Below are 72,089 nucleotides of genomic sequence, written 5' to 3' on the forward strand. Positions count from 1 at the left end.
ATTGATACTTTTTTTTAAGGGGACTTTTGTTTTGTTATTCAGTAAATCTGGAAGAAATACAGTTCAGATGCTGGGAAAGCGGATAATTTTAGCAATGTAGTGTTTAATTAGGATAGAACTAATGGACTTTTGCTTTAAAAAGAAAAGATTCCTTGGGCCTTTTGATTGAAGAAATGTGAAGGTGGGTTGAAGTATGCAGGGCATGTGATTAATATGGTTAATGGGAGGAACTAGGATTGTAGCAGAGAAAGCATAGCTTTCAGTTCAGACTGGGGTTTGTAGAAAGTCACAGGTTTGCAAGCTGCTTTCTCCACAAAATCTCTCTGAAATCTTCAAACTAACTACACTCATTAGAGCAAGTATAGTTATATTTGCTAACTACTTAAAGAGGTTTTTGAATCTAAGAAGAAGGTTGCTTATTTTGGAATGGAAATAGTGATAAGCTAGAAATTAAAGTTGTTTCTTTACATGTTTAAATATTGTTCAACAGGTAATTGTTAAGCTGCTTCATCTATTAAAATTATAGTTAAACTAATGTTTGTTTTATCATTAAAATAAATCCTAATTTGTCTGCAGAATTACTCTAGGAGTGAAAAATCCTATCCTCACATTCGTGCCAAAATGGAAAAGTTGTTAGAGTCTTGTCAGGCTTCTGAATGTAATGTTGGGATTCTGGCCTAGGGCCCTAACACACTGTAGGATGTCACCAAGGCAACTGGAATGGCCCCATTGTATCCTGAAAGGATCAATGAACCAGCATCATTCCCTTCTATCTAAATATTAGTGGAAAAGAATGTTAAATTATCACAAAACTGAATTAACTGATTTGAGCAATTCGTCTGTAACTGTGAGGCACAGGTCATAAAAGATTTAAGACATAAAGTTGAACAGGAGAATTTCTATACTTTTCTTGCTTCATGTCCCTGTCAGCCCGTTGCATTTTTCAATTGCAAATACCCTGAAAGAATTGACACATCATTCCTTGATTTAGCCATTTCAATCATCCCTGGATGTCGCTGAGTGCTTGGCAGCCATTGATGTGCATTTTGGTTTGTTACTTTATGGCAAACATAGAAGCCAATTTTCCACACAGCTAGATCATGAAATGTGTAGAGATCATCACAGCTTGAAATTAAGTGAGAGCATAAATTGTTTATTGGAGCATTTGGTTTAGGGTAGAATGTCTGCCAAGATACAGGGGAGAACCAGCACTCGATTTCAAGTCATTTTATGAAATCCAGCATAGATCAGGCAATTAGGACCTTAAACATTTTACCTGAAAGAAGACCAGTCCGATAGCGCACTCTCAGTAATACACTCGGTAACTCTGACAGCAACCTCTCAGTAATACATTTGGTAACTACGACAGCAATCTCTCAGTAATACACTCGCTATCTCCGACAGCAATTTCTCAGTAATACACTGGGTATCTCTGACAGCACTCTCTCAGTAATACACTCGGTATTTCTGAAAGTATCCTCTCAGGAACACATTCGGCATCTGACAGCAATTTCTCAGTAATACACTGGGTATCCTGACAGCAATCTCTCAGTAATACATTCGGTATCTATGATAGCAATCTCTCAGTAATACACTTGGTACCTCTGACAGCACACTCTCAGTAATACACTGGGTATCCTGACAGCAATTTCTCAGTAATACACTGGGTATCCTGACAGCAATCTCTCAGTAATACACTGGGTACATCTGACAGTGCTCTCTCAGTAATACACTGGGTACCCTGACAGCAATCTCTCAGTAATACACTGGGTACATCTGACAGTGCTCTCTCAGTAATACACTGGGTATCTCTGACAGCAATCTCTCCGTAATACACTTGGATTCTATGACTGCAATCTTTCAGCAATACACTTGGTATCTCTGACAGCACTCTCTCACTAATAGGAGGATTGGAGGATAGCGAATGTTGTCCCATTGTTTAAGAAGGGGAACAGAGACTTTGCCGGGAATTATAGACCGGTGAGTCTTACTTCTGTTGTGGGCAAGGTTTTAGAAAAAATTATTAGGGATAGGATTTATAGTTATTTGGAGTGTAATGAATTGATTAGAAATAGTCAGCATGGTTTTGTAGCGGGTAGGTCGTGCCTTACTAACCTTATTGAGTTTTTTGAGAAGGTGACCAAAGAGGTGGATGGGGGTAAGGCAGTTGACGTGGTATACATGGATTTTAGTAAGGCGTTCGATAAGGTTCACCATGGTAGGCTTCTGCAGAAAATGCAGATGTATGGGATTGTGGGTAATCTAGGAAGTTGGATCAGGAATTGGCTATCAGATAGGAGACAGAGGGTGGTGGTGGATGGTAAATATTCATCATGGAGTACAGTTACGAGTGGTGTGCCTCAGGGATCTGTTTTGGGGCCACTGTTGTTTGTAATTTTTATTAATGATCTGGATGAGGGTATAGTTGGGTGGATTAGTAAATTTGCTGATGACACCAAAATTGGAGGTGTGGTAGATTGTGAGGAAGGGTGTCATAGTCTGCAGGGAGACTTAGATAGGTTGCAGAGCTGGGCCGAGAGGTGGCGGATGGAATTTAATGCGGAGAAGTGTGAGGTAATTCACTTTGGTAGGAGCAACAGATGTGTCGAGTATAGGGCTAACGGGAGGACTTTGAATAGTGTGGATGAACAGAGGGATCTAGGTGTGTGTGTACATAGATCCCTGAAAGTTGGGAATCAAGTAGATAAGGTTGTTAAGAAGGCGTACGGTGTCTTGGCGTTTATTGGTAGGGGGATTGAATTTAGGAGTCGCAGTGTAATGTTGCAACTGTACACTACTCTAGTGCGGCCGCACTTGGAGTACTGTGTGCAGTTCTGGTCCCCGCATTACAAGAAGGATGTGGAGGCGTTGGAGAGGGTGCAGAGGAGGTTTACTAGGATGTTGCCTGGTATGGTGGGGAGGTCCTATGAGGAGAGACTGAGGGATTTAGGGTTGTTTTCGTTGGAAAGAAGGCGGCTAAGAGGGGATCTTATTGAAACATATAAGATGATTAGAGGTTTAGATAGGGTGGATAGTGATAGCCTTTTTCCTCGGATGGAGAAAGCTAGCACGAGGGGGCATGGCTTTAAATTAAGGGGGGGTAGCTACAGGACGGATGTCAGGGGTAGGTTCTTTACCCAGCGGGTGGTGAGGGATTGGAATGCCCTGCCTGCTGCAGTTGTAAATGCGTCTAGTTTGGGGGCGTTTAAGAGATCTCTGGATAGGTTTATGGACGAAAAGGGATTGGTATAGGCTAGTGGGTCATTGTTTTTGTAACTGGTCGGCGCAACATCGTGGGCCGAAGGGCCTGTTCTGCGCTGTAATGTTCTATGTTCTATGTTCTATACTCGGTATCTCTGACAACAATCTCTCAGTAAGAAACTTGGTACCTCTGACAGCACCCTCTCAGTGATACACTAGGAATCTCCGATAGCAATCTCTCAGTAATACACTTGGTATCTCTGACAGCACTCTCTCAGTAATAAATTTGGTATCTCTGAGAGCACTCTCCTAGTAATACATTTGGTACCTCTGACAATAATCTCTCAGTAATACATTGGGTACTTATGACAGCACTGTGTCAGTAACACACTCGATATCTCTGATAGAACTCTCTCAGGAATCCACTCATTGTTTCTGACAGCAATGTCTCAGTAATGCACTGGTTTTCCCTGACAACAATCTCTCAGTAATACACTGGGTACTGAAGACAGCACTGTGTCAGTACTACGCTTTGTATTTCTGACAGCACTCTCTCAGTAATACACTCGGTATCTCTGACAGCAATCTCTCAGTAATACACTCGGTATCTCTGACAGCAACCTCTCAGTAATACACTCACTATGTCTGATGGCACTCTTTCACTATTACACTCAGAATCTCTGACTGAATTTTCAGCAATATACTTGGTATCTCTGAACACAATCTCTCAGTAATACACTGGGTAACTTTGACAGCACTCTCGCAGTAATACACGAGGTATCTCCAACAGCAATGTGTCAGTAATACACTCAGTGCCTCTAACAGCAATCTCGCAATAACACACTGGGTATCTCTGACAGCAATCTCTCAGTAACACACTCAGTATCTATGACAGCCTTCTCTCAGTAATACACTTGGTATTTTTGACAGCACTGTCTCAGTAATATGTTCGGCACCTCTAACAGCACTCGATCAATAATACACTGGGTATCTCTGACAGCACTCTCTCAGTAATACACTTGGAATCTCAGAAAGGACTCTCGCAGAATATACTCGGTATCCCTGACTGCAATCTCTCAGTAATTTACTGGGTATCCTTGACAGCACTCTCTCAGTAATACATGCTCTATCTCTGACACCAATCTCAGTAATACACAGGGTATATCTGATAGAACTCTCTCAGTAATACACTCAGTATCTATATCAGCACTGTCTCAGTAATACACTCAGTATCTATATCAGCACTGTCTCAGTAATACACTCAGTTCTCTGACAGCAATCTCTCAATAACACACTGGGTATCTCTGGCAGCACTCTTTCAGTGATAAACTCAGTATCTCTGACAGCACTCTCTCAGCAATACACTCAGTTCTCTTACTGAAATCTCTCATTAATACACTGGGTATCTTTGACAGTTTTCTCTCAATAATACACTCGATATCTTTGACAGCACTCTCTCAGTAACACACGTGGAATTTCCGATGGCCATCTCCGAAATACACTCGATACCTCTGGCAGCATTCTCTCAGTAATACACTCGTAATCTCTGGCAGCATTCTCTCAGTAATACACAAGGTATCTCTGACAGCACTGTCTCATAGAACATAGAACAGTACAGCACAGTACAGGAGCTTCGGCCTTCAATGTTGTGCCAAGCTCTGTCCAAACCCAAGATCAAGCTATCTCCTCCCTATCATTCTGGTGTGCTCCATGTGCCTATCCAATAACCGTTTGAAAGTTCCTAAAGTGTCCGATTCCACTATCACAGCAGGTAGTGCATTCCACACTCCAACCACTCTCAGACTAAAGAACCTACTTCAGACATCCCTCCTATATCTCCCACCATGAACCTTATAGTTATGCCCCCTAGTAACAGCTACATCCACCTGAGGAAATAGTCTCTACACGTCCACTCGATCTATCCCACTCATCATCTTATAAACTTCTATTAAGTTGCCTCTCATCGTCCTCTGCTCTAAAGAGAAAAGCCCCAGCTCCCTCAAACTTTCCTCATAAGACCTACCCTCCAAACCAGGCAGCATCCTGGTAAATCTCCTCTGCACTTTTTCCAATGCTTCCACATCCTTCTTGTAGTGAGGTGACCAGAACTGCACACAATATTCCAAATGTGGTCTCACCAAGATCCAGTACAGTTGCAGCATAACCCCACAGCTCTTAAACTCAAACCCCCTGTTAATAAATGCAGACATACTATAAGCCTTCTTCACGGCTCTATCCACTTTCGTGGCAACATTCAGCGATCTGAGGATATGAATCCCAAGATCTCTCTGCTCCTCCACATTCCTCAGACCCTGCTGTTGACCCTGTAATCCTCATTCAAGTTTGTCCTACCCCAAAATGAATCATCTCACACTTATCAGGCTTAAACTCCATCTGCCACTTTTCTGCCCAGCTCTGCATCCCATCAATGTCTCTTTGAAGCCTACAAGAGCCCTCCATCTCATCCACTACTCCACCAATCTTGGTGTCATCAGCACGTTTACTAACCCACCCTCCAGCCCCCTCTTCCAAGTCAGTGATAAAAATCACAAATAGCAGAGGACCCAGCACTGACCCCTGTGGTACACTGCTGGTAACTGGCCTCCAGTCTGAAAATTTTCCCTCCACCACCATCCTCTGTCTTCTATGCGATAGCCAGTTACTTATCCAATCGGCCAAATTTCCTTCTATCCCACACCTCCTTATCTTCTTCATGAGCCTACCATGGGGAACCTTACCAAACACCTTACTAAAATCCATGTATACAACATCAACTGCTCTACTTTCGTCTACACACTTAGTTACCTCCTCAAAGAATTCAATCAAATTTGTGAGGCAGGACTTACTCCTCACGAAACCGTGCTGACTATCTCGGGTTAAGCAGCATTCTTCCAAATGGTCATAAATCCTATCTCTCAAGGCCCTTTCCTCTAACTTACTGACCACCAAATTAAGACTACCTGGCCTATAATTGTCAGGGTCATTCCTATTTCCTTTCTTGAAGAGAGAACAACATTCACCACTCTGCAGTCCTCCGGCACAATCCCCGTGGACAATGAGGACCCAAAGATCGAAGCTAAAGACTCCGCAATCTCATCCCTAGCCTCCCAAAGAATCCTAGGATGTATCCCATCTGGCCCAGGGGACTTAACAACTCTCAGGTTTTTCAAATTTGCTAATACATCTTCCCTCAGAACATCTACTGCCTCCATCCTATCAGCCTGTATCACATTCTCATCCTCAAAAACATGGCCCCTTTCTTTAATGAACACTGAAAAAAAGTATTCATTTAACTCCTCACCTATCTATTCTGACTCTATGCACAAGTTCCCACTACTATCCTTGATTGGCCCTAACCTCACCCTGGTCGTTCTTTTATTTCTCACATAGGAGTAAAAAGCCTTGGGGTTTTCCTTTATCTGATCTGCCAAGGACTTCTCATGCCCCCTCCTAGCTCTCCTAAGCCCTTCCTTTAACTCATTCCTAGCTACCTTGTAACCCTCAAGCGACCCAACTGAACCTTGTTTTCTTATCCTTACATACGCTTCCTCTTTCCTCTTGACAAGACATTCAACCTCCTTTGTGAACCATGGTTCCCTCACTTGGCCATTTCCTCACTGCCTGGCAGGGACATTTCTATCAAGGACACACAGTACTTGTTCCTTGAAAAAGCTCCACTTTTCGTTTGTTCCCATACCTGACAGTTTCTGCTCCCATGTTATGCTCCCTAATTCTTGCCTAATCGCATCATAATTACCCCTTCCCCAATTATAAACCTTGCCCTGCTATGTGACCCTATCCCTCTCCATTGCAATAATGAAGGACACCGAATTGTGGCCACTATCTCCAAAGTGCTCTCCCACAAACAAATCTAACACTTGGCCCAGTTCATCACCCAGTACCAAGTCCAACGTGGCCCCAATGTATCTCTTGTCGGCTTGTCCACATATTGTGTCAGGGAACTCTCCTGCAAACACTGTGCAAAAAGTATCCCATCTGAACTATTCGACCTATAAAGGTTCCAATCAATATTTGGAAAGTTAAAGTCACCCATGATAACTACCCTGTGACCTCCACACTAATCCATAATCTGCTTTGCCATTTCCTCCCCCATATCTCCTAACAACGTGACTGCTCCTTTCCTTTTTCTAACTTAAGCCCATATTACCTCAGTAGACAGATTGCTCTCGAAATGCCTTTCAGCAGCCATTAAACTATCCTTGATTAACAATGCTACTCCTCCACCTCTTTTACTGCCTTCTCTCAGTAATACACTTGGTATCTCAGACAGCTCTTTCTCAGTAATACACTTGGTATCTCAGACAGCAATCTCTCAGGAATACACTTGGTATCAGTGATAGCAATCTCTCAGTAATACACGCAGTATCTCTGACAGCAGTCTCTGAGCAATACACTCGATACCTCTGACCGCAATCTTTCAGTAATACGCACGGTGTATTTGATAACACTCTCTCAGTAATACACTTGCTATGTCTGACAGTACTCTCTTGGTAATACATGAGGTATCTCTGACAGCACTCTTGCAGTAATACACTGGGAATCTCTGACAGCACCCTCTCAGTAATCCCCAGGTACCTCTGACAGCTGTTTCCCAGTACTCGGTATCTCTAACAGCACTCACCCATTAATACACTCGGTATCTCTGACAGCACTCTCTCAGCAATACACCCGGTATCTCTGATCGGAATCTCTCAGTAATACATTGGGTATCTCTGACAGCACTCTCAGCAATACACTGGGTATATTTGACAGCACTCTCCCAGTAATATATGCTCTGTCTCTGACAGCAATCTCTCAGTAATACACTGGGTATGTCTGACAGCGCTGTCTCAGTATTGCATTCGGTATCTGTAACAGCACTGCCTCAGTAATACACTCGGTTCTATGACAGCAATCTCTCAGTAACACACTGGGTATCTTTGATAGCTCTCTCCCAGTAATGCACTCGGTATCGCAGATGGCAATCTCTCAGGAATACACTCAGTATCACTGACAGCACTCTCTCAGTAATACACTCGGTATCTCTGATGTCAATCTTTCAGTAATACACTAGGTATATTTGATAGCACTCTCTCAGTAATACACTCGCTATGCCTGATAGTACTGTCTTGGTAATACATGAGGTATCTCTGACAGCACTCTTGCAGTAATACACTGAGCATGTTTGACAGTACTCTGTCAGTAATACAATGAGTATCTCTGACTGCAAACTCTCAGTAAATCCAATTGGTATCTCTGACAGCAATGTCTCAGCAATATGTTGGGTATCTCTGACAGCACTCTCTCAGTAGTACACTCAGTATCTCTGACAGCAATCTCTCAGTAATACTCTCGGTATCTTTGACAGCAATTTCTCAGTAATACACTTGGTATCTCTCACAGCGCTCTCCCAGTAATACACTCACTATCTCTGACAGCACTCTCTCAGTAGCACACTCGCTATCTCTGAAAGCACTCTCTCAATAATACACTCAGTATCTCTGACAGCAATTTTTCAGTAATACATTGGGTATATTCGACCACATTCATTCAGTAATACACTAGATTATCTCTGACAGCAATTTCTCAATAATACACTTGGTACCTCTGGGAGCTCTCTCTCACTAATACACTCGGTATCTCGGACCACACTCTCTCTGTAATACAGTCGCTATTTCTGACAGCACTCTCTCAGTAATACACTCGGTATCTCCATCTGCACTTTCTCAGTAATACACTGGACATCTCTGATAGCACTCTTTTGGTAATACACTGGACATCTCTGACAGAACACTCGGTATCTCCAACAACACCCTTTCACTCATACACTCAGTATCTCCAACAGCAATCTCTCAATAATACACTAGGCATCTCTGACAGCACTCTCTCAGTAATATATTTAGTAAATCTGACAGCGCTGGGTATCTCCGACAACACTTTCTCAGTCATACACTTGGTATCTCTCACAGCAATCTCTCAGTAATACACTCGGTATCTTTGATAGAACTCTCTCAGTAATAGACGGCCATCACTGACAGCACTCTCTGAGTAATAACGCATGTCCAACCTGCACTTCTTTCGGCACTAAAGGCCAACTTTGCATGTGAATTCACCTAAACCCCATGCCGACACTCTCATTAAGAAAGCCCTCCAACGCTTCTACTTTCTCAGAAGACTAAGGAAGTTTGGCATACCAGCTACAACTACCACCAACTTTTACATATGCACCATAGAAAGCATTCTTTCTGGTTGTATCACAGCTTTGTATGGCTCCTGCTCTGCCCAAGACTGCAAGGAACTACAAAAGGTTGCTAATGTAGCCCAATCCATTATGCAAGCCAGCCTCCCATCCATTGACACTATCTACACTTCCCGCTGCCTTGGCAAAGCAGTTAGCATAATTAAGGACTCCACGCACCCGGACATACTCTCTTCCACCTTCTTCCTTCAGGAAAAAGATACAAGTGTCTGAGGTCACATACCAAATGACTCAAGAGCTTCTTCCCTGCTGCCATCAGACTTTTGAAGGGACTTACCTTACACTAAGTTGATCTTTCTCTACACCATTGCTATGACACTACATTCTGCACTCTCTTGTTTCCTTCTCTATGAACGGTGTGTTTTATCTGTAGAGAATGCAAGAAACAATACTTTTCACTCTATGTTAATACATGTGACAATAATAAATCAAATCAAAATAATAAATCAAATCAAATAACCTGCACATCTTTGGAGTGTTGGAGCACTGGAGGAAAACCATGCAGACTCTGGGAAAATGTGAAAACTTCACACAGTCACCCAAGGCCAGAAATGAGCAAAGTCTAGCACAGGCTCAGGCCCTTTGGTCCTCCAAGCCTGTGCCGATCATGGTGCCTGCATAAACTAAAACCGTATGCACATATATGTATCCTTCCCTTCCCATCCCATTCATGCATTCATCTAGTTGCCCCTTAAATGCCGCAACCACACAATCTCCCATCACATCCCCAGCCCAGGTTTCTGGTGCTATGAGGCAGCAGTGTTAACAACTGTGCTATTGTGCTGCCCTAACTGTGTACAAAAGCTTGTGTGAGAGAGAGAGTCTGTGTACGTGTGAAAATGAGTGTGTGTTTGATAAAGAGAGAGAGGGTGTTACTGTCTGGGTGGCGTTTTCTGGCCCCGCTTGCCTCGAAACTGGAAAATGCCACCCGAAGTCAACAGACCTTCCCATGGCCTGTTCCTTGCTCACTTCAATTCCTGTGGAAGACAGGATGGTAAAATTTGCCCCTCTGTGAGTGTGTGCGTGTGTGCAGGCAACTGTGTATCTGTGTGAGATTGAAGGTTTGTGACAGAGTGTGTTAGTATGTGTGTGAAAGTGTGCATTGGTGTGTAAGTGTTCATGGGAGATAGCGTGCGTGTGTATGAGAGAGAGAGAGGGAGTGTGTATGAGAGTGTGTGTGAGAGGGAGAGAGAGTGTGTGAGTGGGAATTTCCAGCTGTGTTCGTCCCAAGACCGGAAATTCCTGCCTGAGGTCAATGGATCATTGCATGGTCCGCCATATTTTTTGTTATAGTTCCCATGGTGGCGTGTGTGTGTGTGTGTGTGTGTGTGTGTGTGTGTGTGTGTGTGTGTGTGTGTGTGTGTGTGTGTGTGTGTGTGTGTGTGTGTGTGTGTAAGAGAAATATTTAAATCTTAATTTAAATATTATTAGTGAGCCCAGGACAGAATTGTATGAACTCATTTGCCTTAATGACCTCACTGGTGTAGGTCCTCACCAACAAGGGTCACAGATGGCCCCCAAGCAACAGGCACCAAATGTGATGGCCTTGCCGGTGAGGCCAGAAGGCTTTAAAGCCCCCAGGGTGCTCAGGGGCAGGGGCAGGAAGTGTCTGCCTAACTGTGCCAGCCTGGTACTCTGGCCTTGCCCACTGGGCAGTGTAAAGGGACAGGCCTACGGGAGGGAGAAGGCTGGTGTTGATGTGTGTGTGTGTGGGTGTGTGTGTGTGTGCGTGTGTGTGTGTGTGGTCACAAAACTATTTCTCAGAAAGAACGGAGACAGCAGCTGGAAGAATGAGACCTTATTACTGTGGCCTTTGCAGCACCATGAAGAGCTATTCAATCTTGCTTGTCAGAAATTCTGTGCAGAAGGCGTCAATTTCAAAATGCAGCAACAATCTCATTCAGACACCTTGGAGTAACTTAATGTAATGTACTGGGGAAGACTCACCTCCCCAGTAGAGTAATACACACACACACACACACACACACACACACACACACACACACACACACACACACACACACACACACACACACACACCCCAAATTCACCACCAGTAACTTGAAATCAGTGCATTCACACCAGGTTGGATGTTAGATTCTAGATTATTTGCCAATTTAAGCCGTCTGTTTGGTGCCAATGCCAGGCTGCAGAGTGTGTGGGGGTGGGGGTACAGTGAAAGGTACAGGCTCATTGACAATGAAGTAATTACTGAGACTGCAGAAGGGTGATGCAGTAGTTTTGAATGGGCAGCTGTGGGTCTGTGTTGGTGCTGGAGGCATGCACAGAGACAAGAGGAATCAGGATTGAGGGTCAGATCTGTACTAAGCAAGGTAGGAGAGATGTCAGAGAGGAAGGAGAAACCATTGACAGTAATCTCTTTCAATGTTGTGATCATTGAGGGAGATCCCTGCTTAGGGAGTTTGCTGCAGGATTGCTGCTTCACTACACATCCTGCATGACAATTTGTGTTGTCATGGTAACAGTGCAATGCTGAGTCCGTATCCAAGCAGCTGTTACCAATGACTGATGACATCAGTGTGCATTTTGCTAATTTGAATAATTGCACATCATGCATTTACACAGACACAGCTCCTGGGACCCAACATCTGCCCATTGTGCACGTATCAACAGCTCCAGAGTGACAGACCCCACACAGACCAAAGAAAACAGCATCCTCCATCATTTAAACAACACAAAGCAAATGACTCCCGCCCTCCCCTACCTCCCCTGAGGGTGCTGACTTTCTCTCCCTCTGCCCTGAAGGTGCTGATTCTCTCTCCTCCTCTGAAGAAGAAGCTAACTGTATCCACCTCCCCCCGCCACCGAAGGTGCTAACTCTGTCTCCTCTTCGCTACCCTGAAGATTACAGTAACTATCCTCCAGAATCATTACATTATCTGTAAAGTTTTTTGTGATAACCTAATCTGATGTTGACTTCTGACACCTTTAAGGAGTAAAGTACAATAAAATATGTGTGAACGATTGGGAAAATCAATTAAAGAAGCAGAAAAGTGGGATAGGGAGGAAAGATAAAAATGTGGCCTGTCAATCACACTGGATTCCTCGTGACACACAACCTGAGTGTTGTAGGGAAGGGCAGGGCCAGGAAAATGCTGTCCACTTATTTTACACCAGTAATAACATTAATTTGTGCTGCTTCTTACACAGTGCCTCAGCATAGTTAAACATCTCAGGACACTTCACTAGAATAGAATGAGTAAAACTCAGCCACATGGTGAGATATTCAGACAGGTGATCAAAAGCTTACTCAAAGAGATGGGCTTGAAGCAGTGTCCATATTTATCAGAGATGCTGAAATGTCACCTGTGACTATGTCTGTGGTTTATTACTCTTCGTCATCTTTCTCAACCTGTTTCCCACCCAGATGACCGTACCATCACCCTGCGACATCTTTTCACTCTTACCCATCTGGCTAGGATTTGCCTTGGGCCTTCCTTTAGGGGGAGCAGGGTAGCATAGTAGTTAGCACTGCTGCCTCACAGTGTTGGGTTCAATTCCAGCCAGGCGTCTGTAGAGTTTGCAAGTTTTCCCCTTGTCTACATGGGTTGCCATTGGGTGATCCAGTTTCCTCCCACAGTCCAAAAATGTTAGGTAAATTGCCCATGCAAAATTGTCCCTTTGTGTCCCGGGATATGTAGGTTAGGAGGATGAGTGGGTTAAACACTTGGGGTTACAGGTAAGATGCTCTGTCGAAGAGTTGGTGCAGACACAGTGGGCCACATGGCATCCTTCTGCTTTGTAGGGTGTGATGATATTGTGCCTTTAAGAAATGTAGTTTAGTCATGTTTCTATGTTGAATATGTTTACTAATCACTGATTAGTGTTTACTAATGTATTTACTAAAATTTATTTTCCCAGAGCCATTTTGTTTGGCTCCGACAACCTTGTATTGGTACTGCAGCAGTATAATTGCTACAATGTTTGTTTAACCTGGACTAATGTTGTTCTGTTGTTTTTAGTGTTAGCCTGGCATTACAGAGTAGGACTTGATTATGTTGTTTGACAATAAATTCATAGGACTGGGTTCAGCTAGTCTTTTCCAGAGAAGTCAAGTCAGTCTGTTTTTGGGGATTTAAGAAAGAGAATGCTTTCTCTGTATCTCTTGCTCTGTCTAAAGTGGAAACTGGAATCTGCTATGAAATAAATTTCTTTTTGAGATTCTACTGTTTGGGATGGCACTTATTCTGGAAGTTGCTGTATGAGAATTAGAAGAAAGGAGTCTATATGGATCACTCTCCAGAAGTGTGGTACCTACTTAAGCACACTTGGTTTCTGTGCTAAAGAAGGGATTTGTATCTATGTAGGAATACTGGAACATAGAGATAGCTAGATGTTAAGAATTATAACTTGCCATGTTTAAGAATTTAAATTGGTGAAAGTTATGCTAATTCTTTTTGTTATATTTTGTATTCTTAAGTAAAGTTTGTTTTGATAAAAGTTTCCCAGTGGGACTCTTGAATCATACCTGGAGTGAAACACATTATGCTTCCCAAGCTAAAAGCAAGTTAGGGTTAAGGCTAACTTCATAAAACACCTTGAAGCTTCTGATCTGGTCCTCAACATGGGATTCTGAATAAAAGCAAATTACTGCGGATGCTGAAATCTGAAACCAAAAGAGGAAATGCTGGAAAAACTCAACAGATTTGGCAGCATCTGTAAGGAGAGAAAAGAGCTGATGTTTCAAGTTCAGATAACATTTGTTAAAGATAAAAGGCATAGAAAGTGGACAATATTTATACTGCACGGTGAGGGAATGAAAGAAGAGTCTAGTCATAGAAGCTAGGGGAAAAGACTGATAATAGCTGTCCACAGAGAGAGTAAAGGGCAAAACTGCAGAGAAACTGTAAGCTGTGACAGATGAAGATGTTGGGGCAGGGGGGATGAAAGATGGACAGAGATAGGATGTAGAAAAGGGGAAGTGGGGGGAGAAAAGGGAAGGGAAGGGGGATAAAGAAGACAGAAAGAGTGGGGGGGAAGAAAAATGAAGAAAGACAATAAAGAAATAAAAGGTAGAGAAGAGTAAAATCTTTGTAAATAAAATAGAATGAACACAAAGAGGGCCAAGGTAGGATAGAGAAAATCATCTGAAGTTGTTGAATTCAATGTTGAGGCCGGAAGGCTGTAAAGTGCCTAACCAGAAGATGAGATGCTCTTTCTCCAGTTTGCGTTGAGCTTCACTGAGACATTGCAGGAAACCAAGACAGACCTGTGGGAATGGGAGCAAGATCGTGTGTTAAAATGGCAAACAACTGGAAGGTCAGTATAAATACCTGCACCCAGTAGTATAAATATCTCCCACTTTCTATGCCTTTTAGCTTTGACAAAGGGTCATCTGGACTCGAAACATCTGGGTGGTGAAGCCATGGACATTTTAACAGCGGAGGGTTCCCATTCTCTATAAGAAATCCAGAAGTGCAGCCTGGACTGAGTACTGCGGAGAACTTCCCCCCACCGCCACCGCTGAAAATCTGGAAGGGAGTGTCCAGACAGGGTGGTCTCCCCTCTTCCTTCCCTCCAGCCGAACATCCATAAGATGTAACCCCCAGACATAAGTATTTCTGGAGGATTGCCACCGTCCCCCCACCACCCCCCCCCACGCCTGACAGGGGAAAAACCCAGGAGGCAGTGCCCTGGGGGGCAATGGACATGTTTCAACGTTCACTTTTGTTGTGTAGAGTTTGTTTGCTGTGTTGCATTAATGTTTGTAGATTTGTAACTTGAGCCAAATTTAGAGGGCAAAGCCCTGGAAAACTATAATCAATACTGAACACTTCCTAAATAGAAAATAGTAATTGTAGGTTATTGATAAATGGATGGCATTAGCCATTGGTAATGTATCTTTCATTTTTTGTAAATTTGACTATTTGTAATTGTTTCTGTTACAATGTATTTGTAATAAACAAAATAAATCCCTGGTGAGTCCTAATTGATGGTCCAATCAGAGAGCCTCATGCTCCCTATTTAAAGCATGTGTGTCAGTCTCTCTGCCTGCTGAAGCAAGAAGCAACAGAGAGAGAGAGAGAGAGATCACCTGGTTGCATAGCATTCTGTTGTGAATAAAGGAACTCTCCCTCTCTGAAACCAGAGAGAGAGCACCAAAGTCCAAGCCCACCCCACCATCCCTCATTTTCTCTCTGACACTCCCCTCCCCAACACCTACCCTCCCTCCCCTCTTTACCCACTCTCTGTGCCATGCATAAAGGCCAGAGAGACTCCCCATGCAACCCTCCCTTCATCCCCATGTAAAAAGTTACATCTGGACTATCTCGGGGTGGGCGTAGCACCGTAAACATCATGGTGACTATGTCATCGCCACTGGTGGCAGGGACTGCCAGGCCCATGTGTATGGGAGCAGTAATATCCAGAGCCCCCTCCCAAGACCCTGCCATCTTTCAGCCTAATTGCAAAGAAACTTGAGATCAAGTGCTACGCCCCGACATGACAATAGAGGCATGAGGGCAATGGTTGGACTAGTCAGTTCCTCAGCCATTGCAGGAGCCTCAAAAATGTACAGTAAAGCTGTATTTTTCTGAAGGATGAGTGGGCGGTTCATCTCGCACTGGAAAAGGGGCTCACGGTGGGCAGAACTATCCTGGCGATGGACCCTCTGGAAGCCACCACCCAGAGGGTTGTTCTTTCTCATGTTCCACCCTTTATCCCCATGGAGCTCCTCCTCTCCCACCTCCATCTACTGGGGGAAGTCAGGTCTGGGTGGCGCCAATCCTGCTTGGCCTTTGGGATCCCGCCTTCCCGTACCATGTTTTCAGCCATGGCCTGGGAGGAGAGCTCGGAGGGAAGCTTTAATGTCCCCTTTGACAGGGTGACATATTGGGTCTAGTGGTTTCCTGGTCCGCAGACGGCATGCGCTGCCATGCTTGCAAGGAGATGGGGCATGTCAGGAAGAACGGCCCTGCCTCCAAAGCAGCTGCAGCTGGCACTGCATCCCCCTCCCCCACCGCCACCAATGAGGAACCAACCACACCCTGCGCCCCCGCCCCCCCCCCCCCCCCCACCCCGCCCGGGCCATAAGGTGGGGGGACACGCTGGCAGCTGGCACCACCTTGGCTGCCCAAGGGGAAGGAGGGGAGCATCTGTGTGGCCAGCAGGCCACTGAAAAGAAAAGAAAGGGGGGAACTGAGCCCTGACCCCACTAACCTAGTCACCCTAGCAGCCAACTCGGGGTGGAGGGGGGGAGGAAAAGACCATCTCCGGCCCCCCTTTCATTCCATCAATTGGGCCTATTGACGCCTCCGCTGGTCACGGCGACATAGGTGCACAGGTACCCACATCCAGGAGTGGGAAGGTGCGCGACACCAAGCTGGCGCAAGCAACACCTCCCAAGGAAGGGAAAGCCCAGGGGCGGGGTGAGAAGGAGGGAGAGGCAGAGTGCAAGGGGAATTCACTGCAAACAGGATGGCCCTCAAGAAAGGGTGCTACACCTCAGGAGAGGGCACGCCAAGACCAGTGAAACTCCCCACGCCCCCTCCCCTACTGAAGAGGTGGTGGCACCCATGCCCCTTCCCTCGTGCCCCTGACAGAATCACCCCTCATCTCCCCAGGGGAACTCAAGGCCTTTATAAAAGAACGCTCTGATTGCTCTGAAGAAATCTAACAGGCTCTCGACAGTTGATTGGACCTGGTGCTGCTGATCTAGTCCACGCAAGCCTGCTCACAGGCAGCCCAGGGCCCAGATGAAAAACAGCCGTGCCAGTTACAAGGGTTCCTTACCGGGTTCACGAGGGAGTGGACCAATGCGTCTTGCGCCACCCCTCAGACAATTAGCTAAGTGGTGAACAGTGATAGGTGCACTATGCTACCGATATGAAGGTGACGATACCCAGCCTCAAAGTCAACGGCAGCTGTGAGCCACTCCGCAGTTCCCAGAACTTTTTGGTCCTTCAGTACGGGAAGTATGTGGAATGCTTCCTGCAATAGAACTGCACCATTCTGGGAGACGAAGTCCAATGGCTCCTGAAGTGGCGAGGGGGGAGTCTACATGAGCTATCTCACATTCACTTCTAATGGGGTGACTATCTTGTTGGCCCAGCATTTTCATTCAGCGATCTTGGGGTCAAGGAGCCTGTGCCAGGCTGAGTGCTCACTTGACGGTCCACAAGTAGAGTGTGGTCATTCACTTCCTGAATGTCAACACCCTGATCGCTGGTCTGCAACAAACAACTTTCTACAAGAAAGTGTCCACTCATTTTGGCACCATCAATGGGGGTGAATGCATTGTCCTCAGGGTGGGGGGGGGGAGGGTGGACTTCAACTCCACCCTCGAGGCTCGGGACTGCACTGGCCCCTGATTGTGCACCCCGGTGGTAGTGAAGTTGTGGGACCTGCTCAGGACCCCCAACTTGGTGGATGTTTGAAGATACCTCCATCCTGGTTCCAGAACATTCACTTATGTGAAGCCTTGAACTGGAGTGTTCAGACTGACTGCCTTTACATTTCAAGGACTTACACGTTCGGCGTCCTGTTGGCCTCCATGTAGCAGGTGCCGTTCTCAGACTTTGTTCCATCTCACATCCGGATCAGGGTCAGCGTGCTGCACTTTAACAATCTGTTGCTGAAGGACGGGCGGTTCTTGGACTCATTTTGTTGTTTCTGGGTTGGCTGGAGAAGGAAGTGGGGAGGCTTCCCCTCCTTATGTCTATGTTGGGCTGTGGGTAAGACTCACATCCGTACCTACTGTCAGGAGTATGCAAGGGGGGATCGACAAAGAGGCGGAAATCCAGAGTCGAGGAGTTGAAGCAGGAGGCTTTTGACCTGGAGTCATGTCTCGGTCAGTCCGATATAGACCCGGCCTTGCGACTGGAGTACAGGGAAAAGAAGGGTGTACTGTGGGGCCGGCAACTCATCAGGTCTCACGGCGGGTACATGAGGTTGTGGCTCCAGTTCCGTATGGCACAGTTGATGCCTTCCATGCCCACTGGGCATTGCAGAGACTGAGATATATTATTGACCCCTTTAATCACATTTTAATTTGATGTTTTAAGTTTCCTTTCCATTTTATCTTTTGTTTTGAGTGGTTCCCCTCCTTGTAGGGGAACCTAAGTTGCTGGACAGGACTGCTCCGAGTGCTGTCTTACAGGATGCTTTTCAATTGTCCCCAAGTTAAGTTGATTTTGTTTATTTGGTTGGACACCAAAAGATTTCCCTGATGTGTCCTAAACAATGGTTCAATCAGGGAGCCCATGCTCCCTATTTAAAGCAGATGTGTCAGTCTTTCTGCCTGCTGAAGCAGGAAGCAACCAAGAGAGAGCAAGAGAAGTCTGTTTTAAAGTATTCTCTTGTAAATCAAGAAACCTTGGTGACGGGACCTTCGCCTTCATGGAATTATTTCAGTGGCAACGAGGATAAAGGAGCGACATGAAGAAACTTGCTTAACCACTGCACATGTTGAGGGTAAGCCATTGGTGAGAAAACATGCTGTTGTTTGGGAGGTTAGATTCTTTTGACCCTACAGTGGAGGACTGGGCCCAATATATGAAAAGGATAAAGTACTTCTTCAGAGTTAACAACGTAGTCTCAGATGAAAAGCAAGGGTTATCCTGATGACTGCTTGTGGACCAGCAGCTTTTGCTATTTATGCGCAGTTTAACTTTCCCAGAGACACCGAAGACAAAGTCCTTCCAGTTGTCGTACTTAGTACAAGAATATTACAACCCTAAGCCATCACTGATCCTCAAAGGTGCTGGTTTTACTCCACAATCTGAGAGGCTGAGGAGTGAATCACCATTTTCCTGAAATGAGGAATATGAGGGAACTCAGGTCTGCCTACAGAACCACCAGTAGATAAGGCTGGATTAAGTCCAGAATAACAGCAGTCCCTGCAGAGCCCCACAATGGTTGCCAGTGTCAGGAGGCACAGAGGAAAAGCAAGGTTCCAAAACCAACATTTCCGTAAAGAACCCAGAGGCCGAGAGATAGGAGAATGCACAATCTGGATACTCCACCTACCTCCGATGAGGAACAGCTACTTTGCATAGTAACAACAAAATCAGAACCCATCAAACTGTGAGTGAGATCAAACGGACATCCAATTTTAATGGAGGTTGGCACAGCCGTATTGACAGTAAAAAGTCTGACAACACCAGGTTTTAGTCCAACTGATTTTTTACTGTGTTTACGCCAGTCCAACGCTGGCATTCCCACATCACAGCCGTATTGGTCATAGGGGAGACAGTGTTTAACAAGATATGCTCTACACTCCAACCCTTAGCCCAGACCAAAACTTTGGCAAGGCTGAGGACCTATATGGGGGAAACCACTGAAAGTGATGGGTACAACCCATGTGCCAGTTGCTTATGGGGAACAACTGGTTAGGCTACCATTGATGGTAGTGGAAGGTTCAGGACCGAGCTTATTTGGGCTGAAAGAGATCCAGTTAGATTGGACAAATATTTTTCAGCAGGAAAATGATCGCCTGAGTGAAGCTCTGAGCAAATAACCAAAGGTTTTTCATGAAGGCCTTAGAACAATCAAAGGAGTTAAAGCAAAATTACACATCGACCTGGAGGCAGTCCCAAAGTTTTGCAAAGCCCGATTGGTATTATTTGTGTCATAGGAGAAGGTCAACACAGAATGAAAAGATTGCAGCTTAAAGGAATAAGAAAATCTGTCCAGTTTTCGGAACGGGTGGCACCTGTGGCACCTATCTTAAAGCCGACGGCTCTGTGCATCTTTGTCGCAATTTCAAACAATTTCACATGATAAATCGTTAGTCTCTGATGTATAAATACCCAATCCCCTGGATTAAGGATCTTTATGCAAAGTTGACAGGATTCCTATTCACAAAACTGGACATGAGCCACACATGCCTGCAACTATGACTGGACGAAGATTTGCAAAAATTTGCTATAATAAACATGCTGAAAGGCCTCTTCCAGTATAAAAAATTACATTTTGGCGTATTTGTCAGCTTGCGCCATATTCCAGATAACCATGGGGAGCATCCTGCAGGTTGCCATTTACCTGAGCGACATCCTTATTACAGGAAACAAAAGGGCAAATCATGGAGAAAGTTCTTAGGAAATTTGCAATGTTTGAAAAGAGAGAAATGGGTCTTTTTATCACCACAAGTAACCTAAGTACAAAGCAGATAAGTCGGGTCTGCATCCTCTAGAGGATCAGGTACGAGCAATAAAAACACTCCAGCCCCCCTCACCATCCAATAATTACAGTCATTTTTACTACAGAAAATTCATACAGAACAGGGCCTCCATTCTGGATCTTCTGACACACCCGGTGAGATCTTCTAGCTGTTCATGCTAGCGGGATCTGCCAATCCTGCCAACATGCAACCCCACCACAGATTCCTAGCAGCGTGGGATGGATTCAATGGGCAACCCCATGGTGGGATCCCAATGGAATGTTCCAGTCCCATCAAAGTCAATAGAATTTGGAATGGCTCTTCACATTTTACAATCCTGCCCACACCTCAACAGGACCATAACATTGCCCCCTTCTCGCTGTCCTTAAAAAAGACAATTCGGATCAGGCCCTGGTCAACAGACGCAGCACGGTTTCATTAAAGGGAAGTCGTGTCTGACAAATTTACTGGAGTTCTATGAGGATGTGTCTAGGGCGGTGGATAGAGGAGAGCCGGTGGATGTGGTCTTTCTGGATTTTCAGAAGGCATTTGACAAAGTACCTCACAAGAGGTTATTGCAGAAGGTCGAGGGACATGGAGTTGGGGGTAGGGTGTTAGCGTGGATAGAGGATTGGTTGTCAAATAGGAGGCAGAGAGTGGGGGTCAACGGGTGCTATTCGGATTGGCGGATGGTGACTAGTGGAGTGCCCCAGGGGTCGGTGCTGGGGCCTCAGCTTTTTACCATTTATATAGATGATCTGGAGGAGGGAACCGAGTGTAGGGTGTCGAAATTTGCTGATGACACCAAGATTGGGGGAACGGCAAATTGTGCAGAGGGTGTGGAGAGTCTGCAGAAGGATCTAGATAGGCTGGGCGAATGGGCCAGGAAATGGCAAATGGAATTTAATGTTGGCAAGTGTGAGGTGGTCCACTTTGGTAGGAAGAATGGTAGGAAGGACTATTACTTACGTGGCGAAAAACTGCAGCAGGCAACGGTGCAGAGGGACCTCGGGGTCCTTGTGCATGAGTCGCAAAAACCCAGCTTGCAGGTGCAGCAGGTGGTCAGGAAGGCGAATGGGATGCTGGCCTTCATCGCGAGGGGGATTGAATATAAAAGTAGGGAGGTCTTGCTGCAGCTGTATAGGGCATTGGTGAGGCCGCAGCTGGAGTACTGTGTGCAGTTTTGGGCACCGCACCTGCGCAAAGATATTTTGGCCTTGGAGGGAGTGCAGAGGAGGTTTACTAGGCTGATACCAGAGTTGAGGGGGTTGAGCTATGAGGAGAGGCTGAATAAACTAGGCTTGTACTCGTTAGAGTTTAGAAGAATGAGGGGAGATCTCATTGAGATGTATAAGATGATGAATGGGATGGATAGGATAGAGGTGGAGAGACTCTTCCCGCTCAAAAAAGACAGTAGGACTAGGGGGCACAGCCTCAAGATAAAGGGGGGACGGTTTAGAACGGAGTTGAGGAGGAACTTCTTCACTCAAAGGGTGGTGAATCTCTGGAATTCTCTGCCCGTTGAAGTGGTGGAGGCTGCCTCGCTAAATATTTTTAAGACGCGGGTTGATAGGTTTTTGATAAGAGAGGGGATTAAGGGTTATGGGGAGAGGGCGGGAACTGAGCCACGACAGATCAGCCATGATCTCATTGAATGGCGGGGCAGGCTCGAAGGGCTAGATGGCCTACTCCTGCTCCTATTTCTTATGTTCTTATGTTATGTTCTTAAAACTGACCGAGCAATACAATCTAAACAGAATAACTCATTACCCTGGGATTTTACACACGTCAGAAGTACATTGTTAGCCAGGGGACATTCAGAGAACATTGGCACCTGTCATCTGCAGTGACAACAGGCCCCAAGAAGCTAGGAGGAAATGTAGATAAGGTGGCCAAGAAGGCATCTGGCTTCTTTTCCTCAGTTGAAGTATAGAGAATGAGAGTATGGACATTATATCAGAACTGTGTAAAGCACTAGTTCGGCTTCAACTAGTATACTGCATACAATTCAAGAATCATGTGGTGACCTGAGACGAGGTACAGAGGAGATTTATGGAGATGTTTCCAGGACTGGAGAATTTTAGTCATGAGGAAAGATTGGATAGGCTGGGCTTGTTTTCCTTGGAACAGAGGGAGCTGAGGGGATATTTAATGTTTATAAGGTTGTGAGGTGCCTGGATTGAATGGGTAACCTAGTTCTCTGAGCACAGAGAAGTAATTGGGGACAGAGATTTAAAATAATTCATGGGAGAATTAGAGAGATGTTGAAGAAAAATTTGTTCCCCACGAAGTTGGTGAGGATCTAGCTGGAACTCACTCTGAAATGCTGATAGAAGCAGAGACTTCCATAACAGTTAAAAAATATTTGGATGTTATTTGAAGCGTTGTAACAGGCGGGGCTGGTGAATGGGATTGGCTGGCACAATATGATGGGCTGAATGGACACCTGTAGAATGTAAGGTTTTCTATGTTTCTGGATCTATGCCATTCTCATTGTTACAGTGCCAGCTTTCACACATACTGCTAACCTTCAGATAGAGCTAGAAACTCTTGTTCAACAGATTACATCTCAGGCCTGAAGCCACTTGGCCATAGAAACTTCCAGAAGAAAAAGAAAGTTTCAGCTTAAGGAGGAAATTCCATTTTCTTAAAGAATGAGAATAAATTTTATGGATCGTTGTGCTGTCAATCTTGGTCAGGAAGGTTTGAGCTGCTCTCTTTGCAGTCCAAGTGGTTCATTCATTCATTCATTTTCCAAATCACAGAATCATTCGACTCCCTACAATAAGCTTGGATCATTGAGTCTGCACAAATAACAATCCCACCCAGGCCCTGTCTGCGTAGCCCCACATATTTATTCTGCGTGGCTCCCCTGACACTAAGAGGCAATTTGTCATACCAATCAACCCAGCCTGCACATCTTTGGAATGTGGGAGGAAACCAAAGCAGCTAGGGGAAACCGATGCAGATAGAAACATAGAAAAATTACAGCACAATACAGGCCCTTCGGTCCACAAAGTTGTGCTGAACATATCCCTACCTTAGAGATTACTCAGCTTACCTATAACCCTCTATCTCACTAAGTTCCATGTACTTATCTAAAAGTCTCTTAAAAGACCGTATCCAATCCGCTTCCATCACCGTTGCCTATTCCACGCACCCACCAATCTCTGAGTGAAAAACTTACCCCAGGCATCTCCTCTGTAACTACTCCCTAGCACCTTAAACCTGTGTCCTCTTGTGGCAACCATTTCAGCCCTGGGAAATAGCCTCTGACTATCCACTCGATCAATGCCTCTCAACATCTTATACACCTCTATCAGGTCACCCCTCATCCTTCATCTCTCCAAGGAGAAAAGGCCGAGCTCCCTCTACCTATCCTCATAAGGCATGCTCCCCAATCCAGGTAACATCCTTGTAAATCTCCTCTGCACCCTTTCAATAGATTCCACATCCTTCCTGTAATGAGGTGACCAGAACTGAGCACAGTACTCCAAGTGGGGTCTGACCAATAGCTGCAACATTATTTCTCGACTCCCAAACTCAATTCCTCGATTGATGAAGGCCAGTACACCATACGCCTTCTTAACCACAGCTTCAACCTGTGCAGCTGCTTTGAGTGTCCTATGAACCTGGACCCCAAGATCCTTCTGATCTTCCACACTGCCAAGAGTCCTACCATGAATATTATATTCTGCATCTTATTTGACCTGCCAAAATGAACCACTTCACACTTAATAGAACATAGAACATTACAGCGCAGAACAGGCCCTTCGGCCCACGATGTTGCGCCGACTCCTAAATTCAATCCCCCTACCAATGAATGCCAAGACACCGTATGCCTTCTTAACAACCCTATCTACTTGATTCGCAAGTATCTATCTACTTATCTGGGTTGACCTCCATCTGCCACTTCTCCGCCCAGTCTTGCATCCTATCAATGTCTCGCTGCAACTTCTGACATCCCTCCACACTATCCACAACACCTCCAACCTTTGTATCATCAGCAAACTTACCAACCCATCCCTCCACTTCCTCATCCAGGTCATTTATAAAAATCACAAACAGTAAGGGTCCCAGAACAGATCCCTGGGTCACTCTACTGGTGACTGACCTCCATTCAGAATATGACCCATCTATAACCACTCTTTGCCTTCTGTGGGCAAGCCAGTTCTGGATCCACAAAGCAATGTTCCCTTGGATCCCATGCTCTCTCACTTTCTCAATAAGCCTTGCATAGGGCACCTTATCAAATGTCTTGCTGAAGTCCATATATACTACATCTACTGCTCTGCCTTCATCAATGTATTTAGTTACATCTTCAAAAAATTCAACCAGGCTTGTAAGGTATGACCTGCCTTTGACAAAGCCATGCTGACTATTCTTAATCATATTATACCTCTCCAAATGTTCATAAATCCTGCCTCTCAGGATCTTCTCCACCAACTTACCAACCACTGAGGTTAGACTCAGTGGTCTATAATTTCCAGGGCTATCTCTACTCCCTTTCTTGAATAAAGGAACAACATCCGCAATCCTCCAGTCCTCCGGAACCTCTCCCATCTTCATTGATGATGCAAAGATCATGGCCAGAGGCTCAGCAATCTCCTCCCTCGCCTCCCACAGTGGCCTGGGGTACATCCCATCCAGTCCCGGTGACTTATCTAACTTGATGCTTTTCAAAAGCTCCAACACATCCTCTTTCTTAATATCGACATGCTCAAGCTTTTCAGTCCGCTGCAAGTCTGCACTACAACCACCAAAATCCTTTCCCATAGTGAATACTGAAGTATTCATTAAATACCTCTGCTATTTCTTCTGGTTCCACCATCACACTTGATAGGTCCTATTCTTTCATGTCTTATCCTCTTGCTCTTCACGTACTTGTAGAATGCCTTGGAGTTTTCCTTAATCTTACCTGCCAAGGCCTTTTCATGACCCCTTCTGGCTCTCCTAATTTCTTTCTTAAGATCCTTTCTATTAGCTGTACACCCTTTTAGATCTCTAACATTACCTTGCTCTCTGAACCTTTTGTAAGCTTTTCTTTTCTTCTTGACTAGATTTAATACAGCCTTTGTACTCCACAGTTCCTGTAACCTACCATAACTTCCCTGTCTCATTGGAACGTTGCTAAGCAGAACCCCAGACAAATATTCCCTGAAAATTTGCCACATTTCTTCCGTACATTTCCCTGAGAAAACCTGTTTCCAAGATGCAGGGAAAATGTGAAAACACCATACAGACAGTGACCTGAGGCTAGAATTGAATCTGGGTTCCTAATGCTATGAGGCAGCAGTGTTAACCACTGTACCACTGGGCTGCCCCCAGTTAATTAATCAGTGAGACTGAAGCTTGAACTGAACCTTCTGCAAACCAGTAGTTGATCAACTGAAGAAAGAAACATAGTGTTGCAGTGTGCTGAGCACAGCGAATCTCCTGGTATTGAACATCAACTACTTGTGGCCTTGTTTAAAAATAAACCTGAAATAACTCGTTTCAATTTGAAGTGAGCCTGATCAGTAGCAACTATGGAAGTGAGAGCAGCGTGAAGAAAGACCTAAAGCCCATCAAACATGCCCCTCAACTCATGATGGTGAAAGCATCCAGAAATAAACTACCCTTTTCTCTGTCCCATACTCACAACCCCCTTCCGGACTCACCCCGTCTCAAAATACTCCACAAGAAGTCTCACAATACCAGGTTAAAGTCCAACAGGTTTATTTGATAGCACAAACCACAAGCTTTCAGAGTAAGCAAGTTCCTCTTAGAGTGAAGGGCAAGGCTGGTAGAATAGGGAACCCTGGACAACTCGGGATATTGAGACCTTAGTCAAGAAGAAGAAAGAAACACATGACATGCATAGGCAGCTGGGAGCAAGTGAATCCCTTGAAGAGTATAGAGGGTGTAGGAGTAGAGTTAAGACAGAAATCAGGAGGGCAAAAAGGGGACACGAGATTGCTCTGGCAGATAAGACAAAGAAGAACCCAAAGAGCTTCCACAAATACATAAAGGGCAAAAGAGTAACTAGGGAGAAGGTAGGACTTCTTAAGAGTCAACAAGGTCATCTATGTGTGGATCCATAAGAGATGGGTGAGATCCTAAATGAATATTTCTCATCAGTATTTACTGTTGAGAAAAGCATGTATGTTAGGGAACTTGGGGAAATAAATAGTGATGTCTTGAGAATGTACATAATTACAGAGAAGGAGGTGCTGGAAATCTTAAAGCACATCAAGGTAGCTAAATCCCTGGGACCTGATGAAGTGTATCCCAGGACATCAGTGGGAGGCTAAGGAGGAAATTGGGGACCCCTTAGCAGAGTTAGTTGAATCATAGACAGTTACAGGTGAGATGCCTGAAGATTGGAGAGTGGCAAATGTTGTGCCTTTGTTTAACAAGGGCTGCAAGGAAAAGCCTGGGAACTATAGGCTGGTAAGCCTCACATCTGTAGTGGGTAAGTTGTTTGAAGGTATTTTAAGAGACAGGATCTACAGGTATTTCGATATGTAAGGACCGATTAGTGACAGTCTGCATGGCTTCGTGAGTGGAAAATCATGCCTCACAAATCTGAGATTTTGAAGGGGTAACCAAAATGATCGATGACGGCTATGCAATTGACGTTGTCTACATGGACTTCAGCAAGGCCTTTGACAAGATACCACATTGTAGGTTGTTGCGAAATGTTAAATCTCACAGGATCCAGAGTGAGATAGCCAAATGGATACAAAATTGGCTGATGACGAAGGCTAGAGGGTTGTTGTCGAAGGTTGTTTTACAAACTGGAGGCCTGTGATTAGTTGTGTGCCTCAGGGTTCGGTGTTGGGTCCACTGTTATTTGTCATTTATATTAATGATTTGGATGAGAATTTAGTTGGCATGGTTAGTAAATTTGCAGATGGCACCAAGGTTGGTGGCATAATGGACAGTGAAGAAGGTTATCTAGGATTACAGTGGGATCTTGATCAATTGGTCCAGTGGGCTGATGAATGGCAGATGGAGTTTAATTTAGATAAATGGAAGGTGATGCATTTTGGTACATGGAAGTAGGGCAGGACTTACTCAGTTAATGGCAGGATGTTGGGGAGAGTTATAGAACAAAAAGACCTCAGGGTGCAGGTTCATAGCTCCTTGAAAGTGGAATCACAGGTGGACAGAATGGTGAAGAAGGTATTCAGCATGCTTGATTTCATTGGTCAGAACATTGAATACAGGAGTTGGGACGTCTTGTTGAAGTTGTATAAAACACTGTTAAGGCCACAGTTGGAATATTGTGTACGGTTCTTGTCACACTACTAGAAAGAATATTATTAAACTAGAAAGAATGCAGAAAAGGTTTACTAGGATGTTATCAGAACTTGATGGTTTGAGTTATAAGGGGAGGCTGGAGCGTAGAAGGCTGAGGGGTGATCTTATAGAGGTCTATAAAATAATGAGGGGCATAGATCAGCTAGATAGTCAATATCTTTTCCCAAAGGTGGGGGAATCTAAAACTAGAAAGCATAGGTTTAAGGTGAGAGGGGAGAGATACAAAAGCTTCCAGAGGGGCAATTTTTTTCTCACAGAGGCTGGTGAGTGTTTGGAACAAGCCACCAGAGGTAGTAGTAGAGGCAGGTACAATTTTGTCTTTTAAAAAGCATTCAGACAGTTACATGGATAAGATAGGTATAGAGGGATATCAGCTAAACACGGGCAACTGGGGCTAGCTTATATGTTAAAAAAAGGGCAGCATTAACAAGTTGGGCTGAATGCCCTGTTTCCATGCTGTAAATCTCTATGACTCTATGACTAGGACTTTATGACTCGATTCACCACCCATGTTGTGCAAGATGTCTTTTATAAAATATTATGTTGCGAAGTTGATGTTATAAAATTGTTAAAATATGGTTTTTTTTAGAAAATTAAAAACAATGCAAATATGCACTGAGCGCCCAAAAATGAAACATTTATATCTAAAGGACATGCAGTAGTGTTACCAAGGCAACAGGTTTTAAGGCATTTGAATTCTTTTGAATTCAGCCAAATAATTTGAATTAGGCACTTAGATACCAAGTACCTATCAAATTTAAATACGATGGTTTTGGTTACCTCAGACCGTTCGTTTTACGGGGGATATTCATTTATCATCACAGGTATAAAAGGAAGAGGGCAGTGTGACTGACGAAGGGAGCAATTGCCACCTGCCACAGCTCAGAGCTTTCAGCTCAAAGCCTCATCTGGGTAACAAAGAAGACAGAAGAGCCAACAGAAAAAGCCCAGAATATTCTGGAGGACTCAAAACCTGGTTGTAATTTAGAGTGTGACTAAAGTTCTATTTTTTTGTTCATAAGTGGGAATTGTATTTATCTGAATAGCATTCCATTAGAATCTTGTTTTATTCAGTTTGTTCATAGTTTAGTTAACTTGTTTGCTGTAAGTTGGTTAAATAAATTACTTGTTGACTTTAGAGAGCGTGTCAGGGATTTATTCTGATTTAACCCTTAAATGTCGTTGAAGAGTTGATTGTATCACTTCACACTCACTTTTACAGATTATAGGGCGAGGTGCTCTTTGAGTGGTTAAGCGTTGGTTCTCAGAGGAGGGAATCCCCCTCTGCTTCATAGCAATTAAAATAAGACTTACTTGGCCCAATTTTACCATTGCTTTGCATCCATTTTTGGGTGCGAAAATTTGGTTAATGTCAGTTGGAGACGAATAGCGTGATCCACGCCCACCTCCATACCAGTTCCGTTCCCTCTTTACTAAGGTGAAAGGGACACCACCTGAAATGGGCTTGAGGGCCATTTAAATACATTTGAATTCATTTAAATTGAATTAATGGGCTGTACGCCCAACTTTACCAGCACTTTCCCCTTTACCACCGGGTTCGCGAATCCCCAAATTTGCATGAAATGGATATGCTCCACGAAAGTCCAATTCAGGCACTCCATCAGTGAGGGTCAGTGAGGAGGCAAGTGCATAGTGTCTGATGGCTCTCTGCTGCTCACGGGTGTCCTTTTGATGCAGCCATTTTCTTTCTTGGGTCGGTGCCGAGTGTGTATGCGGGATGGGGGGCTGATGTCCGATTTGCAGCATCGACCCAGATCTTGTGGTGCTGCTGGGTCCTAATGCATTCAGCTCACTTCCACCTGAAGGAGGTGCAAATAGCACTGGTGCAGCTTCTCAACATTTCAAGCAGCTGTGATTCTGGGGAGCAAGTGACTGGGGGAACTGGGGGGACTATGATTGTTGGGAGCATGTGGCGGAGGGAACTGGGGGGGCGGGCTGTGATTGGGAGCATGTGGCGGAGGGAACTGGGGGGGCGGGCTGTGATTGGGAGCATGTGGCGGAGGGAACGGGGGGGGCGCTGTGATTGTGGGGAGCATGTGGCGGAGGGAACGGGGGGGTGCTGTGATTGTGGGGAGCATGTGGCGGAGGGAACTGGGGGGCGGGCTGTGATTGTGGGGAGCATGTGGCTGGGGGAATTAGGGTGTGCTGCCATTGTGGGAAATATGGAGCTCGGGGAACTGGGGGGTATGGACAGTGACTGTTGATGTGCTAGGGCCAAGCATTGTTCCTTAATCTCCACATGTGTTCTTCTCCATTCCTCCCCCTTACCACCCCTCACACCTTCAGAGTGATGAGATGGTTCTTGCAATGCAACTGATGCATCTTGCTGTTCTTTTGGTTGCTGCTGGAGATGAGAAGGAGGAACTGGAAGAAGAATTACAGGCACAGGAGGCCTGGGCCTTACCACTTGTAGGAGTAGAGAAAAATGACCATCAGAGGCAGGAGGTGGCCGCCATTCACCCAGAGCAGGGGGCGGTGGGGGTGATGGTGGTGGTGGTGGGGGAGGCGGGGGGAGGTGTGGGGTAGTGGTGATGGTGGAGCTAGTGTCATTTCAACAGATGTCAGACAATGTGTGCCGCTGACATCTCTGCCTCCAAAAAGAGACTGTGTAACATCTGTGCAGCCTATTGCAGGACCTGGCACCTAGAGACGGGTGGGGGGGGGGGGTCACCCACACTCGGTGGCCGTCAAATTGACGGCTGCTCTGAACTTTTATGCGACTCTTCTAAACCTCTAACGGAGATAACTGCGGCATCTCCCAGTCAGCTGTGCACACCCGTGTCAAACAGGTTACAGAAGCCCTGTATTCCCAGGCTGAGCAGTACATCAAACTTAACCTGGCGCAGATCCATCAGGGCTGCAGGGTTCACAGCCACTGCAGGATGCCTAACGTACAGGAGGCCACATTGCCCTCAAGGCCCCCTTTAGAATCCACAAAGATTCATCAACAGAAAGGGGTTCCACTTCCTGAATGTTCAACCAGTATCTGACCATAATATGAACATTATGCATGTCTGCGCAAGACACCTAGGGAGTGTAATTGTTATGGGGGATTTTAACTTTACTAACATTGATTGGAATTGCTATAGCTCTAGCTCGTTAGAGGGGTCAGTTTTTGTACAAAGCGTGCAGGAAGGTTTTTTGACTCAATATGTAGATAGGCCAACTAGAGGTGAGGCTATATTGGACTTGGTGCTGGGAAATGAGCCAGACCAGGTGCTAGACTTGGAAGTTGGTGTGCTTTTTGGTGATAGTGACCACAATTCGGTTACGTTCACCTTAGTGATGGAAAGGGATAGGCATGAACCTCGGGTCAGTAGTTTTAGCTGGGGGAAGGGTAATTATGAGGCCATTAGGAGAGAATTAGGAAGCATTGGTTGGACTAGGAGATTACAGGGACTAGGAACGTCTGAAATGTGGAGTTTTTTCAAGGAGCAGCTACTGTGGGTCTGTGATAGGTATGTCCCTGTCAGGCAAGGAGGAATTGGTAGGGCTAGGGAACCGTGGTGCACAAAAGAAGTTGATTTGTTGGTTAGGAAGAAGAAGGAGGCTTATGTTCGGATGAGGCTTGAGGGCTCGGGTAGTGCAGTAGAAAGCTTTAGATTGGCTAGGAGGGAGTTGAAGAGGGAGTTAAGAAGGGCTAGAAGAGGGCATGAGATGACTTTGGCTGATAGGATTAAGGAGAATCCTAAGGCGTTCTATAGGTATGTCAAGAACAGAAGGTTGGTTAGGGCAAGATTAGGGCCAGTTACAGACAGTAGGGGGAAGTTGTGTGTGGAACCGGAAGAGATTGGAGAGGCATTGAACCATTATTTCTCTTCGGTGTTCACGCAGGACGATATGAATGTAGCTGAGGAGGTCACTGGGGTGAAGGGGTGTAAAATAGAAAGTATTGTAGTTGATACAGAGGATGTGTTGGATATTCTAGATGGGTTGAAAATAGATAAGTCCCCTGGTCCAGACGGGATTTACCCTAGGATTCTATGGGAGGCAAGAGAGGTGATTGCAGAGCCACTGGCTCTGATCTTCAGGTCGTCGTTGGTCTCTGGTATAGTACCGGAAGATTGGAGGACAGCGAATGTTGTCCCATTGTTTAAGAAGGGGAGCAGAGACTTCCCTGGGAATTATAGACCAGTGAGTCTTACTTCTGTAGTGGGCAAGGTTTTAGAAAGAATTATTAGGGATAGGATTTATAGTTATTTGGAGAGTAATGAATTGATTAGAGATAGTCAGCATGGTTTTGTAGCGGGAAGGTCGTGCCTTACTAACCTTATTGAGTTCTTTGAGAAGGTGACCAAAGAGGTGGATAGGGGTAAGGCAGTAGATGTGGTATATATGGATTTTAGTAAGGCGTTTGATAAGGTTCACCATGGTATGCTTCTGCAGAAAATGCAGATGTATGGGATTGGTGGTAATTTAGGTACTTGGATCAGGAATTGGTTAGCAGATAGGAGACAGAGGGTGGTGGTTGATGGTAATTATTCATCATGGAGTTCAGTTACGAGTGGTGTGCCTCAGGGATCTGTTTTGGGGCCACTGCTGTTTGTAATCTTTATTAATGATCTGGATGAGGGTATAGTTGGGTGGATTAGTAAGTTTGCTGATGACACCAAAGTCGGAGGTGTGGTAGATTGTGAGGAAGGGTGTCGAAGTTTGCAGGGTGACTTGGACAGGTTGCAGAGCTGGGCCGCGAGGTGGCGGATGGAGTTTAATGCGGAGAAGTGTGAGGTAATCCATTTTGGTAGGAATAACAGATGTGTTGAGTATAGGGCTAACGGGAGGACATTGAATAGAGTGGAGGAGCAGAGGGATCTAGGTGTATGTGTACATAGATCCCTGAAAGTTGGGAATCAAGTAGATAAGGTTGTTAAGAAGGCGTACGGTGTCTTGGCGTTTATTGGTAGGGGGATTGAATTTAGGAGTCGCAGCGTCATGTTGCAACTGTACACAACTCTGGTGCGGCCGCACTTGGAGTACTGTGTGCAGTTCTGGTCCCCACATTACAGGAAGGATGTGGAGGCTTTGGAGAGGGTGCAGAGGAGGTTTACCAGGATGTTGCCTGGTATGCAGGGGAGGTCCTATGAGGAGAGACTGAGGGATTTGGGGTTGTTTTCACTGGAAAGAAGGCGGCTAAGAGGGGACCTTATTGAAACATATAAGATGATTAGAGGTTTAGATAGGGTGGACGGTGATAGCCTGTTTCCTCGGATGGAGAAATCTAGCACGAGGGGGCATGGCTTTAAATTAAGGGGGGGTAGTTATAGGACGGATGTCAGGGGCAGGTTCTTTACCCAGAGGGTGGTGAGGGACTGGAATGCCCTGCCTGCTGCAGTTGTAAATGCGCCTAGTTTGGGGGCATTTAAGAGATTGGTGGATAGGTTTATGGATGAAAAGGGATTGGTTTAGATTAGTGGGTCAATGTTTTTTTTTTAAAAATAAGACTGGTCGGCGCAACATTGTGGGCCGAAGGGCCTGTTCCGCGCTGTAATGTTCTATGTTCTATGTGCACAACAGCTTCATTGTCAGGAGCTGGGCAGCATGGTAGCACAGTGGTTAGCACTGCTGCTTCACAGCTCCAGGGACCTGGGTTCGATTCCCGGCTCAGGTCACTGTCTGTGTGGAGTTTGCACATTCTCCTCGTGTCTGCGTGGGTTTCCTTTGGGTGCTCCGGTTTCCTCCCACAGTCCAAAGATGTGCGGGTTAGGTTGATTGGCCATGCTAAAATTGCCCTTAGTGTCCTGAGATGCGTAGGTCAGAGGGATTAGCGGGTAAATATGTAGGGATATGGGGGTAGGGCCTGGGTGGGATTGTGGTCGGTGCAGACTCGATGGGCTGAATGGCCTCTTTCTGTACTGTAGGGTTCCTATGATTTCTAAGATCCCAGAGACATTTGAGGAGGAGCCCAGGCTGCAGGGATAAGTCATGGGTGACATGGGTTACCCAATTCAGACATGGCCGATGATGCTTGTACGGAGGCCTGTGTCTGAGGTGGAGACCTGCTATAATGAGGCCCATGTAGCCATCTGTGCGATAGCGGAGAGGTGCATTGGGCTCTTCAAACTGCGATTCCGGGGCCCGGAATGATCTGGTGGGGCCCTTCGATACAGTCCCTATAATCCCTTCCTGCATTGGCTGCTGTGCCTTGCACAATCTGGTTCATATTGGAGGAGGACGTGACATATTGGAAGAGGAGGAGGAGAAGGACGTGGAGGCCGACCAGCCGGGTGAGACTGAGAAGGAGGAAAAGGAGGAGGAGGAGGAACAAGAGGAAGAGCACACTAAGGAACACCACCCAGGCGCTGGAGGGCTGGCAGCTCAAATGAGGCATGCAAGGATGGCAAGGGAGGCACTGGTCACCAGTTCAGTCACTAGGAGTTTGTGCCTGCGAGTTCCATTCCCCCTCGCCCCCCCCACCAAAATTCCTTCTATCTCCTGTAATATTGTCACACCAAAATGATGGGCCTGGGTTAGCGAGTTTCTTTGGCAGGCAGGAGGGTAATGATGACTCACTAAGCACTGTTATGATGATGCCCTGGTGCAAACTAGTCTGATTCCTACCTGAGCTCCACATGCACGCTGGCACCTGGGCTCACGTCAGTGCAGTAGGTAAGGGATCTGAAACCCCCACACAGGGCCCTGGGGCGGGTGGGGTAGGGGATGGGAGGTAATTGCTCATGGGGTCAGGAGAACAAATGCCTTCTTTCCTCAGTGACACAGCATTGCAGGGTCTCCCCAGCTGATGTCAACATGAAGCATCATTCCAGTGGTCACCAATAGAAGAGGATTCCTACTTGAGATAAATCCGAGACAAGTCAGTCACAGGTGGGTGGTAAAAAACATTTAATTGCAAATAAGACATTCTGGGATGTTTCCATGAGATCCTGAGATGCCCCAGTGTCAGGAAAGGGGGGGGGAGTCAGAAGGTGTAGTCACAGCCACAGTCTCCTGGCTGGAAGGCCCAGGCATGGGCCCAAGCCCTTCCTCGTCCCTTGGGGTTCCTGTGGGCCCTTGAATCACTCCATGTGACGGTGGTCCTTCTGCAGTGAGCTCCAGTGTCACCTGGCACTGCCAGTCCTGGAGGACACCTGCGTCCTACCCATGGTAGTCAAGTTCTCTGGTATAATCCCCAATTGAGTTGGGGGCCGCCTCTCAATGGCTGCAGCAAGACCTCTTTGAGACTGGACCACTCTCTGCAACCCCTAAGCTATGACCCTTTGCAACTGGACCACATTCTCAAGGGCTGCTGCCATAGCCCGCTGTGTCTCAGCACTGTCTCGCTGGGTCTCCTGCAAGCTCTCAAGCTTCTCAGCCATGGACTGTAGAACATTGAGAATCCTTTTCAGTCCCTCAGCTTTGGGCCACTGTGACTCAGCCGCGGCCCTTTGGGACTCTGCTGTGACCTGCTGTGACTCGGCCATTGCTTGGAGCCTGCCACCCATGGTGAGGATCCACTGCACCAGGCATTCCATTGCAGATGTTACGAGTGACTTTCATTGTCAATCAGTCCCTGGCTAACCTTCTTAATGTCACTTCAGCCACCATACCAAGACAGTATCTTCTACTAAAGATGGACTCAACCAGTGATGCAGCTCAAGGACATATCTGGGTTGCCTCAGAAGTTCCTCAGCAGCTAAAGTATCTGAAGAGGATCATCACTGAACCACTATCACAGTCTACTGCACGCCAAACTGGATGCTGGTTCCAGATTTTAGTAAATGCTACTTTCACTGGAGTGAACCTTGTGAACAAAAGTTATTACATGCTTGAGATGATGGTATTCAGAAACTTCCATTGAAGATTTCTTGAGGGCCAATCAGATAATAAGCTGATTTATGCAGCAAGAAGAACACAAATCACAATGTCTGGCTAATCCTTGGGGGCAATCTATTTCCGAGGAGTTACATTGAGCCAGAAGCATGGAGTGACAGGGGAAATGATGCATAAGGCATCTCTCAGATACACCCACAGGGAATATGACAAGCAAGGACTCAGCCAATGAGTGTCTGTGACTGGTGATTTTGAAGTTTGATGGGTCAATAGTAACTCTAAAGAGAAAACATCACTCAGTGCTCTGCTGAATGAGTGTCGAAGCCAGAGGACAGGAAGGAATATGTACATGTTCTCATCAACCCAACTGCTCAATAAAATCATTACTTTTTTTCATAAATGACAAGGCATCATACCAGAAGAATTTGTAACCTTCAGACAAACGGTCGAGACTCACTATCTCTAAAAAGATGCTAATGTCCTAATGCCACAACCCCAGCCCCCATCCTTCTGCCAAATCCTGGAACTGCATCACACCATTTTACATTTCTATACACTCTTGACTACTGGGTATACTGTTTCTTGAAGAACAAAGGTGACTCTTACTCCTCTACTAAACACCTCAGGATCCTAGACTCGGATATCTAGGAGAAGAAGTGTTAGGTATGTCACATGACTGCCCCAAGCTGCAGAACCTGTGATATTGCTGCGTGGACCTGAATTCAAGCTATTAATGTGTGACCTCAGAAGGGAAATGGGATGCCGGGCCAGCAGCTTGTCTCCATCTAACCATTTTCCCATCGAGCAGGTAGGAGTAGGAAAAACACTGTCCAAGTCACTTGCTTGTCCAATATCTACAATGAACCATTTGAATCTCTGTATTTGTGCCATTAAGTTGACCTGACTTCTATCAACCAAGTCCTTACTTCTGGAAAGATGGGTTGCCTGAAAACAGTGGGGGCGATCCTCCTGAAAAAAAAAATTTTGTGTCGAATTTGCATGAAAACTGGAGTAAATCCCGGTTTTTTTTAGCAGGAGCTTCAAAAAGAATCTTCCACACTCTGTGCCTCAGGGTAAGTCATGGTGAAAAGCTATGGGCAATTCACCATTGAAGAGGCTGGCAGCTGAGCAGGTCACCCTGCATGCTCCATTTTGTCAGTGCTGAGATCGATGCATACACAGTAGTCCCACACTGTGGGCCTCCCAATTGTTGTCCAGCTTGATTGCTGTGACCCTGCATTGCTAGCTTTCCCCCCCCACTCTACCCCTCTCCCTCTCCCTCGGCAGCTCCCATTCATTTTTTCCCGGATTTGGCTGTGTCAGCTCCAGCATCTCCAATCTTGTGTCCATTTCCTGCCCCCCAACACTGATCCACCGCTCCCCCTCCCCACAACTTTGCAGTTCCTTGAAGTTCCAACCCCCCCTTCCCCCCACCTCATTCCTGGCGCTGTAAGGCAGCAGTGCTAATCACTGTGCCATGATGCCACCCAAAATATGGGAGGATATTATCCCGTTGCACTGCTTTCTTGTGTGTGCTTGCTCTGATTTAGAGGTGGTGTAGGCTGGCAATGTTTATAATGAGCAGGCCTGGTGGGTTTGGTAGCTTTGTCTCCACACTGGAATCAAAATCGATTACCATAATCAGCAGCTGTATAGTTCGGTACTTCAAAATTCCAATCTTTGTAGTCAGCGTAATGCTGGTACATATCAACAACTTCCCTTGTAAATTGCTGTCAAATGTCACCTCCTGTTGATCTTCCAGGAATCTTTGGGTTGGGTCATGAGCTGATGGTGAAGATGAAGCATCAATCCCCGAGTCAGGGGATTGTAGTGAAATGTGCCTTTGCAAAGTGTACTTGGAAAGTGACGCATTGATGTATTACGTAGTTCACCTGAGTTAAAATCATAGAATCCCTACAGTGCAGAAGGAGGCCATTCAGCCCATCTTGTCTGCACTGACCGTAATCCTACCCAAGCCTCATTCCCGTAACACCCTGATTACCTTGCTAATCCCCTGACACAAGGGTCAATTTAACCCGCACATCTTTGGACTGTGGGAGGAAACCAAAGCGCCCAGAGGAAACCCACGCAGACACAGGGAGAACATGCAAACTCCACACAGACAGTGACCCGAGACTTGAGTTGGACCCGGGTCACTGTGAGGCAGCAGTGCTAACCTCTGTTGCTCTAATACAGGGACTCAGTGCTGTATGGATCCTGAGATAAGTATAAATGCTGATGGAGGACCATCAACTTGGTGCAAGATTCTATTTGTTGGCCTTTCAGTGCAAAGAGTTTCATCGGTTCATAGAGGTTTACAGCACAGGAGACCATTTGACCCATTGTGTCCATAGCACTCAATACATCCCTGGAGAAACATTTAAGGGGTTCTCCTGGTGCCCCTCTACAATGTCTCTGATATTCTGAATGGAACATGGGACAGTTATAATTTCCTCCTACATAACATTTTGACGACAAGGATGGGATCAATTGGATGACAGATCTCACTTGTGAATATCTGGTTTCAGTGAAGTCGGAAAAGGCCGTAAGACATAGGAGCAGAATTAGGCCACTCGGCCCATTGGGTATGCTCTGCCATTCAACCATGGCTGATATTTTTCTCATCCCATTCCCCATAACCCCAATCCCCTTATTAATCAAGAACTTATCTATCTCTGTTTTAAAAACACTCAAAGACCTGGCCTCCACAGCCTTCTGCAGCAAAGAGTTCCACAGATTCACCACTCTTTGGCTGAAAAAATTCCTTCTTATCTTTGTTTTAAAGGATCATCCCTTTAGTCTGAGGTTGTGCCCTCTGGTACTAGTCTTTCCTATTAGTGGGAACATCCTCTTCATGTCCACTCTATCCAGGCCTCGCAAGTATCCTGTAAGTTTCAATAAGATCCCCCCTCATCCTTCTAAACTCCAATGAGTACAGACCCAGAGTCCTCAACTGTTCCTTATATGACAAGCTCTTCATTCCAGGGATCATTCTTGTTGACCTCCTCTGCACCCTTTCCAAGGCCAACACATCTTACCTTGCTAAAACTACTCACAATACCCCAAATGGGGTCTGTCTAGAATCTTGTATAGGCTCAGAAGTACATCCCTACTCTTGTATTCTTGCCCTCTCAACATGAATGCTAACATTGCATTTGCCTTCCGAGCTGCTGATTGAAACTGCACGTTAACGTTAAGAGAATCTTGAACAAGGACTCCCAAATCCTTTTGTGCTGCTGATTTCCTAAGTATTTTCCCACTTAGAAAATAGTCTATGCCTCCATTCCTCCTTCAAAAGTGCGTAACCTCATGTTTTCCCACATTGCGTTCCATCTGCCACTTCTTTGCCCACTCTCCTAACCTGTCCAAATCCTTCTTCCACAGCCCTCCTTCCTCATTACTACCTACCCCTCTACATATTTTTGAATCATCTGCAAACCTAGCAAAAGTGTCTTCAGTTCCTTCTTCCAAATCGTTAATGTATATTGTAAAAGTTGTGGTCCCAGCACCAACCCCTGAGGCACACCACTAGTCAGTGGCTGCCATCCTGAAAAAGACCTTTTATTCCCACACTCTGCTTCTGCTAGTTAGCCAATCCTTTATCCGCGCCAGGATCTTACCCGTAACACCATGGGCTCTTAATTCATTTACAGGATCCAGTGTGGCACCTTGTCAAAGGTCTTCTGGAAACCTAAATAAATCACTTCCACTGGTTCTCCTTTATCTAACTTTCTTGTTACCTCCTCAAAGGGCTCTAATGGCTTTGTCAGACCTGACGAAGCCATGCTGACTCAGTCTTATAGTATCGTGTATTTCCAAGTACTCCGCGATCTCATCTTTAATAATGGATTCTAAAATCTTGCCAATGACCAAAGTCAAGCTAACTGGCCTATAATTTCCCATCTGCTGCTTTCCTCCCTTCTTAAACAGCAGTGTTACATTAGCTACTTTCTGTCATCTCCCTGTCTCTATCACAATCACCGCTTCCACAATTTCGTCAGCTATCTCTTTTAGAACCCTGGTGTGTAGTCCATCTGGTCCAGGTGATTTATCCACCTTCTAACCTTTCAGTTTCCCCAGAACCTTCTCCTTAATGATGACCACTACACTCATCTGAGTCTCCTGATTCTCTGAGAGCTCTGGATCCTATTGAAATAAACTCTCCCTATCTTCTTTTATATTACTAGCTAGCTTATTCACATATTTCACCTCTGTTGTTTTCTCCTTTGTGGTTTTTGGATGAGTTGACTCAACATAAAGAATCAGAGAGAGGTGTGAAGCTGGTACCAGACATAGGGCTAGTCAAACTACTGAATCCAATGGGGCCAGTTCTTAAAAAGATTTGGAAAGATATAAGAAATAAAATCTACCCAGCTAGAAAAAAGTTGTTTAAGGTTTAAAAAGGAGAAATCATATTGAAGGCAGATAGCTGCACTTAAATAAGATCAGGAGTAAAAAGACACACAGTCTTGGTGAACAGCAAAGCCTGCCTTAATAGCATGGAAAAGTGAAAAACTGAGATTTCAGATCTCCCAATCTGCACAGAGCCAGAACCATCCCTTCACTGAGGGATAGCAGGCAGTGAACCCCCCTGCACTGAGGGACTGCAGGCAGTGAACCATCCCTGCACTGAGGGACTGCAGGCAGTGAACCACCCCTGCACTGAGGGACTGCAGGCTGTGAACCATCCCTGCACTGAGGTATAGCAGGCAGTGAATCATCCCTGCACTGCGGGACTGCAGGCTGTGAACCATCCCTTCACTGAGGGATAGCAGGCAGTGAACTACCCCTGCACTGAGGGACTGCAGGCTGTGAACCACCCCTGCACTGAGGGACTGCAGGCAGTGAACCATCCCTGCACTGAGGGACTGCAGGCAGTGAACCATCCCTGCACTGAGGGACTGCAGGCGGTGAACCATCCCTGCACTGAGGGACTGCAGGCTGTGAACCATCCCTGCACTGAGGGACTGCAGGCAGTGAACCATCCCTGCACTGAGGGACTGCAGGCAGTGAACCATCCCTGCACTGAGGGACTGCAGGCTATGAACCATCCCTTCACTGAGGGACTGCAGGCTGTGAAGCATCCCTGCACTGAGGGACTGCAGGCAGTGAACCATCCCTGCACTGAGGGACTGCAGGCAGTGAACCATCCCTGCACTGAGGGACTGCAGGCTGTGAACCATCCCTTCACTGAGGGATAGCAGGCAGTGAACTACCCCTGCACTGAGGGACTGCAGGCAGTGAACCATCCCTGCACTGAGGGACTGCAGGCTGTGAACCACCCCTGCACTGAGGGACTGCAGGCTGTGAACCATCCCTGCACTGAGGGATAGCAGGCAGTGAACCATCCCTGCACTGAGGGACTGCAGGCAGTGAACCATCCCTGCACTGAGGGACTGCAGGCTGTGAACCATCCCTTCACTGAGGGATAGCAGGCAGTGAACTACCCCTGCACTGAGGGACTGCAGGCAGTGAACCATCCCTGCACTGAGGGACTGCAGGCTGTGAACCATCCCTGCACTGAGGGACTGCAGGCTGTGAACCATCCCTGCACTGAGGGACTGCAGGCTGTGAACCACCCCTGCACTGAGGGACTGCAGGCTGTGAACCATCCCTGCACTGAGGGATAGCAGGCAGTGAATCATCCCTGCACTGAGGGACTGCAGGCTGTGAACCATCCCTTCACTGAGGGATAGCAGGCAGTGAACTACCCCTGCACTGAGGGATTGCAGGCTGTGAACCACCCCTGCACTGAGGGACTGCAGGCTGTGAACCATCCCTGCACTGAGGGACTGTAGGCAGTGAACCATCCCTGCACTGAGGGACTGCAGGCTGTGAACCACCCCTGCACTGAGGGACTGCAGGCTGTGAACCATCCCTGCACTGAGGGACTGTAGGCAGTGAACCATCCCTGCACTGAGGGACTGCAGGCAGTGAACCATCCCTGCACTGAGGGACTGCAGGCAGTGAACCATCCCTGCACTGAGGGACTGCAGGCAGTGAACCATCCCTGCACTGAGGGACTGCAGGCTGTGAACCATCCCTGCACTGAGGGACTGCAGGCTGTGAACCATCCCTGCACTGAGGGATAGCAGACAGTGAATCATCCCTTCACTGAGGGACTGCAGGCTGTGATCATCCCTGCACTGAGGGACTGCAGGCAGTGAACTATCCCTGCACTGAGGGACTGTAGGCAGTGAACCATCCCTGCACTGAGGGACTGCAGGCAGTGAACCATCCCTGCACTGAGGGACTGTAGGCAGTGAACCATCCCTGCACTGAGGGACTGCAGGCAGTGAACCATCCCTGCACTGAGGGACTGCAGTCTGTGAACCATCCCTGCACTGAGGGATAGCAGACAGTGAACCATCCCTTCACTGAGGGACTGCAGGCTGTGATCATCCCTGCACTGAGGGACTGCAGGCAGTGAACCATCCCTGCACTGAGGGACTGTAGGCAGTGAACCATCCCTGCACTGAGGGACTGCAGGCAGTGAACCATCCCTGCACTGAGGGACTGCAGGCAGTGAACCATCCCTGCACTGAGGGACTGCAGTCTGTGAACCATCCCTGCACTGAGGGACTGCAGGCTGTGACCATCCCTGCACTGAGGGACTGCAGGCTGTGAACCATCCCTGCACTGAGGGACTGCAGGCAGTGAACCATCCCTGCACTGAGGGACTGCAGGCAGTGAACCATCCTTGCAGAAATATCTTGAAACTTTCTTTACAACAATCTGAGGTGCCTATCTACTTCAAGAAGATGACCATCATCCCGGTCCTAAGAAAAACCAAGCAATGTGCCTTAATGAGTATTGGCCAGTGGCTCTGGCACCCATCATTATGAAGTGCTTCGAAAGGTTATCATGGCACAAATCAATTTCAGCCTCCCAGGTGACCTCGGTCCACTACAGTTTGCCTACTGCTGCAACAGGTGCACAGCAGACACCATTTCCCTGGATCTGCACTCAATCCTGGAACATCTAGATAACAAGGATACCTATGTCAGACTCCTATTTATTAACTACAGCTCAGCCTTCAACATTATTATTCCCACAAAACTCACCTCCAAACTCCGTGTCCTGGGCTTCGGCACCTCCCTCTGTGACTAGATCCTGAACTTCCTAATTCACAGATCACAATCAGGAAACTTAGGCAACAACATCTCCTCCATGATAATCCTCAAACATTGGTGTTCCATAAGGCTATGTTCTCAGCCCTCTACTATACTCCTTATACACCTATGACTGTGCGACCAAATTCCCCTCCAATTCGATTTTCAAGTTTTCTGATGTCACCACCGTAGTGGATCGGATCTCAAATAATGACGAGACAGAGTACAAGAATGAGCTAGAGAATCTGGTGAATTGGTGTAGCAACAATAATCTCTTCCTCATTGTCAAAAAAAAGGAGATTGTCATCAATTTCAGGAAGCGTAAAGGAGAACATACCCCTGTCTAAATCAATGGGGATGAAGTAGAAAGGGTTGAGAGCTTCATGTTTTTAGATGTCTAGATTACCAACAATCTGTCCTGATCACCCCCCACCCCTCCCCACACCCAACTCCCCATGTCGATACTATAGTTAAGAAAGCCCACCAATGCCTCTACTTTCTCAGAAGACTAAGGAAATTTGGCATGTCAGCTATGACTCTCACCAACTTTTACAGACGCACCATAGAAAGCATTCTTGCTGGTTGTATCATAGCTTGGTATGGCACCTACTCTGCCTAAGACCGCAAGAAACTACAAAAGGTCGTGAATGTATCCCAATCCATTATGCAAACCAGCCTCCCATCCATTTGCTCTATCTACACTTCCCACTGCCTCGGCAAGACAGCCAACATAATTAAGGACCTCACACACCCCGGGCATTCTCTCTTTCACCTTCTTCCTTCAGGAAATGATAAAAAAAGCCTGAGGGCATATACCAACCGATTCAAGAACAGCTTCTTCCCTGCTGCTATCAGACTTTTGAACGGACTTACCTTGCATTAAGTTGATCTTTCTCTATATCCTAGCTATGGCTGTAACATTACATCCTGCACTCTTTCATTTCCTTCCCTACAAACAGCATGTTTTATCTGCATAGTGTGCAAGAAAAAATACTTTTCGTAGTATGTTGATACACGTGACAATAATAAATCAAATCAAATCATTGAGGGAATGCAGGCCATGACCATCCCTGCACTGAGGGACTGCAGGCAGTGATCATCCCTGCACTGAGGGACTGCAGGCAGTGATCAACCCTGCATTGAGGGACTGCAGGCAGTGAACCATCCCTGCACAGAGGGACTGCAGGCTGTGAACCATCCCTGCACAGAGGGACTGCAGGCTGTGAACCATCCCTGCACTGAGGGATAGCAGGCAGTGAATCGTCCCTGCACTGAGGGACTGCAGGCTGTGAACCATCCCTTCACTGAGGGATAGCAGGCAGTGAACTACCCCTGCACTGAGGGACTGCAGGCTGTGAACCACCCCTGCACTGAGGGACTGCAGGCAGTGAACCACCCCCGCACTGAGGGACTGCAGGCTGTGAACCATCCCTGCACTGAGGGACTGTAGGCAGTGAGCCATCCCTGCACTGAGGGACTGCAGGCAGTGAACCATCCCTGCACTGAGGGACTGCAGGCAGTGAACCATCCCTGCACTGAGGGATAGCAGGCAGTGAACCATCCCTGCACTGAGGGACTGCAGGCTGTGAACCATCCCTGCACTGAGGGACTGCAGGCAGTGAACCACCCCTGCACTGAGGGACTGCAGGCTGTGAACCATCCCTGCACTGAGGGATAGCAGGCAGTGAACCATCCCTTCACTGAGGGACTGCAGGCTGTGATCATCCCTGCACTGAGGGACTGCAGGCAGTGAACCATCCCTGCACTGAGGGACTGCAGGCTGTGAACCATCCCTGCACAGAGGGACTGCAGGCAGTGAACCATCCCTGCACTGAGGGACTGCAGGCAGTGAACCATCCCTGCACTGAGGGATAGCAGGCAGTGAATCATCCCTGCACTGAGGGACTGCAGGCTGTGAACCATCCCTTCACTGAGGGATAGCAGGCAGTGAACTACCCCTGCACTGAGGGACTGCAGGCTGTGAAACACCCCTGCACTGAGGGACTGCACGCAGTGAACCACCCCTGCACTGAGGGACTGCAGGCGGTGAACCATCCCTGCACTGAGGGACTGCAGGCAGTGAACCATCCCAGCACTGAGGGATAGCAGGCAGTGAACCACCCCTGCACTGAGGGACTGCAGGCTGTGAACCATCCCTGCACTGAGGGACTGCAGGCAGTGAACCACCCCTGCACTGAGGGACTGCAGGCGGTGAACCATCCCTGCACTGAGGGACTGCAGGCAGTGAACCATCCCTGCACTGAGGGACTGCAGGCAGTGAACCATCCCTGCACTGAGGGACTGCAGGCTGTGACCATCCCTGCACTGGGGGACTGCAGGCGGTGAACCATCCCTGCACTGAGGGACTGCAGGCAGTGAACCATCCCTGCACTGAGGGACTGCAGGCAGTGAACCATCCCTGCACTGAGGGACTGCAGGCAGTGAACCATCCCTGCACTGAGGGACTGCAGGCGGTGAACCATCCCTGCACTGAGGGACTGCAGGCAGTGAACCATCCCTGCACTGAGGGACTGCAGGCAGTGAACCATCCCTGCACTGAGGGACTGCAGGCAGTGAACCATCCCTGCACTGAGGGACTGCAGGCTGTGACCATCCCTGCACTGAGGGACTGCAGGCAGTGAACCATCCCTGCACTGAGGGACTGCATAGAACATAGAACATAGAACATAGAACATTACAGCGCAGAACAGGCCCTTCGGCCCACGATGTTGCGCCGACCAGTTACAAAAACAATGACCCACTAGCCTATACAAATCCCATTTCGTCCATAAACCTATCCAGAGATCTCTTAAACGCCCCCAAACTAGACGCATTTACAACTGCAGCAGGCAGGGCATTCCAATCCCTCACCACCCGCTGGCAGTGAACCCCCCTGCACTGAGGGACTGCAGGCAGTGAACCATCCCTGCACTGAGGGACTGCAGGCGGTGAACCATCCCTGCACTGAGGGACTGCAGGCGGTGAACCATCCCTGCACTGAGGGACTGCAGGCTGTGAACCATCCCTGCACTGAGGGACTGCAGGCGGTGAACCATCCCTGCACTGAGGGACTGCAGGCAGTGAACCATCCCTGCACTGAGGGACTGCAGGCAGTGAACCATCCCTGCACTGAGGGACTGCAGGCAGTGAACCATCCCTGCACTGAGGGACTGCAGGCAGTGAACCATCCCTGCACTGAGGGACTGCAGGCGATGAACCATCCCTTCACTGAGGGACTGCAGGCAGTGAACCATCTCTGCACTGAGGGACTGCAGGCTGTGAACCATCCCTTCACTGAGGGACTGCAGGCAGTGAACCATCCCTGCACTGAGGGACTGCAGGCTGTGAACCATCCCTTCACTGAGGGATAGCAGGCAGTGAACCACCCCTGCACTGAGGGACTGCAGGCTGTGAACCATCCCTTCACTGAGGGATAGCAGGCTGTGAACCATCCCTTCACTGAGGGATAGCAGGCAGTGAACCACCCCTGCACTGAGGGACTGCAGGCAGTGAACCATCCCTGCACTGAGGGACTGCAGGCTGTGACCATCCCTGCACTGAGGGACTGCAGGCGGTGAACCATCCCTGCAATGAGGGACTGCAGGCAGTGAACCATCCCTGCACTGAGGGACTGCAGGCTGTGAACCACCCCTGCACTGAGGGACTGCAGGCTGTGAACCATCCCTGCACTGAGGGATAGCAGGCAGTGAATCATCCCTGCACTGAGGGACTGCAGGCTGTGAACCATCCCTTCACTGAGGGATAGCAGGCAGTGAACTACCCCTGCACTGAGGGACTGCAGGCTGTGAACCACCCCTGCACTGAGGGATTGCAGGCTGTGAACCACCCCTGCACTGAGGGACTGCAGGCTGTGAACCATCCCTGCACTGAGGGACTGTAGGCAGTGAACCATCCCTGCACTGAGGGACTGCAGGCAGTGAACCATCCCTGCACTGAGGGACTGCAGGCAGTGAACCATCCCTGCACTGAGGGACTGCAGGCAGTGAACCATCCCTGCACTGAGGGACTGCAGGCTGTGAACCATCCCTGCACTGAGGGACTGCAGGCTGTGAACCATCCCTGCACTGAGGGATAGCAGACAGTGAACCATCCCTTCACTGAGGGACTGCAGGCTGTGATCATCCCTGCACTGAGGGACTGCAGGCAGTGAACCATCCCTGCACTGAGGGACTGTAGGCAGTGAACCATCCCTGCACTGAGGGACTGCAGGCAGTGAACCATCCCTGCACTGAGGGACTGTAGGCAGTGAACCATCCCTGCACTGAGGGACTGCAGGCAGTGAACCATCCCTGCACTGAGGGACTGCAGTCTGTGAACCATCCCTGCACTGAGGGATAGCAGACAGTGAACCATCCCTTCACTGAGGGACTGCAGGCTGTGATCATCCCTGCACTGAGGGACTGCAGGCAGTGAACCATCCCTGCACTGAGGGACTGTAGGCAGTGAACCATCCCTGCACTGAGGGACTGCAGGCAGTGAACCATCCCTGCACTGAGGGACTGCAGGCAGTGATCAACCCTGCATTGAGGGACTGCAGGCAGTGAACCACCCCTGCACTGAGGGACTGCAGGCTGTGAACCATCCCTGCACAGAGGGACTGCAGGCTGTGAACCATCCCTGCACTGAGGGATAGCAGGCAGTGAATCGTCCTTGCACTGAGGGACTGCAGGCTGTGAACCATCCCTTCACTGAGGGATAGCAGGCAGTGAACTACCCCTGCACTGAGGGACTGCAGGCTGTGAACCACCCCTGCACTGAGGGACTGCAGGCAGTGAACCACCCCCGCACTGAGGGACTGCAGGCTGTGAACCATCCCTGCACTGAGGGACTGTAGGCAGTGAGCCATCCCTGCACTGAGGGACTGCAGGCAGTGAACCAGCCCTGCACTGAGGGACTGCAGGCAGTGAACCATCCCTGCACTGAGGGATAGCAGGCAGTGAACCATCCCTGCACTGAGGGACTGCAGGCTGTGAACCATCCCTGCACTGAGGGACTGCAGGCTGTGAACCATCCCTGCACTGAGGGACTGCAGGCTGTGAACCATCCCTGCACTGAGGGATAGCAGGCAGTGAACCATCCCTTCACTGAGGGACTGCAGGCTGTGATCATCCCTGCACTGAGGGACTGCAGGCAGTGAACCATCCCTGCACTGAGGGACTGCAGGCTGTGAACCATCCCTGCACAGAGGGACTGCAGGCAGTGAACCATCCCTGCACTGAGGGACTGCAGGCAGTGAACCATCCCTGCACTGAGGGACTGCAGGCTGTGAACCATCCCTGCACTGAGGGATAGCAGGCGGTGAACCAGCCCTGCACTGAGGGACTGCAGGCTGTGAACCATCCCTGCATTGAGCGACTGCAGGCTGTGAACCATCCCTGCACTGAGGGACTGCAGGCAGTGAACCATCCCTGCATTGAGGGACTGCAGGCTGTGAACCATCCCTGCACTGAGGGACTGCAGGCAGTGAACCATCCCTGCACTGAGGGACTGCAGGCTGTGAACCATCCCTGCATTGAGGGACTGCAGGCTGTGAACCATCCCTGCACTGAGGGATAGCAGGCGGTGAACCATCCCTGCACTGAGGGACTGCAGGCGGTGAACCATCCCTGCACTGAGGGACTGCAGGCAGTGAACCATCCCTGCACTGAGGGACTGCAGGCGGTGAACCATCCCTGCACTGAGGGACTGCAGGCAGTGAACCATCTCTGCACTGAGGGACTGCAGGCAGTGAACCATCCCTGCACTGAGGGACTGCAGGCAGTGAACCATCCCTGCACTGAGGGACTGCAGGCAGTGAACCATCCCTGCACTGAGGGACTGCAGGCTGTGACGATCCCTGCACTGAGGGACTGCAGGCTGTGAACCATCCCTGCATTGAGGGATTGCAGGCTGTGAACCATCCCTGCACTGAGGGACTGCAGGCAGTGAACCATCCCTGCACAGAGGGACTGCAGGCAGTGAACCATCCCTGCACTGAGGGACTGCAGGCAGTGAACCATCCCTACACTGAGGGACTGCAGGCAGTGAACCATCCCTGCACTGAGGGACTGCAGGCAGTGAACCATCCCTGCACAGAGGGACTGCAGGCAGTGAACCATCCCTGCACTGAGGGACTGCAGGCTGTGAACCATCCCTGCACTGAGGGACTGCAGGCAGTGAACCATCTCTGCACTGAGGGACTGCAGGCTGTGAACCATCCCTGCATTGAGGGACTGCAGGCTGTCAACCATCCCTGCACTGAGGGACTGCAGGCAGTGAACCATCCCTGCATTGAGGGACTGCAGGCTGTGAACCATCCCTGCACTGAGGGACTGCAGGCAGTGAACCATCCCTGCACTGAGGGACTGCAGGCAGTGAACCATCCCTGCACTGAGGGACTGCAGGCAGTGAACCATCCCTGCATTGAGGGACTGCAGGCTGTGAACCATCCCTGCACTGAGGGATAGCAGGCGGTGAACCATCCCTGCACTGATTCACTGCAGGCAGTGAACCATCCCTGCGCTGAGGGACTGCAGGCTGTGAACCATCTCTGCACTGAGGGACTGCAGGCAGTGAACCATCCCTGCACTGAGGGACTGCAGGCAGTGAACCATCCCTGCACTGAGGGACTGCAGGCTGTGACCATCCCTGCACTGAGGGACTGCAGGCAGTGAACCATCCCTGCACTGAGGGACTGCAGGCAGTGAACCATCCCTGCACTGAGGGACTGCAGGCAGTGAAACATCCCTGCACTGAGGGACTGCAGGCAGTGAACCATCCCTGCACGGAGGGACTGCAGGCGGTGAACCATCGCTGCACTGAGGGACTGCAGGTGGTGAACCATCCCTGCACTGAGGGACTGCAGGCTGTGAACCATCCCTGCACTGAGGGACTGCAGGCAGTGAACCATCCCTGCACTGAGGGACTGCAGGCAGTGAACCATCCCTGCACTGAGGGACTGCAGGCTGTGAACCATCCCTTCACTGAGGGACTGCAGGCTGTGAACCATCCCTGCACTGAGGGATTGCAGGCGGTGAACCATCCCTGCACTGAGGGACTGCAGGCTGTGAACCATCCCTGCACTGAGGGACTGCAGGCAGTGAACCATCCCTGCACTGAGGGACTGCAGGCTGTGACCATCCCTGCACTGAGGGACTACAGGCAGTGAACCATCCCTGCACTGAGGGACTGTAGGCAGTGAACCATCCCTGCACTGAGGGACTGCAGGCAGTGAACCATCTCTGCACTGAGGGACTGCAGGCTGTGACCATCCCTGCACTGAGGGACTGCAGGCAGTGAACCATCCCTGCACTGAGGGACTGTAGGCAGTGAACCATCCCTGCACTGAGGGACTGCAGGCAGTGAACCATCTCTGCACTGAGGGACTGCAGGCTGTGAACCATCCCTGCACTGAGGGACTGCAGGCTGTGACCATCCCTGCACTGAGGGACTGCAGGCAGTGAACCATCCCTGCACTGAGGGACTGCAGGCAGTGAACCATCCCTGCACTGAGGGACTGCAGGCAGTGAACCATCCTTGCAGAAATATCTTGAAACTTTCTTTACAACAATCTGAGGTGCCTATCTACTTCAAGAAGATGACCATCATCCCGGTCCTAAGAAAAACCAAGCAATGTGCCTTAATGAGTATTGGCCAGTGGCTCTGGCACCCATCATTATGAAGTGCTTCGAAAGGTTATCATGGCACAAATCAATTTCAGCCTCCCAGGTGACCTCGGTCCACTACAGTTTGCCTCCTGCTGCAACAGGTGCACAGCAGACACCATTTCCCTGGATCTGCACTCAATCCTGGAACATCTAGATAACAAGGATGCCTATGTCAGACTCCTATTTATTAACTACAGCTCAGCCTTCAACATTATTATTCCCACAAAACTCACCTCCAAACTCCGTGTCCTGGGCTTCGGCACCTCCCTCTGTGACTAGATCCTGAACTTCCTAATTCACAGATCACAATCAGGAAACTTAGGCAACAACATCTCCTCCATGATAATCCTCAAACATTGGTGTTCCATAAGGCTATGTTCTCAGCCCTCTACTATACTCCTTATACACCTATGACTGTGCGACCAAATTCCCCTCCAATTCGATTTTCAAGTTTTCTGATGTCACCACCGTAGTGGATCGGATCTCAAATAATGACGAGACAGAGTACAAGAATGAGCTAGAGAATCTGGTGAATTGGTGTAGCAACAATAATCTCTTCCTCACTGTCAAAAAAAAAGGAGATTGTCATCAATTTCAGGAAGCGTAAAGGAGAACATACCCCTGTCTAAATCAATGGGGATGAAGTAGAAAGGGTTGAGAGCTTCATGTTTTTAGATGTCTAGATTACCAACAATCTGTCCTGATCACCCCCCACCCCTCCCCACACCCAACTCCCCATGCCGATACTATAGTTAAGAAAGCCCACCAATGCCTCTACTTTCTCAGAAGACTAAGGAAATTTGGCATGTCAGCTATGACTCTCACCAACTTTTACAGACGCACCATAGAAAGCATTCATGCTGGTTGTATCATAGCTTGGTATGGCACCTACTCTGCCTAAGACCGCAAGAAACTACAAAAGGTCGTGAATGTATCCCAATCCATTATGCAAACCAGCCTCCCATCCATTTGCTCTATCTACACTTCCCACTGCCTCGGCAAGACAGCCAACATAATTAAGGACCTCACACACCCCGGGCATTCTCTCTTTCACCTTCTTCCTTCAGGAAATGATAAAAAAAGCCTGAGGGCATATACCAACCGATTCAAGAACAGCTTCTTCCCTGCTGCTATCAGACTTTTGAACGGACTTACCTTGCATTAAGTTGATCTTTCTCTATATCCTAGCTATGGCTGTAACATTACATCCTGCACTCTTTCATTTCCTTCCCTACAAACAGCATGTTTTATCTGCATAGTGTGCAAGAAAAAATACTTTTCGTTGTATGTTGATACATGTGACAATAATAAATCAAATCAAATCATTGAGGGACTGCAGGCCATGACCATCCCTGCACTGAGGGACTGCAGGCAGTGATCATCCCTGCACTGAGGGACTGCAGGCAGTGAACCATCCCTGCACTGAGGGACTACAGGCAGTGAACCATCCCTGCACTGAGGGAGTGCAGGCTGTGAACCATCCCTGCACAGAGGGACTGCAGGCAGTGAACCATCCCTGCACTGAGGGACTGCAGGCAGTGAACCATCCCTGCACTGAGGGACTGCAGGCAGTGAACCATCCCTGCACTGAGGGACTGCAGGCAGTGAACCATCCCTGCACTGAGGGACTGCAGGCAGTGAACCACCCCTGCATTGAGGGACTGCAGGCAGTGAACCATCCCTGCACTGAGGGACTGCAGGCAGTGAACCACCCCTGCACTGAGGGACTGCAGGCAGTGAACCATCCCTGCACTGAGGGACTGCAGGCTGTGAACCATCCCTGCACTGAGGGACTGCAGGCAGTGAACCATCCCTGCACAGAGGGACTGCAGGCAGTGAACCATCCCTGCACTGAGGGACTGCAGGCTGTGAACCATCCCTGCACTGAGGGACTGCAGGCAGTGAACCATCTCTGCACTGAGGGACTGCAGGCTGTGAACCATCCCTGCATTGAGGGACTGCAGGCTGTCAACCATCCCTGCACTGAGGGACTGCAGGCAGTGAACCATCCCTGCATTGAGGGACTGCAGGCTGTGAACCATCCCTGCACTGAGGGACTGCAGGCAGTGAACCATCCCTGCACTGAGGGACTGCAGGCAGTGAACCATCCCTGCACTGAGGGACTGCAGGCAGTGAACCATCCCTGCACTGAGGGACTGCAGGCAGTGAGCCATCCCTGCACTGAGGGACTGCAGGCTGTGAACCATCTCTGCACTGAGGGACTGCAGGCAGTGAACCATCCCTGCACTGAGGGACTGCAGGCAGTGAACCATCCCTGCACTGAGGGACTGCAGGCTGTGACGATCCCTGCACTGAGGGACTGCAGGCTGTGAAGCATCCCTGCACTGAGGGACTGCAGGCTGTGAACCATCCCTGCACTGAGGGACTGCAGGCAGTGAACCATCCCTGCACTGAGGGACTGCAGGCTGTGACGATCCCTGCACTGAGGGACTGCAGGCTGTGAAGCATCCCTGCACTGAGGGACTGCAGGCTGTGAACCATCCCTGCACTGAGGGACTGCAGGCAGTGAACCATCCCTGCACAGAGGGACTGCAGGCAGTGAACCATCCCTGCACTGAGGGACTGCAGGCTGTGAACCATCCCTGCACTGAGGGACTGCAGGCAGTGAACCATCTCTGCACTGAGGGACTGCAGGCTGTGAACCATCCCTGCACTGAGGGACTGCAGGCTGTGAACCATCCCTGCACTGAGGGACTGCAGGCTGTTAACCATCCCTGCACTGAGGGACTGCAGGCTGTGAACCATCCCTGCACTGAGGGACTGCAGGCAGTGAACCATCCCTGCACTGAGGGACTGCAGGCAGTGAACCACCCCTGCACTGAGGGACTGCAGGCAGTGAACTATCCCTGCACTGAGGGACTGCAGGCTGTGACCATCCCTGCACTGAGGGACTGCAGGCAGTGAACCATCCTTGCACTGAGGGACTGCAGGCAGTGAACCATCCCTGCACTGAGGGACTGCAGGCAGTGAACCATCCCTGCACTGAGGGACTGCAGGCAGTGAACCATCCCTGCACTGAGGGACTGCAGATGGTGAACCATCCCTGCACTGAGGGACTGCAGGCTGTGAACCATCCCTGCACTGAGGGACTGCAGGCAGTGAACCATCCCTGCACTGAGGGACTGCAGGCAGTGAACCATCCCTGCACTGAGGGACTGCAGGCTGTGAACCATCCCTTCACTGAGGGACTGCAGGCTGTGAACCATCCCTTCACTGAGGGACTGCAGGCAGTGAACCATCCCTGCATTGAGGGACTGCAGGCAGTGAACCATCCCTGCACTGAGGGACTGCAGGCAGTGAACCATCCCTGCACTGAGGGACTGCAGGCAGTGAACCATCCCTGCACTGAGGGACTGCAGGCAGTGAACCATCCCTGCACTGAGGGACTGCAGGCAGTGAACCATCCTTGCAGAAATATCTTGAAACTTTCTTTACAACAATCTGAGGTGCCTATCTCCTTCAAGAAGATGACCATCATCCCGGTCCTAAGAAAAACCAAGCAATGTGCCTTAATGAGTATTGGCCAGTGGCTCTGGCACCCATCATTATGAAGTGCTTCGAAAGGTTATCATGGCACAAATCAATTTCAGCCTCCCAGGTGACCTCGGTCCACTACAGTTTGCCTACTGCTGCAACAGGTGCACAGCAGACACCATTTCCCTGGATCTGCACTCAATCCTGGAACATCTAGATAACAAGGATACCTATGTCAGACTCCTATTTATTAACTACAGCTCAGCCTTCAACATTATTGTTCCCACAAAACTCACCTCCAAACTCCGTGTCCTGGGCTTCGGCACCTCCCTCTGTGACTAGATCCTGAACTTCCTAATTCACAGATCACAATCAGGAAACTTAGGCAACAACATCTCCTCCATGATAATCCTCAAACATTGGTGTTCCATAAGGCTATGTTCTCAGCCCTCTACTATACTCCTTATACACCTATGACTGTGCGACCAAATTCCCCTCCAATTCGATTTTCAAGTTTTCTGATGTCACCACCGTAGTGGATCGGATCTCAAATAATGACGAGACAGAGTACAAGAATGAGCTAGAGAATCTGGTGAATTGGTGTAGCAACAATAATCTCTTCCTCATTGTCAAAAAAAAGGAGATTGTCATCAATTTCAGGAAGCGTAAAGGAGAACATACCCCTGTCTAAATCAATGGGGATGAAGTAGAAAGGGTTGAGAGCTTCATGTTTTTAGATGTCTAGATTACCAACAATCTGTCCTGATCACCCCCCACCCCTCCCCACACCCAACTCCCCATGCCGATACTATAGTTAAGAAAGCCCACCAATGCCTCTACTTTCTCAGAAGACTAAGGAAATTTGGCATGTCAGCTATGACTCTCACCAACTTTTACAGACGCACCATAGAAAGCATTCATGCTGGTTGTATCATAGCTTGGTATGGCACCTACTCTGCCTAAGACCGCAAGAAACTACAAAAGGTCGTGAATGTATCCCAATCCATTATGCAAACCAGCCTCCCATCCATTTGCTCTATCTACACTTCCCACTGCCTCGGCAAGACAGCCAACATAATTAAGGACCTCACACACCCCGGGCATTCTCTCTTTCACCTTCTTCCTTCAGGAAATGATAAAAAAAGCCTGAGGGCATATACCAACCGATTCAAGAACAGCTTCTTCCCTGCTGCTATCAGACTTTTGAACGGACTTACCTTGCATTAAGTTGATCTTTCTCTATATCCTAGCTATGGCTGTAACATTACATCCTGCACTCTTTCATTTCCTTCCCTACAAACAGCATGTTTTATCTGCATAGTGTGCAAGAAAAAATACTTTTCGTTGTATGTTGATACATGTGACAATAATAAATCAAATCAAATCATTGAGGGACTGCAGGCCATGACCATCCCTGCACTGAGGGACTGCAGGCAGTGATCATCCCTGCACTGAGGGACTGCAGGCAGTGAACCATCCCTGCACTGAGGGACTGCAGGCAGTGAACCATCCCTGCACTGAGGGACTGCAGGCAGTGAACCATCCCTGCACTGAGGGACTGCAGGCAGTGAACCATCCCTGCACTGAGGGACTGCAGGCTGTGAACCATCCCTGCACAGAGGGACTGCAGGCAGTGAACCATCCCTGCACTGAGGGACTGCAGGCAGTGAACCATCCCTGCACTGAGGGACTGCAGGCAGTGAACCATCCCTGCATTGAGGGACTGCAGGCAGTGAACCATCCCTGCACTGAGGGACTGCAGGCAGTGAACCACCCCTGCACTGAGGGACTGCAGGCAGTGAACCACCCCTGCACTGAGGGACTGCAGGCTGTGAACCATCCCTGCACTGAGGGACTGCAGGCAGTGAACCATCCCTGCACTGAGGGACTGCAGGCTGTGAACCATCCCTGCACTGAGGGACTGCAGGCAGTGAACCATCCCTGCACTGAGGGACTGCAGGCAGTAAGGAATTGAAGTTTTTGGGGAAAACAGAAGCTGCCAACCATTTATAATGAAAATAAATTAAACATTTTAAAACAAAATGGCTGACATAAGGCGTGATTTGAAAGTAAAAAAGATACTCTGTATGTTTGCTGATACATTGTTGCGAAAACACCTTCAATGGGAAGCCAAATACTAATCTTAAAGCGGTGACACATTTAGAAGTAATTCATTTAATGTAATATAACATTTAATGAAACATAGGGTGGCGCAGTAACACAGTGATTCGCACTGCACTTTCACAGCTCCAGGGACCTGGGTTCGATTCCTGGCTTGGGTCACTGTCTATGGTGCATTCTTTGCACACTCTTCTCGAATCTGTGTGGGTTTCCTTCGGGTGCTCCGATTTCCTCCCACAGCCCAAAGATGTGTGGATTAGGTTAATTGGCTATGCTAAAAATTGCCCCTTAAAGCCCTGAGATGTGTAGGTTAGAGGGATTAGCGGGTAAATATGTAGGGGTATGGGGGTAGGGCCTGGATGGGATTGTGGTCGGTGCAGACTCGATGGGCCGAATAGCACCCTTCTTCACTGTACGGTTTCTATGATTTCTATGATTAACCACAAGAAGAAACAAGGGGACAGAAAAATTACAGAAGATTCCAGACAGAGGAAAACTGTAGAAAGGAGGGGTCTACAAGCAATGCAAGAGCTCCAAAGGAGGAAATTAAGTCCTCAAGAAAAAGACAGCGCTACACTCAGAGTGGGCGGTTAAATTCCCTTGAGAGTGGGTTACTGAGAGATTCCCCAGAGAGGGGGAAAGCTAGAAGGAGTGCATGAAAGACCCCAGGGAGAGGGCAGCAGGGGACCCTAATTAACTAAATGAAGAACTGAAAGCAAGATTCAGTTGAGCCCCATCCTATAGTGCTGTAATGAGAAGTGCCCTGAAAGGTTCAGCAATAAACTACAAACAAATAATAAAGCTGTAATCTGTCAGAAGGTAAGACAAGCCATAGCAGAGGAAGTAAGAGTGAAAAGAGTTGGATTATCTTCACCGAGAACAACAGCAAATCAAAAATAAGGTAAATGTTTGTAACCCTAATCTAAACGAGAAGCATCCCAGCTACATCAAAGCTAAAATAAAACAAGCACGATGAAAAAGGTATCTAGTAACCTGTTAGGGCCAGTAAGAAACAGCACAACATTCACCAGCAAGCAGTGAAGGAACTGGAGTTAGAGCAGGAAGATGTGAATAAAAGGTAAAAAGAATTGAGGGAAAAAGCACAGACAGAACTCAGCAACAGAGATCATAGCATGGAACTCGAAATGTTCATGCAGTGGATGCCATCAGCTTTGTGATCAGTGAGAGAACAGTTAGTCTCAGAGTGAAATGTATCAAAAATTTGATTCATGGCACTCATGTAGGACATCCTGTATCATCTACTGCGAGAGTCGCCCTTCTGTTGAAATTAAATTAGACCAGAGCCATACTGGAAATCCTTTTAGAGATCCAATTGAATGATCAAACTACCATTCACATGGAAGACACAAGTGAGCTGGAGAAATTGGTATTCTGTAGAGAGGCAGTCCGGTGTTGAGGGTGCTGAGGAGGATGTGGCAATGGAAAAATCCAAAGAGAGAACACAACTGTTGGAGCAAGTTAGCAAATCAGGACAATTGTTGAATAAATGTAAAAGAAATGTTAAATGTAGAAGTAGAGTTTGATGCAATAATAACAAAAGGAACATGTCCTCCGGGTGTTCCCGTTTCCTCCTACAGTCCAAAGATGTGTGGGTTTTGTGGATTGGCCATGCTAAATTGCCCTTAGTGTCAAGGGGACTAGCTAGGGTAAATGCATGGGATTATGGGGGTAGGGCCTGGCTGGGACTGTGGTCAGCACAGACTTGATGAGCCGAATCGTTGCCTTCTGTACTATAGGAATTCTATGATAATTGTCTGAAAACATACAAAGCGAATGCTGTTAGACTGGTTAGCACTGCTGCCTCACAGCTCCAGGGACTTGGGTTCGATTTCTGGCTTGGATCACTGTCTGTGCGGAGTTTGCACGTTCTCCCAGTGTCTGCGTGGATTTCCTCCAGGTGCTCTGGTTTCCAACCACAGTCCAAAAGATGAGCTGGTTAGGTGGATTGGCCAAACTAAATTCTCCCACAGTGTACCTAAACAGGCAACTAGAGGATTTTCACCATAACTTCATTGCAATGTTAATGTAAACCTACTTGCGACACCAATAAATAAACCTTGAACTTTAAAGAGAAAGATGGACTCACCTTGGGGAAAAAATGCTCAGAAACAGATCAATTGAATAAATGGAGCAATATTTACATGGGGTAATGAATTAAGAGTAAAATTCGCACATGCTGAGAATGAGACTCAGAAGTTTCAGAAACTAAGAGTTATTGAACATAAAAAAAACACCAAAAAGGTTAAAATTCTTGAAAAGACAAGAGACAAAATTAAATGATTGACATCCAACTGAAAAAAAAATTGCAAAAGTTAACAAAATTAAGTCAAGAGGAAGGACAACTTGCTGAGACAATGTAAAATAATGGTTAGTTGAAACAAGTTGAAGACCACATTCTCTGCAGAGAACTTTTTTAACAAAGGGGGCCAGTTAACACTTAAATATTGGAGCATGACTCCAGGGCAGCCGGGGGATGCAATTCCTGTACCTAGTGTCTCTTATCAATAAATAACCTTGGTTCCTGATAATGTCTAAAATCTCTTGATGATGCTGGAATGCTATGAGATAACAACAATGATATGATCCCTGTAATGATGGCGTTGTCCTATGATGACGCTGTGAAAATTGGGTCTATATTCTCTGGAGTTTAGATGAATGAGAGGTGATCACATTGAGACTTATAAAATTCTGAGAGGTTTGATAGGGCGGATGCTGAGAGATTGTTTCCCTGGTCGGGGAATCTAAAACACGGGGCCACAGTCTCAGGGTAAAAGGAACTGAGATGAGGAGAAATTTTTTCGTTCAAAGGCTTTTGAATCCTTAGAATTCTCAGCCCCAAAGGATTGTGGCTGATTTACCATTGAATATGTTTAAGACTGGGATAGACTGATCTCCAGGCTCTCAGGGAATTAATGAAAATGGGGAGTGATGGAAAAATGGAGTTGAAGCCCTAAATCAGTTAGAATTGTAGGCTTGATAGGCCGAATGGTCCATTTCTACTCCTCTTTCTTCTGTTCTTGTGTGAAATACAAATTGAAACAGGAAATTGATCTTTCACTGCAGCAGTCAGACAATGGGTGCTGCAATGGAAATTGAGATATTGACCATTAGATTCTGAATCAGGCTTGATGTGTCAGGCATGTTACTGACATTGTCTGCCAGTTTTGAAATGTGGGTACAAGGATTGCAACAGTGCTAAGTGTATGAGAGTGAGGTGAAACATATGAAAGTTAGAGTTGTATACTGATTTGATTGAGATTGTTGTTGGTGAGAGAGGTGCGTTAAGCAGTTACTGAAGCTAGTGGAACAGTTGGTAGGATATGAAGAAGCATTCACTAAGCTTAAACATTCATGAGAGATCAATAAACTTTTTCTTGTACTGCAGCCTGGCCTTTGGATCTACAATCCTACCACTGACCCCTCTCTGCTATCTCTTGTCACTTCCAACTTAGAATATGTCTGGCAGTTCTCTGACCTCAGCTGAGGGTACAGAATATCCCTCCATTTGTTCATCTTTTCACCCACACTCTCTCACGATCAGCCTTTAATCACTCTTTCCCAGCACTTTGTAATTTGTATAATGATTTCCACTATTTGATGTAGTCACCATTTAGCTCCACTTTAAAAGGTACAGACTGATTGAGCTAACTTTATTCGCTCACAATATTGGACCCTCACTGTTGCAGCAATCAATGAGCTCCCACAGGGAGTATTGGCTGAATGAGTAGACTATGCACACTTAGGGCCCAATTCTCCCATCACGACGTGCTAATTTTTTGACACGTCGGGTTGGGAAATGCACGTGTCGGCTATTTTGCGGGGTTTGCACATGCATTGCCGTCACATGCCATCTCCCACTGCCAGAGAGCAGGCGTGATCGATGCCACTCTGGGAACAAGCAGGAACTAGGTAAGTGAACTTAATTTGTTTATAATGTAACTTAAATGTCACTATTGGGTCTGGGACTGAATTCTCCAAGCCCGATAGTATCTCCCACCCCACCAGGAATATTTCACTCCAGTGGGGTTTAGAGTAGTGGGGAACTCCGGCGACTTAATAGAGGTTTAATAGATGATGAGGGGGATTGATAGAGTGGACGTGCAGAGATTATTTCCTTGGGTGGATGTAACAGTTACTAGGGGGCATAACTGTAAGGTTCATGGTGGGAGAGATAGGAGGGATGTCCAAGGTAGATTCTTTACTCAGAGAGTGGCTGAGTGTGGAATGCACTGCCTGCTGTGGAGTCAGACACTTTAGGAACTTCCAAGTGGTTATTGGGTAGGCACATGAAGCACACCAGAATGATAGGAGTGGGATAGTTTGATCCTGGATTTGGACTTAGCTCAGCACAACATCGAGGGCCAAAGGACCTGTACTGTGCTGTACTGTTCTATGAATCTATGTTCTAACCAGCAGGAGATCCCGCTGGAGTGTAGGGGGGTGGGGTCAATCAGGGGCTCCCCAGGGATCAGGAGGCAGGGGATGATGCCCCCTGGGCATGGGCATCGTGCAGTGCAAAGGAAGCGGGACCTATTTGGGTAGGACCTAAAGTGATTGGTGGGGGTGGGGCATCACACTGACTCTGATGTGAATAGGCCTCGCCCCACAAGTTTTCAATGATATTCACAATTGTGCTTCTGTATGGCACAGATTATGGGATAATCAAGTCTGAAAAAACAATCGTGATTTACACCATTTTTCCCACGAAATCAGCACTTAGTATTTTTTTTTGGGAGAATCGGGCCCTCACTGTTGTAGTTATATGAAACAGAGTGGGAATGGGTTAATCACAATGCCTGGGCCTAGCTCTGGCAGATAACCAATTTAACCCTAAAGCATTTCATGCAACATTTCATAAACACCTTCGCACAAACAAATTGCTACAGATTCTAGACCATCATTTTAAAGAGAATATTGGATGGTAGATAATCTCAAAGGAATAATGGAAAAGGACAAGGGAAGGGTAGGGCAATGTGATAAGAGCTGATAGCGCCACCAGGCTGATCATCTCTTGCAAATTTTAACTTCCATTTTTGCCCTCTGGTTTTACTTTGTTAGCTCAATTCGCAGTGAGATTTTGGATTCTCCAATTGATCCTATTCAATATTTTACACAACATTTCTGTATTGAATCCAAATTAACCTTGGATCAGTCTCTATGACTGTCTCACTATTTTCATTTTTTTGCAACTACTTTCAATATCTTTCGAAGTGTGTTGTTTTTATATATTTCGAGTTACCTTGTGTCTGTGAGATTCTAAATCAGGAGTGGAATGTGTTTGTGATTAAAAAGTTCTGTATATTTGCCTACAGAGTTCCCCTCCACCTCCAACACAGGTTGAGCAATTAGGAGTTCATTTTCAATCACGTTAGTGCAGCAGAATATCCTGTACTGTTAAACACAAAACCAAACTCTGAATGACAGACAAATGGCAGGGGATGAGAAGTGTTCACAGTATGGAACTCATTGCTTCAAGACAACGATATACACAACACTCAACATCCATCACAGATGAAAATCGCTTTGGTTAATTTTCAACAGCGTCACTTAGCATAACTGACTTAATTAAAAAAACAAGAAAATCTTTTTTAATGTCCCATTCGTCTCCCTCCTAAGCAGCTACAAAGATCTGTCACCAATTCCTCCTTGTTTAATACTCACAGCCGTCCTATAGCTGGGAGGCTGGCCTGGGGCTTTGACTACAGATGTTTGCAGCAGCAGCAACTGCTCTGGATCAGCCAAGAAACAAGTAGACTGTCCCTTCCCCCTGGTCCAGAGGCAGGTGGACTGTTCTACCCCCTCCCCACCCACCCATCCCAGAGACAGGCAAACTTTCCATTCCCCAAGGTCCAAAGACAGGTGGACTGTGTCTCCACAAAGACAGGCCAACTGCCCCTTCCATCCAGCCTGGAGACATCAGGACTGTCCCTCTTCCTGGTCTGGAGATAGGTGGACTGGAGAATAGCCAATGTTGTTTCTTTGTTTAAAAAGGGGAGCAACGATAATCCAGGTCATTACAGGCCAGTGAGCCTTATGTCAGCGGTAGGGAAATTATTGGAGAGGATTTTTCAAGGCAGTATTTACTCACACTTAGAAATAAGTATTAGCGAGAGGTAATATGGTTTTGTATAGGGGAGGTCATGTCTCATTAACTTGATCAAGCTTTTCGAGGAAGTGATGAAGATGATTGATGAGGGTTGTCCACATGGACATCAGTAAGGCCTTTGACAAGGTCCCTTGTGACAGAAAGTGAAGTCGCAAGGGATCAGAGGTGAGCTGGCAAGATGGATACAGAACTGGCTTGGTCATAGAAGGGAGAAGTTGGCAGTGGAAGGATATGTTTCTAAATGGAGGGGCTATAACAAATGGCATTTATATTGCTGTTTGCAATATAAATGACTTGGAGGAAAATGTAATTGGTTTGATTAGTAAGTTTGCGGATGACACAAAATTTGGTGGAACTGAGGATAGCGATGAGGACCTTCAGAGGATACTGCAGAATATAGATCAGTTGGAGACTTGGGTGGAGAGATAGCAGATGGAATTTAATCCAGATAAATGTGAGGTAATGCATATTGGAAGGTCTAATACAGGTAGGAAATATACAGTAAATGGCAGAACCGTTAAGAATATTGGTAGGCAGAAGGGTCTGGGCGTACAGGTCACTGAAAGTGGCAACATAGGTGGAGAAGGTAGCCAAGAAGGCATAAGGCATGCTTGCCTTCACTGACTGGGGCACTGAGTTCAAAATTTGGCAAGCCATGTTGCAGCTTTATAGAACCTTAGTTATGCAGCACTTAGGCTGCACCAGAAGGATGTGGAGACTTCAGAAAGGATACTTAAAAGATTTTACCAGGATGTTGACAGGTATGGAGGGCATTAGCTATGAGAAGATGTTAGAGAAACTTGGTTTGTTCTCACTGGAATAATGGAGTCTGAGGGGACACCTGATAGAAGTCTACAAGATTATTAGGGGCATGGACAGATTGAATAGTCAGAAGGTTTTTCCCAGGGCGAGAGAGTCAATTACTAGGGGGCATAGGTTTAAAATGTGAGGGGCAAGTTTTAAAGGAAACGTACGAGATGGGTGCCTGGAACTTGCTGCCGGGGGAGGTTGTGGAAGCAGATATGATAATGACTTTTAAGGGACATCTTGATAAATACATGAATAGGATGGGAATAAAGGGATATGGTCCCTGGAAGGGTAGGGGGTTTTAGTCCAGCATTGGTGGTACAGGCTAGGAAGCCGAAGCTTGTTTCTGTGCTGTAGTTTCCTTTGTTTTTTGTTCTCTCCCCTCAGCCTGGAGACTGGTGTACTGCCCCTTCCCCCCACACAGAGATAGGCAGACTGCCTCTCCCCCCACCCCGGGTGGATTGTCAATTCCCTTGATCCAGAGACAGGTAGACTGCCCCTTTCCCCTGGCCCAGAAACAGGCGGTCTGTCCATTCCCCCAACTCAGATCACAACTGACTGTGTGAAAAAGAAAAATCTGCACTTTAGTTCTGTATCCCTGGAAACAGCTCTTGCTTCAGTATTCCATCAATCCAAAGCACTTTTCTTAAATCACCTCTTTTCCCTTGTATACATTCAAGGAGTATATAAAGCCCAGTGAGGGCCAGAAAGGGTTACAAAAAGTCACTGGCCAGAAGGATTAAGGAAAATCCCAAGGTTTTTTATACATATATAAATAGCAAGAGGATAGCCAGGGAGAGGGTTGGCCCACTCAAGGACAGGGGAGGGAATCTATGTATGGAGCCAGAGGAAGTGGAGAAGTAATTAAATGAGTACTTTGCATCAGCATTTGCCAAAGGGAAGGAATTGATGGGTAATGAGTCTGGGAAAGGGTTTGTAGATGGTTTGAGTCATATTGAGATCAGAAAGAAGGTGGGATTGGGGTTCTTGAGAAACATTAAGTTCCCAGGGCCTGATATGATATACTCCAGAATACTGAGAGGAGCAAGGGAGGAAACTGCTGGGGCCTTGAGAGAAATCTTTGTATTTTCACTGGCAACAGGGGAGGTCACAGTAAGAAGTCTCACAACACCAGGTTAGTGTCCAACCAGTTTATTTGATAGTAATCCCACAAGCTTTTGGAAACGGTGTTCCTTCGTCAGGTGTGTGGAAATAAACTGGTTGGACTCTAACCTGGTGTTGTGAGACTTCTTACTGTGTTTACCCTAGTCCAATGCTGGCATCTCTACATCATGACTACAGGGGAGGTCCCAGAGGATTGGAGAATAGCCAATGTTGTTCCTTTGTTTAAGAAGGGTAGCAAGAATAAGCCAGGTAATTACAGGCCAGTGTACCTTATGTCAGTGGTAGGGAAATTATTGCAGAGGATTCTTCGAGACAGGATTTACTCCCACTTGGAAATAAGTGGGTGTATTAGCGAGAGGCAACATGGTTTTATGAAGGGGAGATTGTCCTTCACTAACTTGATTGAGTTTTTTGAGGAATTGACAAAGATGATTGATGAGGGTAGGGCAGTGGATGTTGTCTACATGGATTTGAGTAAGGCCTATTACAAGATCCCGAATGGCAGATTAGTGCAGAAGGTGAAGTCACATGGGATCAGAGGTGAGTTGGCAAGGTGGATACAGAACTGACTCGGTCATAGAAGATTGAGGGTAGCAATGGAAGGGTGCGTTTCTGAATGGAGAGCTCTGACAAGTGGCGTTCCTCAGGGATCAGTGCTGGGACCTTTGCTGTTTGTAATATATATAAATGCTTTGGAGGAAAATATAACTGACTTGATTAGTAAGTTTGCAGAAGACACAAAGGTTAGTAGATTTGCAGATAGCGATGAGGACCATCAGAGGATACAGCAGGATATAGATAAGTCGGAGAGTTGGTGGGGAGATGGCAGATGGAATTTAATCTGGACAAATGTGAGGTAATGCATTTTGGAAGGTAGGAAATATACAGTAAATGGCAGAACCTTTAAGAGTATTGATAGGCAGAGGGATCTGGGTATACAGATACATAGGTCACTGAAAGTGGCAATGCAGGTGGAGAAGGTAGTCAAGAAGGCATATGGCATGTTTGCTTTCACCCGCCGGGGCACCGAATTTAAAAATTGGCAAGCCATGTTGCAGCTTTGTAGAAACTTAGTTAGGCCGCATTTGGAACATAGTGTTCAATTCTGGTTGCCACATTATCAGAAAGATGTGGAGGCTTTGGCGAGGGTACAGAAAAGATTGATTGCCGAACCACCAGAGGATGTGAAGGCTGTGATACAAAGTGTATATAGAAAAAGTTACCAGGATGTTGCCTGGAATGGAGGGCATTAGCAATGAAGGGAAGTTGGAGAAACTTGGTTTGGTCTCACTGGACTGACAGGTTGAGGGGCGACCTGATAGAAGTCCACAAGGTTACAAGAGGCATCGACAAAGTGGACAGTCAGAGGCTTTTTCCCAGTGTAGAAGAGTCAATTACTAGGAGGCACAGATTGAAGGTGCAAGGGGCAAGGTTTAAAGGAGATGTACGAAGTAAGTTTTTTCACACAGAAGGTGGTGGGTACCTGGAACTTGCTACCAGGGGAGGTGGTGGAAGCAGATACGATAGTAATTTTTAACGGGTGTCTTGATAAATACACGAATAGGTGGAGATGGAGAGATTTGGTTTTAGTTCAGTTGGGCAGCATGGTTGGTGCAGGCTTGGTGGGCCGAAGGGCTTGTTCCAGTGCTGTAATTTTCTTTGTTCTTTGTTTTTTGACCCAATCTTACCAGGGGAAAGATTAACAACTCTCTGAGAGAAGAGATTCTTCCTCATCTCCACCTTCAATGGGTGGCCTCTTGCTGAAGCTTTTAAACTGAGCCTCGTAGTTCCAGATTACCAAATGCCAGAAACATTCTCTCAGCATTCACCCTGCACTTTCTTCAGATGCTAGTATATTTCAATCAAGAAAAAGATGATAATAGAGGGAGAAGTTGACCCCTGAGGGTGGGAGTGTTTGATGGGGACAGTGTAGACGTAGGTTTTTTCTGGGTGGGAGTTTAAGACCATGCACATCCCAAAACTGTAAAATCCCACCCAAGGTCAACAGACCTTCCCCATTGTCCACCCCCTGCCTGCTCCAGTCCCTGTGGTGGGCGCGTGGTAAAATTTCAGCCCCTCTATCTAACCCAATGCTATATCCATCCTAGGAATGTTTGATGGGGACAGTGTAGAGGGAGTTTTACTCTGTATCTAACCCCTGCTATACCTATCCTGGGAATGTTCGATATGGATAGTGTAGAGGAAGCTTTGCTCTGTATCTAATCCTGTGTTGTACCTGTCTTGGGAATGTTTGATGGGGCAGTGCAGAGGGAGCTTTATTCTGTATCTGATCCCTGCTGTACCTGTCTTGGGAATGTTTGATGGGGCAGTGTAGAGGCAGCTTTATTCTGTATCTAATCCTGTGCTGTACCTTCCCTGAGGGTGTTTGTTGGGGACAGTGTAGATAGATGATTTTCTTTGAAGAAAAGATGGTTGAGTGGAGTTATGTGAAAGGTGTTCAAAATCATGAGGGGGCCTGGACAGAGAAGATAGAGAAAACTGTTGGTGTAAGAATCAAGAACCAGAGGATGTTAATCTGAGGGAAGGAAGGTAATGTTTTCACATGGTGTATGTAGTGTGGATTAGTTGAGCACAAAGGCTGAAGCAAAGGTGTCGATTGGTATTGAATTATATAAATATTGCAAAAGGAGGAATGTAAGAGATAATGGAACGGATGATGGGAGTGGGATAAATAACACTTGTGGAAGACTAGCTTCAGCTCAAGCACTTTGGCCCAGATAACTGTCATTTCTAGAATTCGGTGATATGATTCAATATACTTGGTGTAGGCTGAAAGACAGGAAGCCCAACGGTTTCCATGACAAACCTTTCACTTGCAGTGCATTGTTTTCCTCACATACATCGGTGTAACACACTGGCTTCATTCACTCCAGAGAAGCTGCTTTGAACTGACATTAAATGTGCTCCTGGCCCGGTGACACACAGACCTGGAAGTTATATAAGATCAGTATGTGTCGCAAACGCCTCTTCTCTGAAAGAAATCACTCTCTGTCTTCCATTTCCTCCTTCACTCTTTCTTTCTCTGTCTTTGTTTTCTAACTCTGTACCTTTATCTGTCTCTCTCTCTCCCATTTCTTTCTCTCTGTTTCTTTCTTGACTCTCTGGGCCAGATTTTATCATTGCGAGCAGGCGGGAAAACTTGGTAAAGTCAGGCATGAGGCCACTAACGCGATACATACCCATGTCCGTGCAAATGTCCGCTTTATCAAGGCCCGAAAACGGTCACGATCCGATTCGCGCCTGAAACAGACATAACAATTTGCATGCATTTAAATTGAATTAATAGGCTGCCCAGCCAACGTTACCTGCATTTCCCCTTTACCATTGCATTCGCGCATCCAGATTCACTGCGAAACAGACCTGTTTCAGGCACTGCAGCTTCTGAAGAGGTAAGTTCAGAGCTTCCAACAGCTCTCTAACTCAGATTGGTGGTGGAGGAGGTGGGGGAGGGAGAGGGGAGGCAGGTCAGATCGTTCTCTGGTGGAGGGGGGTGAGGGAAGAAGGAAGGCCCAATCATTTTCTGGTGGAGAGGGAGGAGTCAGATGTATCTCTGGTGGGGAGGCGTGTGGGGGGTGGGGTGGGAGGAGATGGGTCAGATGTATCTCTGGTAATGGGAGGGAGGACAAATCATTCTCTGGTGGTTGGGGAGCGGGGGGAGGGCAGAGTGAGTTGCCTGGTGGGCGGGGTGGGGGGGAGAATTGATGGGAGACAGCAGAGGGAGGCCAGATTGTTCTCTGGTTGGTGGGGGGGTGCAGGGAGAGTAGAGCAGAAGGAGGCCAGGTCGCTCTCTGGTTGGTGGGGGGGAGGGGAGGGAGGCCAGACTGCTGTCTAGTGGTGAGCAGGGGAGGAAGTCGGGGGGTGGTGTAGGCAGAGGAAGCCAGATTGTTGTCTGGTTGGGTGAGGGGTGTGGGGAGGAAGGCCCAGATTGTTGTCTTGGGGCGGGGGGAGGGGAGGGGTGCGGCTGGTGGTGGGTGGGTGCAGAGGAGGGGGAGGGAGGCCCGTTCATTTTCTGGTGGGGGGAGATGGGGTGGAGTGGTGCAAGGGGTGTCTTCTGCCACTCTTCGGGCAATCAGTGGGGGGGGGGGAGAGGCACAGGGGGTCCCAATCGGTCTGAGTAGCGGGGGGGCCAGGTGGATAAGGAGGACAGTTACGTTGTGGGGGTGGGACAATATCTGTGGGGGCCATCAATTCCAGGCCCTTTATCCACTTTTCGTGGCCCGGAAACGATGTGACAGAGGTGCGATTTTCAATTTTTTTTCTCACTGCGCATGCGCAGTTCAAAGGTCCAATTGCTTTGGCCACGATAAGCCCTACCCACAGTGTGATTCAGACCCACTATTTTTTTCCAGACTAAATGCATGTGGGAGTGCCTGAGAATAGATTTCCAAATCAGATCCGAATTGTGCCCAGATTCAGCACTTAGAATAAAAATGGTAAAATCGGGCCTTCTGTTTCTTTTTCTGGGTCTCTCTCTCTCTTTGTGTAATTGTTTCCTTATTCTGCTATTTCCCTCAATGTTTTTTGCTCTTGACCTCTTTTACCCAGTTTATCGAAACTTGTCTCACTTTCTTTGATTCTGCCTGTCCCTCTCAGTGACTATTTTGGTTTCCTTCTATCATGCTCTCGGTCCCCATCTCTTTCTGTCTCAGTCTCTCTTTCTCTGATCTCTATCTCTCTCACTCTGTTGCTTTCATCTCTCTTTATGAGCCCGATTTTACCATCATGTTTACCATCAAAATGGGTAAAGTCGGACGTGAGGGAGTAGCATGGTCCGCGCACGCCTTTGCGCCGGTTTCCCCTTTACCAAGAACTGAAAATGGACGTGACCGGGACCGTGCCTGAATCATGCGTGACGGTCATTTAAATGCATTTGAATGGGTTTAAATTGAATTAATGGGCTGCCTGCCCAACTTTACCAGCACGTCTCCCTTTACCACCGTATTCGCCAATCCCAAATTGGCACGAAACAGACACGCTCCATAAAAGTCTAATTCGGGAGCTCCATCAGTGAAGGTTGTGAGGAGGTAAGTGCGTAGCATCCGACGGCTCTCTGCTGCTTATGGGTGTCCTTTCATTGCGGCCGTTTCTCAGGTTGCTGGTGGCTCTGCGAGTGTGCGTGCGGGGTGCGGTGGGGGGAGGTTTCGCCCCACAGTGTCTCCGATATCCGATTTGCAGCATGGACTCAGGTCTCAGCTCACTTGCAGCAAAGGTCTTGCAAACTGCACTGTTGCAGCCTCTCAACTTTGCATGAACTGTGATTGTGGGGATCATTAGCTGGAGGAATTGGGGGGGCTGTGATTGTGGGGAGCATGTGGCTGGGGGAACTGGGGGGCTGTGATTGTGAGAAGCGTGTGGCTGGGGAAATTGGGGGGGCTGTGATTGTGGGGAGCATGTGGCTGGGGGAATTGGGGGGGCTGTGATTGTGGGGAAGATGTGGCTGGGGAAATTGGGGGGGCTGTGATTGTGGGGAGCATGTGGCTGGGGAAATTGGGGGGCTGTGACTGTGAGAAGCATGTGGCTGGGGGAATTGGGGGGCTGTGATTGTGAGAAGCGTGTGGCTGGGGGAATTGGGGGGCTGTGACTGTGAGAAGCATGTGGCTGGGGGAATTGGGGGGCTGTGATTGTGAGAAGCGTGTGGCTGGGGGAATTGGGGGGGCTGTGATTGTGGGGAGTGTGTGGCTGGGGGAATTGGGGGGGCTGTGATTGTGGGGAGCATGTGGCTGGGGGAATTGGGGGGGCTGTGATTGTGGGGAGCATGTGGCTGGGGAAATTGGGGGGGCTGTGATTGTGGGGAGCATGTGGCTGGGGGAATTGGGGGGGCTGTGATTGTGGGGAGCATGTGGCTGGGGAAATTGGGGGGCTGTGACCGTGGGGAACATGTGGCTGGGGGAATTGGGGGGGCTGTGATTGTGGGGAGCATGTGGCTGGGGGAATTGGGGGGGCTGTGATTGTGGGGGGCGTGTGGCTGGGGAAATTGGGGGGCTGTGATTGTGGGGAGTGTGTGGCTGGGGAATTGGGGGGGCTGTGATTGTGAGAAGCGTGTGGCTGGGGGAATTGGGGGGCTGTGATTGTGGGGAACATGTGCTGGGGGAATTGGGGGGGCTGTGATTGTGAGAAGCGTGTGGCTGGGGGAATTGGGGGGCTGTGACCGTGGGGAACATGTGGCTGGGGGAATTGGGGGGCTGTGATTGTGGGGAGCATGTGGCTGGGGGAATTGGGGGGGCTGTGATTGTGGGGAGGATGTGGCTGGGGGAATTGGGGGGCTGTGACTGTGGGGAACATGTGGCTGGGGGAATTTGCAGTGGCTGTGGTTGTGGGAAGCATGTAGTTGGGGGAACTGGGAGGGGCTGTAATTGTGGGGAGTATGTGGTAGGGGCAATTGGGTAGGGGGCTGTGATTTGGGAGAGTGTGGGGTTGGGGGAATTGGGGTGCATGGATTGTGACTGTTGAAGTGTCAGGGCCAAGCAGCATTCCTTAATTTCTACATGTGCTCCTCTCCATCTCCCCTCTCTCCCCCACCCCCCTCCCCACCACACCCCCTCTTTCAGAGTGATGAGATGATTTTTGCGATGCAACCAAATTGATCTTGCTCTTCTTTTGGTTGCTGCTGGAGCTGAGGAGGAAGAGCTGGAGGAAGAATTGTGGGTACAGGAGGCCAGGGCCTTACCACTTTCAGGAGTAAAGGGAGATAACCACCAGAGACTGGAGGTGGCCGCCATTCACCCAGAGGGGGGTGCAGGAGAAGGAGGGAGCAGAGACCCCGGCAGTTCCATAGAACATAGAACATAGAACATTACAGCGCAGAACAGGCCCTTCGGCCCACGATGTTGCGCCGACCAGTTAAAAAAAAACAATGACCCACTAACCTAAACCAATCCCTTTTCGTCCATAAACGGATCTCTTAAACGCCCCCAAACTAGGCGCATTTACAACCGCAGCAGGCAGGGCATTCCAGTCCCTCACCACCCTCTGGGTAAAGAACCTGCCCCTGACACATGGACCAGTACCTGGGACTTTTTTTAAATTTTTTTATTTTTTATTTGATGTTGTGGCCATTTCAGAGACGTGGATAGAGCAGGGTCAGGAATGGATGTTGCAGGTGCCGGGGTACAAGTGCTTTAGTCGGAGTAGAGAAGGAGGTAGAAGGGGGGGTGGAGTAGCATTATTGGTCAAGGACTATATCACAGTGTCAGAGAGGAAGTTTAATGAGGACTTGTCTGTTGAGGTAGTATGGGCAGAAATTAGAAATAGGAGAGGAGAGGTCACCCTGTTGGGAGTCTTTTATAGACCTCCAAAAAGTTCTAGAGAGGTTGAGGAAAGGATTGCAGAGACGATCCTGGTTAGGAGTGAAAGTAATAGGGTAATTGTTATGGGGGACTTTAACTTTACTAACATTGATTGGAATTGCTATAGCTCTAGCTCGTTAGAGGGGTCAGTTTTTGTTCAAAGTGTGCAGGAAGGTTTTTTGACTCAATATGTAGATAGGCCAACTAGAGGTGAGGCTATATTGGACTTGGTGCTGGGAAATGAGCCAGACCAGGTGCTAGACTTGGAAGTTGGTGTGCATTGTGCAGTTCTGGTCCCCACATTACAGGAAGGATGTGGAGGCTTTGGAGAGGGTGCAGAGGAGGTTTACCAGGATGTTGCCTGGTATGGAGGGGAGGTCCTATGAGGAGAGACTGAGGGATTTGGGGTTGTTTTCACTGGAAAGAAGGCGGCTAAGAGGGGATCTAATAGAAACATATAAGATGATTAGAGATTTAGATAGGGTGGATGGTGATAGCCTGTTTCCTCGGATGGAGAAAGCTAGCACGAGGGGGCATGGCTTTAAATTAAGGGGGGGTAGTTATAGGACGGATGTCAGGGGCAGGTTCTTTACCCAGAGGGTGGTGAGGGACTGGAATGCCCTGCCTGCTGCAGTTGTAAATGCGCCTAGTTTGGG

Source organism: Carcharhinus amblyrhynchos, chromosome 4, assembly GCF_965287045.1.
Source record: "Carcharhinus amblyrhynchos chromosome 4, sCarAmb.v2.hapA, whole genome shotgun sequence".
NCBI lineage: Eukaryota > Metazoa > Chordata > Chondrichthyes > Carcharhiniformes > Carcharhinidae > Carcharhinus > Carcharhinus amblyrhynchos.